Here is a 67,219-nt window from a genome sequence, read left to right as displayed (position 1 = left end):
AAGCTGGAAGCAGTCATCTTGAAGTAACCACAGTCCGACCTGTTCATGTGCTGTTTACAGATCCTTAAACTCATCAATTAAGAAATCACATGTTTCAGTCCGACGATATAGTTTCCACCATCCTCACTGAAGGTGATCTACTGTAACCTCTCGATGCTACTGGTAGCTAGCATTAGCATTTAAGTGGTTAGAATGTGCAGTGATTGGGACCAGCTTGTTCCATCATTCGTCCTTAATATAGCACACCAGCATGTGTTACTCCCATACTGAGGACTACGCTGACATTTTTCTGCAGCAAGCGGATTTTCCTGAGACTTGATTCTTCCTCCTTTGATCAACGGCTCCTTATTTTTCAGTCACACGTGGATTTTCTGCTAACTTCTTCCAAGGCGCTGACAACTGTGGATGAATGTCTCCCACGGTGCCGCCTGGAAGAGCAATCTCACCGATTCAAAGTCTGGTACGGTGCACGGGACCTCCTGCAGAGCTGCAGCTAACGTACCGCCTTTTTTCCTGGAAAAATATTATCACTGTAGCCGCTCTCAGAAGAGAACAGAATCACCCGAGTTATTACCCACAACACATCCCACTGATGCATCATTACTAAAAGAGCTGAGTCCGTCTGAATCATCAGCTGAAGCACATTTATGGCAAGCTTAGATTCTGAGGTATCTGAGCTTGGGATGGGATCAGTCAGGTCTTCTTGGATCAAAGGAAATTTGTCTTGACAGCCACCCTTTCACAGAGTTGATGGTCTGCTGAACACGTTAGGAGTCCGACCGTGAGACTTGATGTAAATGTTGTCCTGTGGAGAAGGGACACAGCCAAGACCTCATGGGCCCTGCAGCACCCGCTTCTACACGCCACCGTCGAAAGTTCTCCTTCAGTGGTTACACCACACTCACCCGAATTGTCAGTCATTTCCAGCCGCGCTATGCAGATCCATAACGAACGGTGACAACGTTGTGATTCATGCCACCTCGTAAAGATTTTATGGACACCGCTGGAGTGATGATGACTTTGGGCTTTGTGGGAACTCTTTTTGGCAGAAGGCCTTGAAACTTCACTGGAATTTATTTATTTATTTTTTGTTGGCTGAAGGCCAAAGCTCACTACAAAAACAGTTTGTTTTGTTGTTGTCAATGTATGTGCCCTCTTAAAAAGCTCACACACTATTCTGAGTTTTCTTATATTTATTAAATGTCACTTTTTTTTCAAATCCAGAATTTTTTCATCAACTTTGCCGTGTCAAGGCCCCCCTTTCTCTCACATGCAGACATATTTGCATACAGGAGCAAAATATAAAAAGAAAAAAAAAGTTCCGTGTGTTTTGAGCATCAGAAATCCCACTTTTCTCACTAATTGTGCCTCTCCATGTGGGTTTGTCATCACAGAGTCTGAGCAGAATGTTTTTCTGTTTTGTTTATGATACACCATATCAGAAGACTAGTGTTGTATGCAAGCTGTAATGTTCATAGCCATGCACAGCGCCCACATTTCACACACGGCAGAGGTGTTTCCTAACAACGCAGAGGTGTTTCAACCCGTTACCTCCGATGCCAGGAACTCACGGCGACGACGAGGCTGATGCCTAAAAACGCGTTCGCCATCTGTCACCTGAGGATGCTCAGTGTGTCCGTCAGCGTCCCTTCCACATCGACTCCATGACCCAGAGAGTGTGCGAGCGCGAGAGGGAAAGTCGTGCGTAACTTTTTTTTAAAGCTGTATTTTGTGTGTCTTTGGAACAATGCAGCCTACAGTAGAGCGACTAGTCCAGCTCATTCAGACCGTGTGATGTAACGTGTTCTTCTCACAGCCTCCTGTCTTGAGATCTGCATTGCTTTGGGGAAAATAGAAAACAATGCTAAGTTGAGTAACAGTGTATCAATTCATCAAACGTGCTGAAAGATTCATTCAAAACTTTATGACTCATTTTTTTGGGTCGTTGTTTCTATTTCTTCTATCAATCTATCATATCTCTCTATTCATCAACTGCTGGACGTAATTATTACTTTATTTGTGATGGGTTATGTAAACAGTGTTATGCATTTATAGCTGACTGTTTGATTTGAGACATCTCAATACACTCGCGGTTTGATTTATGTGCTCACATGAATGTTTATGTTCAGCAGGTGAACAGTGTCACGCTGCTCATCACCTTTCATACAACTTCTTCTTTTCTCTCTCTTTTCTTTGTCAAAGATTTGAAACTGTATATAGTGTATTGTGTTGAAATAAATATGCAGTGACCGCATATATCGGATGCACTGTGTATCTGTGGTTTATGCATCTTAGTTTCCGTTCATCTTCATTTTTGGGAGCCAGACTTGGGTTTTGATCATTCTGGCAAACTGTCGTTTAAATTCACTCCCAAGATTTTGAAGATTTGATTTATTGAGAGTGTACAGCGACTCTACAACGGCTCTGTGAGGCTGTACTTAATAACACACAAGGCTTAATAACACGGCAAGAAGGAAAAACAAGAAGAAGAATATTTATCTATATATATATAAACAAGAAAAGGCATTTATTTATCTGATATATATATCACAGAAAATATGCTTCTTGTTTTTCCTTTCTGCCGTGTTATTAATCCTTGTAATATATATATGTAATAATGTGTGCGACGCCAATAGATATATCATATAGTGCAGCACTAACCGCATAAGGGTTAAGAGTTTTATATCCCACATGGGTCACCCATGCGTTGGTGTTATGGTGATACTTGATAAAAGTGTCAAATAGCAAGTGATATAAATGAGGTATTTCAAGTGTTTTATTACAGTAATAAAGGTCACTTCCATGATAAGTCTACAGTATCACTCACTGGTTTGAGAGCCGGGGGCAACAACAAGGGCTCCATTCAAATAGAAACTCGTGTAAGATGAGCTTGTTCCTTATTTTTAGACACTGAAAAGCAATTCATTAAGATTTATATCCTACCCTCCAGTAATACACCAAATACATAGAATGCAAATGTTTTTCTGCTTCAACTTCTATTTTTTTCACTCCACCTTCTGTGTGTGAATAATAAAGTTGAAATGTTTAATGTACCAGTATAACAGCATAACATGTCTTTTATGTAAAGCATCTAACACTCATAGTAACAATAATCCTTTTTTGCATCAAACTACTTTAAACATAAATAATGATGATATAAGTCTTGTGTTATGACGTGTAATTCATTTTATTAGATTAAGTGCATTGCTACTTAAACTGATGTATGAATCTACATATGAATCAAGAGTCCACCAGCATTATAAATAACTGATCTATATATATCTATATATATATATATAGATCATATATATATATATATATTTGTGAAGATAGCAGCATTTCCTCTGACCAAACTGACCCTAACAATTACACCCCAACAGCAGATGGCACTGTATGCTCCTTTCTTCTGAGGGGTTATCTTGTCTCGGCATGTCTTGACATTTGATGTGCGCATGTGCACACACACACACACTCACACACACACACGAGCGGCTGTAGGTAGTTTCCATGACATGAGGCAGTCGCACAGGCGTGCATGTGTGCCCCTTCACAGTGAGGGCAGGGTCTAGTCAGGCCTGGCACTCTGCAGCCTGCTACACCCTGTCTGACAACGCCACGAGGCTGCAGGGGCTGCGAGGTTCCCATTCCATTTCCATTACAGCGCGCCACACAATCAGCGTTTTGTCACAGCAAACCTTTGCCTGGTTCATATGCATTATATCGAGCCTTTTTCCCCTCCACAGTAGAGTATGAGTGCTTTAGTTCATATTGGATCTATTCTACCAGCACGAGTTTCGTATGGTCATCTAGCTGAGCAAACCCCACGTCCCAGCCGGATGTAATCTGTCCCGGGCAGGCTGCAGGCTTTCCCAGCAGGCCTCTCTTCTCCTCTACACACAAACACACACACACACACACACACATCCCTGGCACAACCAGAGCCCTCTTAACCCGTCTAATACGCCCCACCCCGCTCGCTTCTGGACAACTGCTCCGACACAAATGGATTAAAGATGACTCTCTTCCCTCACTTTCTTCTTTTTTTTCACCCTCTCTCTTGACTTCTCTTTTTCTTTCCATGCCGGATGAAAGGCCTCCCAGACACCCACTCCATGCACATACCATTCAGGCCAGGACACACAGGAAGTCTATGTGCTGCGCGGAGAGGAGCAGGAGGAGGAGGAGGAGGAGGGGGAGGGGGGGGGAGGGCACTCAGTGCAGAGGGGGTAAAAAGAGGTGGGGGGGCAAGAGAGAGGGGCTAAACGCAAGTCATGTGAAGCTCATGAGAACGAACCTACAAAAGTTGGAGCCTTGTTTTCCTCTCACCAACTCTTCACTCTCATTCTTTTGTTTCCTTCTCTCTGTCTTCGTGCTGTTGATCCTTGATCTCTTTCTTTCCACGTCACCGTGGCATCTTCACTTTAATCTTTAATACCCAGAATTTCGACTTGGTGCAGTTGACAAGAACAAAAACCTTCTCTGTGCCGATTACTCTGAAACAGAAGCTTAGTTCGCGGGCTAACACGAATGGATTGAGGCGTTAAATCTTTTTGCACACCACTGACTGTGAGTGTAATTGCATACTGAAGTTGTTGTCCTCTTTCTCCCACAATCTCTGGATGCAGTAAAGTTGAGCCACTGCCACCAGGAAGTTAAATTCCTTCCAGTTGTTTGGATGATCTGTCTCTTTCAAGAGGCGCCATGCCATTTAGTTATGAGATTAGCTGCAGCCCAAATTTGCTGGAACTGTGAATAATTGCATCACGTTGAATGGAGCATTTGTGACTTTTACTAGGTGTATTGCTGCAGTGTGTGTGCATATGTGTGTGTGTGTGCGCGTGAGTGTGTGTGTGTGTGCACGTTAGTGTGTGTGTGAGTGTGTGCGTGTGTGTGTGTGTGTGCGTGGGTGGCTGCGGCCTCAGCTCACAGGGAACGGCGTCACGTCGCATGCTTTGAATTACTGTAGTTTCGCGGCTGGGAGGCAGTCTACTGCCAACTGTCTCTCAGTGGATCAGACAGCTAACATCAGCACTGTGGCTTCTGCCACAAGTCCTTTAATTCCCACTCACTGTCTTTTTCCAACACACTTTCTACCACCGTCTCACTTCCTATCCATTACACACACACACACATATGCGAACACAGCTCACTGTTTCCATTTTTAATGCTCTCCACTCACTCAAACTTATCTTTTTTGATATATATATTCACGTCATTTCCCCACTAAATCACACACAGTGTATATACAAGGAGAGAACAGACAGCGACACCCACACACATTCCTGCATGCTGCTCACACAAACACGCAGATTTGTCAGTGTTTACACAGTTCACCAGGCAGCTGATCTTCATGGCACTGCTGAGTGAAGCCTGTCTTTTGTCGAAAAACGCTTTTGAAAAAACAGAGTCAGGTGACTAATCAGGCCACATTGCAACAGCTAGATTGGTGCCTTAAACTGCGTGGCCCCTCCTGTGACTCCTGGCCAGGTGGTGCCAAGGAAAGTACTGATGACATCACCGCGAAGCTTTCAACAAAGACAAGCATTCCTCACGCAATCGTAATCCACTTTGTTAATATTCAGCCCGACTTCAACCAGACGAAACCAGCCGAGAGGCTTTCCTCCTCCTCCCTGCCTCGGCCTCACTTTTAACCCTTTTTTTTGGAGCTCACAAACAAACACCTTCCTCGGTGCGGATCCTCCGACTGTGCGTGTTAGGAAGTGTGAGCTGATCTGACAATAAGACACTTGACAATGTATTTCCAGTGTATTTTGCCAGGAACTCCCACACTGTTTGTCCTCTGCTTTTGTCAAATGGCTTTAGGAACATGACATGAGCTGCATGTTTTCCTGTTGGTACTAAGAGGTCATTGTTTTAAAGATACACAAAAGGTGCTCTCACAGGTGGACGTTCTCTGTCCTTTATTTTTCATTCCGTTTTGAAAAATCAACCCATTTGTTGGTGCAGAAGTCTGCCTTATTCAGTCTTTGTTTTCACATAAAATGTAAAGACTGGACTTGCTTTAACAAATCTAATTCTTGAAGGCAGAATACAAGTGTGTGACTTGTAACATTTTTCTGTGCATACAATAAATTAGCATTTTCGATGTTAGCCTGTTATTAACAGGCTGACATCAGCATTTAGCTCGACGCGCACACGCACAGAGCCGCTAACGTGGCTGTACACGCTCAAGATGTAAATATAGCACCGACATATTATCACCCTTAAAGTTGATATGACAAACTTGTTCGCAAACATTTGTCTGTTTCACACATCCAGCAGATATGGAGAAACATTAGCGTTCATCTGGAGTTGTAGTGTGGCCATCTGGGAAATGTAAGTCTGAAGTGTACTCTTTTTTTCCACTCAGATTTTGGTCTCCACAGGGAAACATCTGGCTCTTAAGAGTCTAAATGTTGCACTATGTTCATCGGCTGGTCGTTTACGTTCTCTATCTGCACTTAGGTGCTGAGCAGGTAGTGTGCAGTGGGTTTTAAGACTATTTAGACACGGATATGTTGAGATGTCCAGACAACTATTGGATAGATTTGAATTCAGTGCTAATTAGCAAATGTGTGCTAACATGCTAAACTAAGATGGGGAACATGATAAACATTATACCCTTTAAACGTCAGCATGTTACTTATTTTTCCAACATATTAGTGCTAGGGCCGTGAAAACCACAACAATGAGACGAAAGAGGCTAAAATGCTCCGTAGAGATGAGGAGAATTGCAGAGTCGGGTGATAATTCCCCGTGGCTCGCTGATGTGCTCCATCTGTTGACAGATAAGTTCCATCCATTTTTCGGAGTCATTTATCACACCATGCCTCTTCACTCTACTTGTGATCACTCATATGCATGAGAAGGAAGAGCGTGGATGTCGTGCTCCACAGACATAAACAACATCTCCATCTCCTGTGTCAGACCACGGCCCCTCCTCTCAGCAGCACATGCACGCCGTGACCTTTCACTGTGGACTGTGAACAGGCTGCCGTGACCCCTCTGGCTGTTGATGTTGTTGTCATTTTCCAGAGCTCTCGCAGAAACTAATGTGCACAGGGGCACAACCGCATTAGCTCCTTTTTACAAATATGGCTGCCGTCGGGGGCGTAAATGCCGCGGGTAGAAAAGATGAAGCGTGAAGTTCAACGACCCACATGTCTTATCTCACACAGGGACGAGGTGATGAGAGGCCGCTGTCCTCGTCGTGATCCTGCTGTTGAAAGAATGTGGATTTATTCTTTCACACAATGTCCAATGTCCATTTCTGCCATTAATGCAGCCTTGATGTCACGGCTATGTATTTTTCTTTAAATTGCATAACAAAATCAAATCAAAATCAATCATGGGAAGTATGCGACAGTCAGTGTAGTGAAATAAGGGACTTTTTCTTGTGTGCTTCCGTTTATATAAATAGCCCTAAATTAGAAAAGCACTTGATGGCTTTTGACTTATACATTCATTTCTTCAGCTCCTTGTCATTGTGTTTTTTTTAGTTTTTTTCAACCTTCCTAAACAGCAAGTGAAACAATACCCAGCAGGCGTCACAAGATAAGTCACTGACGCTCAGGAAGGTTTCCCTTCCCTTTATTTTCTCTGCCTTTTCCTCCGCAGGTCACCTCTGTGAAAAAAAACTCTCCAACTCGCCACCATCTGCTGTACACACACATACACACATACACACGCACGCGCACGCACGCACGCACGCACACACACACACACACACACACAGCCATCACACTGCTCCCACACAGGATATGCAAATTACTCCCGAGCAACTAACTTCCTTCGTCGGCAAAGTCAAACATTCTCCCTCAAATCACACATGATGAATTTGAGAGTTTTTTTGCTGATATGTGTTATTGCACCAGTGTGCTATCTGAACCAATCAACCCAGTGGCCATAAATACTGAGTTGCTCAGGATAAGCCCGCAAATAACTCAATCATACGCTTCCTGTTTTTGAGCACGTAGTCGGTGACCTCAGGAGGAGGAGCACAGGATGTTGCTCCAAAGTGGAAGATACAGATTTCCTCGATAGTTTTAATTGGGACGCGTTCAACTCTGAGGAGGAGATGAGATGCATCTGCTGTGGAGCTGGATGCTGTGTTGTTTGTTCCAGAAATGATGTGTGTTAAGTCTGATTGATCACCCTCTTCCAATGCACACAACTGAATGTCTTCACTATTTGTGTTATTCCCTGCTTCTTATTTTAGCTCCAAAAAGCTCCTAACTTTTATTTTCCTCCCACTTTTCGGAGCTTAAACTCCGAGACTCCCACTGCAGTTTGCTCCGAGTAAACAACAACACGGTCGTGTGAGAAGTATTTCTCCTCGGATGTTTAGCTGCCGGGCAACAGAGGTCCTCTCTTATTTTTAGACGCCCAACGACAGCATCTCCGATGTGACCGGTTCACACACTCTTCATCAACATTCTCCTCGCCGAGGAACGTGTTCCACACTAACTGGCACACTGATCGTAATACTGTTACCTCACCTCACTATCATGACTTTGGTCACAAGCTATTTAACCAATCGGCAAAATGAGAAGTGAGACACATACCAGACTAAATGTGTCCTAAATGTGTCCAGATATTGCGTAATCCTTCTTTCATCACAACACTGTCTGACTAAGTGCAGACGGAGTATCTCTCTATCTGTACTGGTTCTTTGGCTCTGTTTGTTTACTTGTTTGTTTGCTTTGCTAATTATCCTGGAATGGTCGAGTGAAGGTTCGCCCAAACTATCTTCCGCTCTCTCCTCCCTGGACAGACATGCTTGTGACCCACTTTAGATAAGATTTTGTCAGCAGGAACCACATTTGGGAGGATGTTTGATGTTTGATATAGGCTTGTACAAACAGTGGAATCATGTCATGGTGCCATTAAATGGTAGTTTATGAACTCTTTATGAACTGCAACGTTCTTAAAGTGCAAAAACTAAATGGTTCCTTTTCTCACTGAGTTCAACTTAAAGCTCTTCCCATAAAGTGTCTGCACATTTGTGCAAAAAGTCATTCATTCATTCAGTGGTGCTTCGGCTTGTTGCACATTAGTTAGTTATTACTGGTAAGTGACGCACCACAGCGGCTGGTTGATGGCTGCGGTGGTTGGGGTGAGTTACTCATCATGTAGATCAAAGCACCGTTTGAATTGCGTCTGCTTCAAATGTGAACGAAGTCAGCGCTGCATGTTTTACTGCAAATAGCTGCAAACTGTAAAGTAGCAAAAATAGTTTTGAGGTACTTCTTTTATTTCAGCATTTCCATCTTCTGCTTCTTTATACTTCCTCTCCACATCCATTAATACTTTTTACTCTACATTCACTTTCTAACTTGAGTTACTTTGCAGATTCAGATCGATAATACAAAATACTATCAACAAATGAATGTTGTACTATTACAGGGTAAGTAAAGACAAGAGCTCATTGGTCCTCTCAAAACGAGTCCCTCTTCTATCAAAGTGATTCATGCATCAATTAATGCAACATATATTATTCTGAAATAGTGAATACTTACACATTAAGTATATTTGATGCTCATACTTTTTTCTTTTACTTAAGTGAAGTATTTATACACTGTGGTGTGCAGTGGTAGAGGAAGTACTCCGATTTCACTCAAGTAAAACACTGAAAAATACACCACAACAAGTAAAAGTCCAGCATTAAGAACCTAACTTACTAAGAAAAAGTATTATCAGCAAAATGTGCTGAAATATTCAAAGTAAAGTACTCACTGTGCAGTAAAATGTTCCCTGTCAGTGTTTTACTGTCTGATGTTTCTGATTTAACATTACTGCTGTAGCTGGTTGACATTATTTTAACTCCTTTATATCCTGTTATGAGTTTGATCGACATCAATGCATCACATTCTATAAGATCATCATATGTTTGTGGCGTCTGTCCTGTGAGAACCACAAACAGCCTGTTTTCAGCTCTGTGACGATGCAGCAGCTGATCCAAGAGTTTATTTATCTTAAAATGAGGAGAATTTCCATTTCAACACTGGACAGGAAGGGTATGAAACTAATGTCAACTTGAAAAGTAACTAAAACTGTCAGACAAATGTAGTGAGTACAATATGTACCTCTGAGATATAGTGGCGAAGAAGTATGAAGTTAAATACAATTAAAATACTCAAGTGAAGTACAAGTACCTCAAAAAGCTACTCGAGTACAGTACTGGAGTAATTGTAGGCTACTTAGTTACATTCCAGGTATTAGTACTTCTACCGCCTCTTTTTAACAACGTCATTATTATTCAGTTTGAAGCATTGTGATTGGCTCCTGGGTCAAGTCTGACGTCACGCGCAGCTCCAAGGCGAGAAAAAAGAAAGAAGTTTTCAGTGTTACTCGGACTGCGAGTCTCTCAGCTCTCAGGAAAAACGCGTTAAAAGTTGTGTCAGTGGCGACAAAACTCACGAGAGAGCCCGCGCGACGGATAGTGTCACAGCTGGACTTGCGCGCAGGCTTTTGTTTTGTTTGTGTGTTTTGTTGAAGAGAATTTAAAAGCTGGTTCGGGTTTGGTAGCGCGCACTCGCCGGGATTTCCTCTCTCCTCTCGAAGTTCCCAAGATGAACTTCGATCCGGTGGTCGGGAAACCTTCTGTAAGTAAACACGACAATAAAACCCCCCGAATACTCACTCGTGTGTATTTTACACACCTGTATTACATTGGCAGTCTGTCACAGTGTTGTTGTTGAAGAGTTAATGATGGTTTAACTTCGGATAGAGCTACTTATCTGGTACGCGCTTCAGCGGGACAGTAACATGATTTAACGTTAGCTATTAATACAAATAACTTGTTTTCAAAGTGTCGCGGGGACGCCAGAGGAGGTCTAATATATAAAAATAAAATACCAAATGTTTCATAAAGTTGAGGCTTAAACCAGACAAACATTGCCTCTTTTTTATTTTATATTTTGGAGGCTGTGCTGTTAACATGTGACCAGAAATCACGGCCAGGCCTGTGAACTCGGAGAAGATGAAACAAGCCCGTTCATGTCCCGCAAGAGCGCGCGCGCACACACACACACACACACACAAGAAGCAACAATGTGTTTTGTTTGTGTTGCTAATTTAAAGTGTTTATTTCCGGAGAAGAAGGCTCATCCGGAACTCATTGGCTCCTGTTTTTCTTTTTGGGTTTGAAGTACATGTGCTTGTATCATTCACTCAGTCCCCCCCCCCCCCCAAAATAAGGCCTCAACGTTACAGCCACCATCTGTGTTGGGCATCATGTGGTCATATTGTTCAGACAGGCAGCACACGATGGCTCCTGGTCCGTCACAGCGGATGTATCGGCCCTATAGGACCTATTAATACGCAGCACTGCAGCTATGGCCCCGGCTGTGTGTGGAGTGGCCTTTTTAAATCAAGTTGTGTGTTGAGATTTATTATTAACACGTCTGAAGCTGTGACTATCAGCTTGACCCCAGAAAAAGAAAAAGCCAAGAATTCACCTCGCCACTTCAGTCAATTAAAGCCACAGACGTCCTGTCCACGGTCTTCCAGCTGACTTTCTTCCACTCTCAGACCCTCACAGAGATGTCTTTTCATTCCCCCGCTGTTGGTTTTTCCATCTGTGCAGCACCAAAAAGCCTGACACTATAAATACCGTGTGCTCACTGTGAGGCCTTCACGTGCAGCCAATCCATTAGAGGTTCTTTGGATTAATGATATGTGAGTAAATTGCATGTGAGGCACTATGAAGGCTCCTGGTTTACATTGCAGCGTGAGCTAGGAAACGGAAAAAGGAATCTGAGTTCCTAAATGAACAGAGCAAATGACGGTGTAACGGTGTAACCCTAACATTCGGCTACCGTGGCTCCGCTCTAATCGAGTCCTTGAAGTGAACACAACGTCTGCCGATGTGCCCCGGAGCCTTCCTGTTTGTTTTCCGCGTTGTCTGATCTGTGTTTTAAGTCGTGCAGTGTTCCATCACTGGACTCACATTTACTTCTCCGGGTGGCAAAGTCAATGTTAATCTCTTCTGTAAACCGCAGTACATTCTGGAGGCCTCGCCAGAGAGCCTTGTTGCTAAGGGACTATGGGGACACTTCACCCCCCTTCCCCCCCCCGACACACACACACACACACACACACACTCCTCCAAATTGCCCGAGTGTACGTGCCTGGCCGTCCAGTAAACTTCCTGTCTAGAATACACAGATATGCTGATATTAGTGGCATTGATTTACTTCTGAGAACTGTCCTGCCACCAGATTCCTATCTGCGATGGCGTTACTGTGTGCGTCTGGGTGTTGGTTCACACAGGAAATGTCCCTCCGTGTCTCTGTGGACGGCACAGACGAGGAGGGGGGGGGGGGCAGGACGGACCTCTGGGACAAGCGGCGGGCCAAAACCGAGCAGTGGTCAACAAAAAGCGCTCCAGCCTAGAGTAAAACTGTAACCGCCGCTTAGTGCTGCTTTGAGTGGCGACCATGTGAACGGTCACAGTGGAGACTGGGGGGGGGGGGGGGTGCTGCCAGAGGCTGCATGGACCCTGAATGATGCAATGCGGTGCAACAAAACTCACTGTCAGACACCGGCTTTGGCCCGTCGCAGTGTGGGAGCCAGGTATTTATCCTTGAGAGCGGATGTTGATAAGAAGAAATTGCTCTGAAGGAACCCGCCGCTGTCTTTCACCATCGTTACAGTGAATCCTTCTTTAGTCATCGGTGGCCCGCTGACTCATGTAGGGAGTGCCACCTGTGCTCAGGTGCGGCCTGCATACCAACGGAGGCAAGTCAGCGCCCACACACGAACGGCCCGACTTCGGCGAGAAGTGGGGGAGAGTCTCACTGTGTCAAACAGATTAACTTGCTTCAGTCTGATTGGCAACTAATTCCATACCACACACACACACACACACACAGAGCGTCTAACTGCTTTGAGGTGAAATACACTCATAGCTTTCCCATGTGTACAGAAGTCATCTGACGAGTCACATCACATGAGTTTACTCTCCTTGAGGACATTGTACCAGGAATGGACACTACAGAGTTATTGTTGGTCTTTTTTTTACATGTTGTCTGTATGTATTCATAAGTGTGTACGTATTTGAAAGCATTCTAGTCACACTATACTCGCCCAAGTGCAGCTCGAGCTGAAACAATAAGTCAATCACTCGTCTTTAATGGTTTTCATCATCGATTTATCCTTTCAGTCACTTTTCAAACTAAGCTCTTGTGTCTGGGACCAGCTGCTCCGCTGTGATTCACGGAATTCAAGGAAATCGCCATTTAAATACAGTTTATGTCACAATAGCATTTTAATCATCGATAAGTCAACTGACAACAAAGTAATCATCCACTATTTTAATAATGGGTTCACGGGTTAGATCATTTGTCAAGCAAAAGGATTTTCTGCTTTTTGTGACATTTGCACTGAACCTCTTTGAGCTCGTGACTGTTGGTTGAACAAAACAAGCAATTTGATGCACATGTTTTGCTATTTTTAGACCAGCTGTAGACCAAGAACGTAATCAGCTGATAATGAAAATAATAACTTAGTCGAGCCCTACAACGGCTAAAAAAGATTGCATTGCAAAGAGTGTTTCTTTTTTCATTGTCAATCACTCAATGGGTCCATTCAGTGTCAGAGTAGTGATGAATGCCCTCTGCAGTTTACCAAAGCCCAAGTTTAAGTATTTAAATAGTTTTTGCTTTGTGCCAACCAAAAGTCCAAAACATTCAATCTACTCCAATAGAAGACACAAAAACCCAAAACATTCAATCTACTCTTATAGAAGATGAAAAAACCCAAAACATTCAATCTACTCTAATAGAAGACGGAAAAACCCAAAACATTAAATCTACTCTAATAGAAGACGAAAAAACCCCAAAACATTCAATCTACTCTAATAGAAGACAAAAAAACCCAAAACATTAAATCTACTCTAATAGAAGACGAAAAACCCCAAAACATTAAATCTACTCTAATAGAAGACAAAAAAACCCAAAACATTAAATCTACTCTAATAGAAGACAAAAAAACCCAAAACATTCAATCTACTCTAATAGAAGACGAAAAAACCCCAAAACATTCAATCTACTCTAATAGAAGACAAAAAAACCCAAAACATTAAATCTACTCTAATAGAAGACGAAAAAACCCAAAACATTCAATCTACTCTAATAGAAGACGAAAAAACCCAAAACATTCAATCTACTCTAATAGAAGACAAAAAAACCCCAAACATTCAATCTACTCTAATAGAAGACAAAAAACCCCAAAACATTAAATCTACTCTAATAGAAGACACAAAAACAGCAAATATTCACATTTGAGAAGAAGCAACCTGAATTTCGGGGCATTTTTACTTAAAAATAATTTATCAATATTCTAAATAGTTGGCGACGAATAGTCTGTGGATTGAGTTTGTTAACGTGACTTACCACTAAAGCGGTGTGGCTTGATGTTGCTACGTCCTCTGACTTCCTGCTCTCCTGGATGAATGGGCAGATTACGACAAAAGTTTAAAGACTCGGAACAAACTCAACCTTTGTCCGGAGTTTAGAATGGACTTCTGTTTACAAAGACACAAATCCAACATCAATTCCAGCTATTGATGGTCACTTAGGTCCTCGCTGAGCTGCCGCAGCCGCCGCATACTCTACATTTTTGCCGCGATGTGTTTATAAAGACTGCTATGAACTGCCGGCGCTTCATAGGCCTTCTCTTCCTTTCAGCACAAAGACGAGCTTTAATGGACTGACGCGGTTGTCTCGAGCATGGTGATGGATTCCTGCACATACTTGAGTCTTTCAGTCCTCCGCTCTTGCTCTTTTCATTCTCGCCCTGGTGTTGTGCTGCTGCTGTGAAGGGGCCTGATCAGAATTTTGAAAAGGGCGACTAAATAGCCCGCCGCACACAAATACCTAAATTCAATTTGTTGCGTTGACGTTCAAATTCGATTGCCGCGAATAACGCGGAGCGTGACGCACGGCCATCGTGCCGAGTGTGCTTTGTGACGTGTGCGAGTTGAGCAGCCAGCCCTTAGAAACCACACTGGAGACCCACTCGACTTCAAGAACACAAACCGATTGACACATGTGTGACGCTGCACCTGCTCACAACAGTGTGAACCCTCCAGACCTTCAGCAGCCCTCCCTCTCTGCCTCTCAGCCATCAAAACAATACGACTAGTGTCATGTGGTCAGCGTCAGCGCGTCACTCACTTCTACTTGTGGTGGCAGATTGACTGCCAGGAAATTCACTAAGACTGTCGTCATCGCACAGTGTTTTTTGTCTCCTCTCTGATTCCAAAGGTGAATGTCACCTGCTTACGACACGCCGTCGCGCTCCGTCTAATCGGCTCGCCTCCTGAGGAAACTCAAGAATCCGTCTCGCGGAGCTGCAGCTTCCCCAAGTTTATAAATATCCAGCCGTATAGCGGATGTGCCGCGGGTCCAATCGGGTGCCGGGCCCTGCTCTGAGGCGGGCTGCTGTGGAGCTGAACCCGCCATGAAGCCTCCGTATTGTCTCGAGCTTCCTGTGCTCCCTGAGAGGAGGGGGCCGCCGCTTTTCACACGCTCCCACACATAAACCGTACTGTGTGTGTGTGTGTGTGTGCATCTTTTGCGGTTTTCACACTGAGCACTTTCACTCACACTTTCTTGTCTTAACTCCTTCAGATTTGAGGCGGGAGTCGCTCTCTCTTCATTTTCTATCATTCAGCTTTATTATGACGAATGTGCCCGAGCTCGGCTGTACTTTGGATTTGTTTACGGCGCTGCAGCGAGTGTCGTACATGTGCTCATCGTCTGAGACAGGATGTCGGTGTAATTCATCACTTAAGGAGAGTCGAGCATCCAAATGCTACGTGACAGGATAAATCATTCTCTGGTTCCAGCTTCTCAAACGTGAGGGTTTGCTGCTCATTGTGCAACAAACCAACTTTCTGCATTTCTTTTAATTGACGGAAGAGAGCGGCTGATCGCCGAGGATCTCGCCGCTTCACTGTTTACACTCTGACGCCAGTTGTGCCTCTGAACAGCTGCGACGCCGACGGTGTCGCCTCCTCTGTTATGAGAGGCGGTGGAGGCTTCTCCTTCCTGTGGTTGTGGGAGGTCACGGTGTTTCATCAAGAAGTTCAGAGGAAGACGCACGTCGTAGGCAACCGAGCTGAAGCAAACGTGTCATACTTAGGAAGGCTTCACGGCGTGTTGCAAAATACACAGCTGTGGAAAAAACAATGTTTGTTCCATCCTCCTCCAGTCCGTCATGTGCTTGTGGCCTTAAATATCATCAGTTGTAATTAAATCTAATAGTCATGATGTCTGACAGTATAGATGGTCTAGATACAATATCGCAACGATCACAAATTGATTAAATTGTCTAATAAGGGAAGCGTGATGCAGCGCAGGTCTCCGTCGGTGTAACGAGGTGCATCGTGTTGTTCCTCATCAGTTGGCTATGCTTGAAATCATCCGTCCAATATGAAATGAAGAGCCTCCCTTCGTTCATATGTGTGTGTGTGGCGTTGTGTGTGCGTGCAGGAGTTCACTGCGGTTTTTCTCTTTCGTTTCTTTTTTTCATAATGGAGGTCACTGTGATTCCCTCGGGGATGTGGAGCGATCAGCCCCTCTAAAAGGCCCATTGATACCATAAGTCAGCTGAAAGGATGTTCAGTCGCTTCTCACTGTGCATGTGTTGCGTTTGTGCCAAGTTCAATTGTGGAAGAACCCAGAGTGTTTAGAGGAAGCGGAGGGGAGCTAACTGTAAACGGAGGGTCCCGTCATTATTTTATTGTAACTTTTTATTAGTTTAACTTGCGTGGTACTAACCCGTCGTGCACACGCACCGGAAGCTTGACAATGGGACTCTGTTTTAAGCCCGTAATCTGCAGCCGAGCCCACTCGTGGTGCAGAGGATAGAGAAGCACTGTGGAGTGGACTGGAGCGCTTCAGCCGGGCGCTTGGAGGTTTTACAGGGATTGTGGGTTTGGAGGGTTTTCAACACTGAGGTTATGGTCACTCTGGTCTTCCTCCCTCGCTCGGTCGTGGAGGTACAGCTGAGCCACATTGCGGCTGCCCAAAGTGTTTGTGGAAACAGCGCTTTTGCGCTCATGTAGTTTAACAGACGTCAGCGTGGCGGACACGTGTTCCCTTTTCCTCGTCTGTGAATTACCACACGGCGAGGTTTCCCTCAGGCTCGTTGGACTCTTATTTCAAAATAAAAGCTGAACAGAGATGGCTCTTGATTCTCACATTCACCTTGGGCTTTGTGTAATTGTGATGTTTCGCTATTACCTCCCGTTTAATACGCCGAACGATTCATCGATCACAGGACTCGCAGCCCTGCTTGAACTGGATGTTCTGAGTTGCGAACCTTCAGCTGCTGCAGCACAACAGGTTAGCTGTTGAGGGCAGCTGCACCGCGGCGGGTGTTTCAGAATCACAGGCCCAGGATTGAACAAAGACTGGAAGTGATGTCATCTCTGTGCCGTCTGTGCATCCTCGCTGTCAAAGAGACACCTGAGCTTTTGATTGGCCGTGGGATTTCTTAGCTTCTTACTCGGCTGGATAAACAAACTTCTGCACAGTCTGTGCAATGTGACTTGAGCCTTGTAGAAGTGTAGGATTACCTTTAGTGCAGCTCATTCTTTCCCCAGTTGTCTTTTCTTCTCATCTCTTCTTTCCACTCTGAGAGATTTTCGCTCTCTTGCCTTTTCACACGGCCTCCTACTTGCTCTTTCCCCAAGTCCTCGTCTCTGCATCCCCCCACCCTGCAGTCATGCACACGGCGTGTTCAAGTGCCCCCGCCACCGTCTAATTTTATCTCCCTCCCCCTGCCTTCTCCCCCCCCCCCCCCGCCCAGAGAATGTTTGGATAGATCTAAATGGTGTGATTGTGACTGCTCTGCCAGCCGTCTGCCCCTCCACGTCTGCCTCTCGGCGTCTTTGGAAAGTCTGACGTGAGCAGAGGGAGAGGAAGACGGGGAAAGTCAGAGAGAGAGAGAGAGGAAAGTTCTTTTGAACAACAAGGCATGGCGGCCCTCCAGAGAGCCAAGTCTTTAGCGTCAGGAGTCATTCACGGCTCCAGCCTGTCCCTCTTTCTCTACCTCCGTTTATCCGTCTTTATTCCCCTCATTCTCCCACACGGTCTTTTTTAGAAAACCTATTCCCTGCAGAACGTCCCATCCTCAACTCGCTGTCTACAATTTCTCACTTTGAATCAACCCCTCCCGCTCCACGCCCTAACCTGTTCCCTTTCTCTCCTGGTGGAGGTGGGGGGGGCGGTTGCACAGGAGAGACAAAAACCTCCAAATCTTAGGCCTCTCACTTACCCGGGAGGTGTCGTGTTGCGTTTGGGGGCGCTGGATGGCGGTGTCTCATGTCGCGGCATTCAAAGAGCCGAGGGTTTAAGAATGTGGGTCATTTGAAGTAGAGGCACTAAAGTGCGTTGTTTGCCGGTGAATGGGGCCTTCTCACATTGACATGGTGAAAAGCGTGTGAATAAACACCAGCGCCTGGGGGCCACACTAAAGCGTTTCGGCCGTATTCTTCTCGGTACCCCACCTATACAAGCCCTGTTATTATCCAGCAGATGAATGGAGCTGTGGAGGCACATTGGATATGGGCACTGCGGTGGCGTTAGCCGGGATATCTGTCTGCTACACCCACAGCAGAGACTCTTCCTTTTAAAAAGAGAACCCGATCAGTGGGAGTAATTCAGTCCGGTCGCCTGTTGCGCTGCATGTCGTTAGTGTGTAGCTTTGTGTCCGTGCACACACGGGGTTGTTTTTGCTTTTACTTCTGACCAGCTGGATGAGCTCCCATAATTGCTTTCCCACGGCAGATGCTCAGATCAGATGGTTCAAATTAAGTCGTAGTTTGCTCACACAAGGTTCCCTCTGAAGATAGACTCTCCTCTTTACTGTCCTTCGTGTAATGAGTCTGAGTGGGCGAGTCTGGATACTAATGCAAAGCTTTTGTCTTTTCTCCCCCCTCCTTCCCTCCCCCTCGACGATCCAGGTGTTTGTGGCCGCGCTCCTCGTCGGGCTGGTGTGTCACGCAGCCGAACCTCCAGCGTCTCAGTGGTCCGGCGACGAATACAAGAACCTCACCCTTCGGCGTCACAGAACATGTGTGGAGAACGAGCAGTACCTCCACCAGGGACTCTGCTGCCACAATTGCAAGGCTGGTAAGAAGAAGAAGAAGAAGAAGAAACATTCCTTTATTAGTCCCACAGTGGGGAAATTATTCTCTGCATTTGACCCATCCCTGTATGGGGAACCACATTAAGTGGAATATACAGCAGCAATTACAGCTCCAGTGCCAACCGAACACATGAGCAATGTGGGCCTGAATAAGTTCCCTCCGATCAACTCATAGTGGTGTCTCTAGTAGTCGAGGACTGAGCGCAGATTTAAAAGACGGCATTTTGTGTGAAACGACTCGAGTCAAATGTTGAACCCGTAACCTGAACTGTGTCCCTCATGAATTCAGCAGATATTCCCTGCATTGTCTGGAAAGAATGCATGATGGCTAGAAGCAGGAGGCAAACTGCTCCCAGTCACAGAGGGAAAGGGAAAAGCGCCGAATATGCAGTGGAGGTTATTTAAGTTTAAGTAATTGAAAGTACCAGCCATGTTATTATGTGAAGAAGTTTAGACCATTTCCTGTCTCCTTTAGCTCAGTACATATTTAGCATGTAGTTGCTAACTGATTGAGTTATTTAATTTGCTATTCTGAATTCTAAGAAGTATTTGTATTTGATTAGTAACTAGCGTTGGTTCACATTCACTTGATAAACTACGGTTTCATGAAACCAGACAGACTTTACAAACTGTCCAACCCCTGAACCGACCACAACACCGATCCTCTATTCACCGAATACCCCGACTTCAACCAACGATGACCTTGCCCTCTGTTGTATGTTTCCTATTCTCCACTGTCTTTAATCCGCGCATCAGATAAACCCTGAAAACACACGAGAATCAAGTGGTTTTATTCCAAGCACGCCTCAACTGAGTACACCGATCATTAGCACGGCGGTCGCCCAGAAGGGGCTTGGTGGTGGAATCGCGGCGCAGTTCAGTGAATCGCTTCCTGTCTTTCCTCTCGTCCCTGTGGAATGTGGACTGCGTGTGCATATTCATCACCTGAGTCGTTGTTTGCAGGAACCTTTGTGCAGAAGGGATGCGAAAGAGACCAAGAACACGGGACCTGTCTGCCCTGCGAGCACGGACAGACCTACACGGAGCACTCCAACGGGATGAACCGCTGCCTGCCCTGCACTCACTGCCGCTCAGGTAACCACAGCGCCCGCTTCACCGAACAAGTGGGAACAAGTTGGCTTCTTAGCTTATTCATTAAAATCACATTTACTCAGATTTGGGTAAATAATTTACACTGGTCAGTGAGAGTGGTCAGACCATGATGCTTTAACCTTATTAACATGCAACTTTTCTTTATTTTTGATCAATAAAGTGTCAGCTTGTAGCAAAAAAAGCCCAAAGATGCTGAACTTTCTAAAGAAAACTTGAAACAAACTACATTTGGAAGCATTTTTGTGTAAAAATAAATGACTTGACTATTGATTAAAATTGTGAACTTTTCTGTTGAATTGACTACAGAAGACTTGTCTATTGTAATGAGACCACTGCCCTGTAAATATGTGTATTAATAACTACAGGTCCTACCAGGAAACCTTTCCAAAAACATTGAAAATTAGTTTTTAAAGAAAGAAGAAAAATAAACGCTTCACCGCTTTTCCTTTTATCTCCCAAGTGGAGTTTTCTGAAGTCCAGTGTGTCAAAGATGTATTAGTTGGGAAAGCTGATACCTTTTTGTGTGTGCCCCGCCTCTCAGATCCTCTGCTGTAAATGTGATCTTGTGATGTTGCAGAGAGTCGCAGGGCGTGTCTTTGTTGTTTTGTGTCGTGGGCTGAATGTGAGCATGTTGCCCGTCTCTGGAGAGCTGCTTGTGTCTGTCCTACCTGGCTGGACTGGGTGTGTCTGTGTCTCATTGTGTCCCACACTGGGGCGTCTTTGTGTCCAATGAAAGGCTGGAGCTACAGAAAAGGGACTACTGTTACATGGGATGTGTTTTGTGCTCAGTCGTCGCGGTTTTAAGAAAGAGCTTTGTGTGCTGTTGCTCTAGTTTTAACTTATTTACCACCGTGTAATAATTAATAGGTCACTGGCAAAGGAAATGTGAATTCAACTATAACAACGTTTCCCTTGCTATGGACTGCTTCTATCTGTACCTCACATGTTTACTGTTAACTACAGAAGCTCAGGGAACCGCGGCAGCACTGAAAATCCATTTTCATTTTAAAACATGAATTTGAATGAATTGATCAAAGCTGAACAGACACTTTGACTTTGTGCTCCACCCGCAGAACAGACTTGTTCAAAGCACCTGCCAAATTATAGCGTGACGTAATCAAGGAATCAAAGTAGTACCTGTCACCATAACGCTGCATGTTTTACGTTCTAATGATCACTGGGCAGACTGACAAGACTGACAGCTGTGATGTGTCACACTTGCTCGGAATCTGTTTTCCATTCTCGGTGTAAAAAAAGCTGCTTCTCTCACACAGCGGGAAGGAAACGAGGAAGTTCTGCTTTGTCAACAGCGTATGAAATGGCTCCGCTGTTAACAAAGCTGAGCTCACAACAACGGAACATGATTTATAGCCTCACGGAATTCACTAAATGTGGCAAAACTGAAGCCGTCAGCTTGGTTTAACTATGAAACTTCCCAATAGTCCAACCATCCAAGACTTTTAAACATTATTTGTGACCTATTTTTACAGTTGTTTTCAAACCTGCGTGTGTGAGATTGTGTTCTACAATCAGGAAGAGATGAAAGTGCTCTCTGGGGCCGAGCAGTAAACCAGAATGTCCCAGAGTGTCTTCGCGCCGTCTTTAGAAAAGAACAAAACAACCTCCAAAGGAAATTGTTTTTCGTATTGGAAAGTTGCCATTGCGTGTTGATTGTTGTATGACATCATAACAAGCAAACCCATTGTCCCAATAGCTTGGCAGAGGAACCAGCTAAGGACTGTTTTGATGAACTCAGTAGCGGTCTCTGTGTTTGTGTGAACGGAGAGAGCAGACACAACCCAGCTCACACTGCAAGAGTACTGACATCAGGCAGGGACCCAGTAGTGTATGATATCCATTATCTACCAGCACACACAGAGCGTTGAAAATGAGCATGTAAGCTGACTTTACAACGTCTGGTGCTGGTCAGCACTCGGCCAGCAGAGTTCTGAATCTACCAGACAGCAGAGCATCGGTCTCTTTGGGTCACTTTGATACCTTTTGAGGTGACATAAGCCACTCGCGCTTTGAAGTTCTGAGTCAAAGACCTCACCAGGTGTTTGTGCGACCACTTTCTCCCTCTGAGCTTTTAGAACCTATGACTACATTTTATTTGTATCCTGGTTAAGCTGTAAAACGTTTTGTGACATCCAGACATTAATATCTAAAAAATACATTTAAAAAAAGGACTACGGTAAATTGATCCCGTGTCATGCGTAGATTTTGAAAAGGAATAAAACTTCATTGAGCTCACTTCTGAACCATACGCGGGTCTGCTTGGTGACAAACCCCTGCTCTGTTTATGTTCATGCGATCCAAGTTGTTGCTGTGAGCCATCAGGTCGTTCCATATATAGTCTTGCATAGCATAGCTTAAGTCACAGCTGTGCTATCCGCGGCCCGTTCTACCCAGCAACATTTAGGCTGTCATGATCATCCCAATGATGGTCACATGGAGGATGAAGGTAGACTGAGAGGAGGCAAACTCTGGAGTCTGGGATCAGTAAACTCCATTTATTACTCTCCTTCACGTGTACGGACACACGTACTGTATATTCTCAGCTTATAGACGGCACTGCTGAGCACCTTCTCGTTTCCTTATGGAGGTGACAACGTGTTTGTTAGGGCAGATGACTGATTGTGGACTTTGTAATTGTCACTTGTAGAAAAGTTGACTCAACGTGAGTCTCGTGTCGGTGAATCGGGTCATAAATTAGCTCTTGAAATGAATATCTAAAAACCTACTTCACTCTTTTTTTACTTCATAATTTGCTACAAAATGAGCTGAATTGTCTGAATACAATCTTAGAAACATTATTTTAGAAGAAAATTACTTTATATTAAGTGTGCTCACATTTTGCAACCAAATCAAGCTGCCGCTGTAGTTCTTCCTGGATTGGTATGCAGATCAGATCTCTGTGGAGGGTCATCCCGTGGAGGTGGACCGCTGGTTTTATTCATTTAGGTCTTATCTTAAAGGCCGGGGGTTACGGTCTCTTCATGTCTCAATTTAATAAATGAACCATGCCAGGTTCTCCGTCCTCATTATCCTGTTAAAATTAGGCAGATTCTATCAAACAGGGACTCGTAATTGGAGACGCAATCTTCCAACAAACAAAAAACTACCACATCATTTCTAAAGGCCAGCGAATTACCTGACGCGTCCTTGTTCTCTCTCGTTTCATGGGTGTCGGTGGTCACGAGTTTATTATGAGTCTGCTTGTACAGCTCTGTCTGCTTCACGAAGTGAAAGCTGCATCGCGTCCTTTAAAGACTCCCGTCCGTCCATGCATCATCGTCTGTCATCGTGGATTGTTTTATGTCTGTTTGTGTACGTGATGTGGGAACATGCTGTTACATGTGCATCTGTCTATCTCTGTATAGGTTTCATCTGTTTAATATGGCTGGATTTAGGTCCTTCATTTTCATGACCTATCACAAACAAGCTCACGTGTTCATCTCTCCATCTCTTCTTTGCGCTCCACAGATGAGATTAAAACTGCATCCTGCACCACAACCACAGACACCAGTTGCCAGTGCAGACTGGGCACCTTCTGTGTCCCAGATCAGGCCTGCGAAGTCTGCAAACGTTGTGCCAAGTAAGTGTCCTCTACGTCTTTCCTGAAGTAGTTTTCAGTTCTGCTTATCAATATTATCCAATTTTGAATGTAATTCTAGGATAACGGGCTGATTGTTAAGCATCCACGGCATTGTTGAGTTTCCATCTTGGACAGCTAGCTAATTTGATTTATCCTCGCTTAATTCAGATTCAGATTCAACGGTCCGAAATCGATAGAGTACTTCATTGTTTGGTGAACAAAGTATTTAGAGATAGTGCTACCTGTAGCACCGGGCCTCTTTTGGGGGTAAAATGTCCAGAACTTAATTTAGACTCTTGTCCCTGCAGTTGAAACAATGACTTCCTCAAAGGGTTTCTAGTGTCTTGGTAGAGTTCCTGTGGTCATAAGGGGGCTTTGGTCTTGAGGACCAGCTTGAAGCTTAAAGGGTTATGATATTATCTTCATTGTATATTTTATTATTAATGCAAATACATGTTTGTTCCACTAAACACAGGTGTAAATCCGGGGAGGAGGAGGTGAAGAAGTGCACCCCATTTTCTAACACAGAGTGTCGCAAACGGGATCTGTCCCCGACGGAAACCTCGTCGGCCCTCCCCACACCGACCCCCACCTCTCCAGCCGACATCGGTAACCCCGCCGCGTCACGCAAAGCCTGCAGCTTAACATCGTCGGCCGTTTCGTGCTCGATTGTTCATCTCCAGTGATTCATTTTTTTTCAGTTTCGCCTATCTGCATTTCCCTGGTCATCATCGCCATCGCCATCCTTGCTGCACTGGTTTTGTGGTGGTTCGTAATCAAGCAGCGTTCATGTGAAGTACCATGTGAGTTGACAGAGTGCACCTTTGCGTTGCTGTTTAGCTTGTTTAGCTTGTTAAGTGTGTATTCTTAATGCTGTCTGTCTGCTGTTGAACAGGTTCAAGGAGCCATTGTGATTCCAGTGAAATTGTGAAGATTCCTATCGTAAGTTGTTGTGTTTGATTTCTCACGTCGTGCACCTTTTTAACGGCTTTATAATATTCGTTATTTTTGTGTAGCCGTCACAGTTAAGATACAGAATCTCTGGTACAATATGTCACCTCTCTCCATCCTCCACTGTTTTTTTTTTTTGTGGTCAGGACGAGAGTGGAGCCACGGCCGAGGAGAGACAGAATAATCAGAACGCAGGTCTGGAGGGCGAGGAGTCCCGCCCGGAGTCCCGGCCCCTGCTGCAGGAGACCGGGATGACCAAGGCCTCCCCTCCGCTGGAAGACGAGGACCGGGGTCTAGGAGACAGCTTGCCCAACACCACCAGTTCTTCTCAGACTAGCCTGTCAGCCCCGCCCACCGCAGCCTCCCCCGATAACAACCCCCCCAACACCCCGCAGCAGAGCCCCGCTGCCATCCGACTGCCACCTGCAGACATGGTGCGGTTCTCACACAGTCGAAACATTTGTGTTTTAACCACCTGTGCCACCATCGCTTACGTTTGTGTTTTGTGTTGTAGGATGATCCTCTGCAGCATCGATTGGTGCCTCTACAAGGTAAGATTTCCGATTCCAGCAGTGGGAGGGGGAGGTTCCCCCTCGACCAAACACTTTTAATGCCACTTGATTTGAGCTAACAGGCAGACTAATAAACAGGGTCTCCTTAAGAGCTCACATTATCTGCTTGATGGATGAATGATCTCATGACTCAGGCAGAGTCTGAGCCTTTCGGGGGTTGGGACACGCCGCCTTTTTTGGTGTTTTTTTCTCATGCTCTATTAAAGAGGACATGGCTTAACAGATTTATTTGAGCGTGTATTCAAATGTGACAATCAAGATAAACGCCTCATTTTGCTCACACAGTGTCTGTGTTTCTGCAGCTTTTGTGCCTTTTTGTGTCTCAATCTACATTTTTTTCCTCTTTAAAGGGTCAGAAAAATCCCTAAAGAAGAGCTTCGATTTGTTCGACGAGTGCCTGGACGTGCGGATCCATAACAAGTTCTTCAGAATGATCGGGGTCAGTGACAACCACATTCGGATCGCGGAGAACGGCGCCCCCAGTGACAAAGTGTATGAACTGCTGAAGAACTGGATGCAGCGGCAGGGACTGAAAGCGGACATCAACGACCTGTTGGAGGCTTTGCTAAGTATGGACCAGCGGCGCTCGGCTGAGAGCATCGCCTCTGCGGCCCTGCAGAGCGGCTACTACAAGCACGCAGACGCACCCTGAAAGCTCAAGTAACGGGGACTGCGATCGAAGTAACCACAAAGTACTTGATGCGAGAAAACAATTCAAAGCACACAGACGCTGTCGGTGGACATCGTGTCTCACGAACAGGCTTACCTCTTTGTGGCTGACCAGCCATGTACTCAAAAAGCCAGTAGTTTAAAAAAAAGAAACACAAAAAGCAGAGCTCTGAAGATGTCGACTACTCGCCAAATGCAGAGGTGTAATACCGAAAAATGAAGAGAGAGTCGCGTGGTCAAATTTGAACAACGTCACCGAGACAACAATGAAATTGTGTTTGAAATTTTTTTATAAAAAGAGCAGAATAACGCGACGGTGTCCGCTTCCACAGGCAGAAACGACTGCGTGTTTTAACATGCGTCCAAATACTGAAACGTCTCTGCGTGCGTGTGTGTGTGTGTGTGTGTGTGTGTGTGTGTGTGTGTGTGTGTCACGCATCTGGCCCTCAGATCACAAAACACGACCTGGAGAAGAGGATATACACTGGTTTGTAGGAGTGGCATTAGCTACGTCACTAATACTGTGCCTCTTTGAAGCACTGACCTCTGGCACATGTAGGATTTTGAAACTAAAATCATGTTATATTTGTTGTTTTGTAGATTTAAGATGGCCGGTTAGCTTTACTAATCATAAGAGTGCCATTTTATCATCTAAATGTATTTAGGCATCCTGATGTCATTATGTTCACAGAGCGTAGCCATTCAAAAATAGATTTTTGAACAGTCGAGTGACGTTGGAGAAGCGCTTTCAGTCCGTGTCGTCCGGTCTTTTATATGCTCGGTGTTGCTCCGCGCACGACGTCGTAGAAGGAATTTCAGCAGCTGTTTCTGTTGGAGCAGCTGTTTCCATAACGTTTCCACGTAACTTGGACAACTTCAAAGGTCATTTTATTTATTGACGTATTTATTGTAATGAATAATAATTAACTTTGAATATTTATGCCGTTTTCGAAACGAAGGACCCTGAACAACATGCCGTTCAGCTTCGGGGCAAAATGACTGACACCCAACTTTTCAAAGGTGCGATTGACGCTCCGTGGTGCTCAGTCCATCCCCGTCCCTGCTCGCCGTGTTAAGTGTCGCGCTCTGGTCCACACTGTCAGTGTGTCAATGTTACATGTGCCATTTCCTCTCGAGAGACCACGTTCGGCGGAGTGTGGATGCTTTCACGATGCTAAACGCAGAGTCTGTCATTTCAAGTTGGAGTTCAGGTGACGTCCAATCTCAGAAAAAAAATGAGCCGTTGAGCAGTCCTCCTGTACATGTCAGCGGTGACGTGGCAGATATGGGTTGTTTCGTCTTTGGTTAGACTCAAAACAAGATGAAGGAAACTTATTTTTTTCTGGATTTTAAAAAGAAGCGCAAATGTATTTTTCCCCTCGTTCTGTCACATGTACATGCGAAGGTCCAGAGCGCACCGACGCCTCACGACGTGTACGTGTGTGTGTGTGTATATGCAGCTCTATTAACAAACCAACATGAATATAGTGAGGTGTGACGTGATTCAGGTTGGCTGTCGAGGTTGTGAGGTTTTAAACTAGATTAGGCCCATTCTTCTGCAGCATGTATAAAGGAAAGAGTTACAGAGTTCTATATTATTGCTGAAGAGTGATGCTACAGTGCTGGCACTGCCATCTATTGACAGATAATGAAAATACAGCCAGCATCAATATCTGGGGGTCTGAACCCCCCCCCTCACTGGACATTCTCCCCTTTTATCTCCTTTTTAAAGCGTTGATAAACTCTTTGTCTTGTTTCTTCTTCCTCTTGGCCTTTGAAGTAGCAGCATGCATGTTAGTCTGTCATGTTAGTCTTTTAGTTTCTGTGTTTTTACTTTTCCATATCTTATTGCCAAGTCCTAAGCTGTTCATGAACTTCCTCTCGTGTAGACCTTCTGTCCAGCGATTCCGCTCAGCCATTTCCCCTTTAGTTATTGTTTGCGTGTCATGAATTTCAGATATAAATTATGCAAATACATCAAAGCTGTTTTTATGTAAATTTCAAATAAATGTTTTGTACAGATGAGCGTCTTTTGAATTGTTTTGAAATAACAGTTTTCATGTTTGATTACATTGAAAAATGAATAAGCTGTTTGTTCTCCGGGGCTGTGCAGATCAAACATTAATATCAACATTGCTCTGCCACATAACTTCTCTTATTGTTTAATATGCACATCTGTTGCATCACAACATGGAGGAAGAGAAGCACTAATGTTCTAATTCCTCAAGACAATTCTGTCTGTTCAGAAGGGTCATTATCCGCACATGAATATTATATTAACTTATGCAGAAATGTGGACTTGAATACAGCCAAGAGGTGTCCAAGAACCAGAAATATTTGTAACTAATTATGAACTCGGCCAGAGGGAGGATGGTACCTTAACTGTACAGTAAAAGGATAAAAACATTTAGGAAAGCCGCCACGTTCTTCATCAAAGTAGACATTACAAACACAGCCAGCTGCCCTGGCAGGAAGTGTTCTTCTTGACATTCTAACATGGCAGACTCTGCTCTCCATGTTACATTTCATTTACTGGCCAGCAGGTAAGAATCAGACATCGGCATTGTCGGTGCTTAAATGTGTTTCTTTGTGATGCATTTTTGATTGTTTTTTTTGCAAGGTTCAGGTCCTCCAGTCACCGTCTGTATTCAATCATCTTCAGTGGCGGATCATTTGAAGTGACCGGCCTTATTCTCTGAAGTAAGACGTCAGATATACGTGAGGACATTTTCCTGAGTGTCTCCTCTGTTCCTCACTCTGAGAACACTATTCTCTGCGTTACCAGGGCTCCTTTTTTGCCGCCTTTGTCTCCTGTAATGGGGGTAAAAATAATTTCTCACTCTTCTCAGCACGCCATCAAAATAATAGAAATGGTCGTATCGGTCGTCATTGAGGAGATTGACGTCCTGGCCTCTGATGTGCTCCTTCTCCTGCTCTCCTGTATCCTTAAGTGCATCCGTGGAAGACGTCTTTGATCCCGTTGCTGCAGATCTCTCGGCACAGTGTTTCCACCCAGCCTCAGTGCGATGCACTAACCCTCTGCAGAGCGGCGTGCTGTCGTCCGTAGTCTGTGGAGGAGAACTTTCATCATCAGTACAGCCACCGCTGAGAAATGTGAAGAGTGTAACGTGACTCATTTCCTCTTACGGTACATTCCCTTTTTGAATTAGTCATTGAGGATTTGAACTAATGATGTAATATATCTAGGGGCCCATTATTTGCAATGCAACATGTTTTGCTCCCAAAGGTCAATAATTTATTGGGTAAAAAAGCATTTCCAATAATTATAATAATGCCTATTTCCCCTGTTGGATTACATTGTTTTCTCATCCATGCAGCATCATCAGTTTAACTCCCTTCAGATTCCCCCTCCTGTTGGATAGATTCATGTCTGTTTTTCATGTAACACTTTATCTCCCTCAAAGCAAAGGCTCGGCATTTTGGGAAATAGAATTATTCGCTCTCTGATTGAGATAGAAGAATTGATTGATGCCTATAGCAGCCAATTAGCTTAGCTTAGCTTAGCAACCAGCCCCTCTAAAAGCTCGCTCGTTAACACGTCTTGTTTCATACGTTCAAAAAGCGCTTTATTGGGGAAGTTACTGTCTGTTTCTACACTTTGTTTTTCATAGAGATTAAACAATTAAGATACAAAAATGGTAATTACTTAAATGTGCTGGCTGTTGCTCTTTGTGCTAAGCTAAGCGTATCGGTTGTTAGCCGTAGCCTTACACTTAACGTGCAGATATGAGAGAGGAATCAGTATCTTACACTCGGGCCCGTGTATTTCCCAAAATGCCAAACCATTCCTTTAATTTGACCAGGATTCTGATAGGAATCTGGTAGTGCTGTGTCTGTAGCTTGTTCGTGGATTGTTGGTAAAGGTTTTGCAAATGTAAATGACTTCACTTTTGGATCATCTTGGAATGCTTTCCTGTCCGCTTCGGGCCCGTTCGTCTCTTCGTGAGGTTTGACTGTCTCTGCCGGGACGTCCTGTCTCATCCTGAGGCCTGAGAAGGACTTTTCAACCGGAGCTTCTATATTTCCAGTTTTACATTTTATAAAAGCAGCATGAAAACCGCCGGTCTGGGTTTTTGCTGTCCTCGGCAGTGCTTTGTGTGTGCCGCCTTGATTGAAGACTTCCGTACTTGATGTTGTCTCTTTTATCTCCATGTTTGCTGTAGTTGTCTCTGCCGTGCGCTCTGTTTTTGCAGTTTCTCGCTCAGTCATGTTGAGTGAGGGAGGTGAAGTTGTGACTGATTCTTCTGATGTCACATTTTCCTCGTGTTCAGTGTGATTTATGCCCATATTTTCAGGAGGCGAATTGTTCATCTCTGTGTGTGCCGCTGTCTCTTCTGTTCCTTTGACCTGTTCCTCGGTGTAAACAGACGCTGTCGTTACTTTAGCTCTTCTCTCTGCTGCTTTTATATCTCTTCTCTCTGTTCTATCCAGCACATACATTTCTAATGAAAACAGACTTTCTTTCAAGCTCCCTGGTTCAATAAAAAAGCTCTGCTTTCTAACTTTAGTCTCGGGTGGGGGGTCATACAGCAACTTCATTGGAGTTCCGACTGTTTCCCACCCAGTGTTCAGACACGATGCTGGGTCTGTTTGTGTCTCCCTCTCGGTGTCTGGAAGGAATAACATGATTAAGACTTCTTCTCCCGCCTCAGTAAGCACTTGTTCGGTATCAACATCGTTATCATCTGTCTTATGTGTAAAGTCTGCCTGGAGGATGTGTGCTAATCTTTTGTAGTTTCCATTTGCATCAGTATTTGTTTGCGATCGTTGTGTTTCACTTTCTCCATCTTGGCGTCGCGACTCTGCTCTTTGTGCGATTATCTCCTCATTGAAATCCACTTTATCACCACCCTGAGTCGCCTTTATCTCGGACTGCGGCCGATGTATGGATCCCGTCTTCTCTCTGGATACCAAGACTCGCCTCTCAACATAAAACCCATCATCATCATACACACTAGACGCAGCTTTTAAAGGACGCTGCTTCGGAGTTCTTTTTAGCAACAACTTCAAGTTCAAATGTTCATTTTTATTTACAGGTCTGGCTGAATTTCTCTGTAACTCTAACTGTGATATATTTGAGGTTTTCATCTCAGAGCTGCCAGAGTTCAGAGCAGCAGCTTGGAAAACGTCCCGTTGACGGACCGCACCCCGTCTGTTGTACTTCATGTGAACTTTAATGTCCATCGCCCGGCGTGCGCTCTCTTTTTGTCTCCTTTGTGGTTGTGCAACCTGCTGTTTGGGTCGTTTCTCGATGTTCATTGCTGATCTCATTTCGCCCGCTTTGAAACAGCAGGAAATAATGACTGTTGTAGCAGCGCAGTATCTCTTTGTCAGCATTTTCTGCATTTGAAAAATGGCGTCGTTGGCCCAGCTCTTGGATTTCTCCAGTAGGAAAGCCTGAACATTGTGGCCAGAGGCAGCCGCGTGACGATGCAGTGTCCATGAATCAGGGCGACCTTTTATTATGTCCATGGCAATACGGCTGGTTTCACTAATAACATGCAGTGCTGGTGGAGTGTCTGACCTCAGCGGGAATACTGGAACTCCTTTTCTCTTTCCATGAAGGAGAGAAACAACCTGGAGTGAAAGGAGAGGAAGATAGAGTTGGTTGTAAAACAGTCAAATGCATGAGCCGTGAGATTAAAAAAAACTGCCATTTAAAGCACTACTTCATTCATGTGAACATTTTCAGCCACGGCTACGGACGATAATGTCATTCAGTCAATCCATCACTTACTTTGGTACAGACGGACAGAACTTAACTGCTTGATGAGCTTTTCATCTGGCGCCATCATCAGGTCAAAGTTTTAGCTCCTCCAAAACTCTGGTTTATGACCAAATATCTGCAAAACTAATCACATTCCCATCAGCCTCAGCTGCACTTTACGTTTCAAGCTAATTAGCAAATGTGAATATGCTATGACACTGAACTGACAGGGTGACAACGGTGAACATTAAACCTGCAGCATTGTTGTGAGCGTATCAGCGTGCGGCCGTTAGCATTCAGCTCAAAGCGCTGCCTCAAAGAGCTGCTAACGTGGCGTGACATTTTTAAACTTTTAATGGTTCTTTTTTTAGTGCTTTGGCGCTTCTCTACCCGTGTGCAACTTTCTGCTTTAACGGCATGCGGTTCCCTTTGGCACACTACTTAACTGCACACACTGTCGACCATGCGGCACTCATTGATATCTGTGTTTAATGGCAGGGAAATCTCAGAGGGAGTTATTCACATTTCTGCAACTGTTGCAGTTGCTCTTTCAGTAACTTTAATCCTTTATGTCTGTCGAACCATGAGATTCATAATCTGCCATTTCATTCTTAGTGTTGTTCTTTCTAAGGGCTCCAAGTCCTCCAACGTCTTTTCTGCCCTAAAGCTCGAGAAAGGGAGTTTCACAGTATCTCCTCGCTCTCCCATAAATATTCTGAACAGGTGCGAGAACATGCTGCAGGTCAGATATTCTTATTATCAACAGCGTTTAATTAGCACTAAAATGAACCTGGCTGTTATTGTTCGTGCAACGATCAGCTTGTTGCTGTTAGGTAGTGTAAATTCTATCACGCTTGATTGTGACAATCCAACCTGTTATGCTGATAATTCATGCACACGGCCGGGAGCAGCACAACAGAGGAAATAGTAAAAATAAATATTGTGCTCACTGAAGATGTGGAATGCAGTCGCTGTGAACATAATTCAGTACATCAGCAGAGTATGTAATAAGGAAAAGGCCATTTTGTTGATAAAGTAGCATTACAGGCCACCAATACTGAAATTAGCATACCAGAGCTGGAATATGATTCCTACGGATTATTCCTGTAAATTCCTGAAGAGACAAACTGCATCCATTATCGTCATGGATGTGCGTCCAGTAAAAGAGGGAGGTCCTCAGTCTGTGCTGCACAGCAACGCGCACACACTTTCTCCAGACGCATTGATGTTTGGTTTGGGTCTGAAGTATCTCCAGTCCCAGAGGAGTCATCTGCAGCAGCTTTCTGCACAAACACCAACGGTAGTAGTCCATGGCCCAGTCCCCGTCTCCAGGGGGACTCAGGTCAGAGACGAGCAGGGACACGAGCAGCAGCCACGGCCTCATTGTGCTGAGAATGAAGCCGACAGTAATGCTGCTATCTTTACTGCAGCTTGCTCGTCTCACTTTGAATATACAAAGCATGCAGCAAATGACGGCTCTGCTCTATCTCACAGGTGACAGTTTATGACAAAGAGGCAACTTTCTATCACTTTCACAAGGAAAGTATCATTTTCTTTCTCGTGAGTTCTGTAGCTTCTCCACCTCAGATTTAACCCGTCGTAATACTTGTCCTGTCATACCACTGCCGTACCACTGCCGTACCACTGCCGTACCACTGTCATACCACTGCCATACCACTGCCATACCACTGCCATACCACTGTCATGCCACTGCCATACCACTGTCATACCACTGCCATACCACTGTCATACCACTGCCATGCCACTGCCATACCACTGTCATACCACTGTCATACCACTGTCATGCCACTGCCATACCACTGCCATACCACTGTCATACCACTGCCATACCACTGCCATACCACTGCCATACCACTGTCATACCACTGCCATACCACTGCCATACCACTGCCATACCACTGCCATACCACTGCCATACCACTGTCATACCACTGCCATACCACTGCCATACCACTGTCATGCCACTGCCATACCACTGTCATGCCACTGCCATACCACTGCCATACCACTGTCATACCACTGTCATACCACTGTCATACCACTGCCATACCACTGCCGTACCACTGCCGTACCACTGCCATACCACTGCCATACCACTGCCATACCACTGTCATGCCACTGCCATACCACTGTCATACCACTGCCATACCACTGTCATACCACTGCCATACCACTGCCATACCACTGCCATACCACTGTCATACCACTGCCATACCACTGTCATGCCACTGCCATACCACTGTCATGCCACTGCCATACCACTGCCATACCACTGCCATACCACTGTCATACCACTGTCATGCCACTGCCATACCACTGTCATACCACTGTCATGCCACTGCCATACCACTGCCATACAGTCAAAGATACATTTATTTATATTCTTCTTGCTGTCTACAAATCCCATGAAAAGACTAAAAACCAACAATGACTTGATTATAATGGCATTAATATAACTATGAATGTATCTTCACTGACAAAAAATGTGGGTTGCCAGTAAAAGGGACGCTGGTTATAAAAGACACCTCATTGGCCCTGCTCTTTTGAAGCAGGTGCATACATACAGTATATTGCCCTGCCCTATTGGCTTTTGCATGTTATCAGATTGTGTCCATAAGACACCCTCTGCTGAGCTCAGGAGGACAGCCACAGTGCATTATTGTCTCCTTGTAGCAGGTAAGAATATATTCTTTTTTTGAATCCAAACGAGACATTGTTATGTTATGTTCTGTTTATTTTATTTGATATGGACATCACAGCAGCATTAGAATTGTAACATACATTTATGCACAAAGCCCAGAAGTGTTTGTAGCAAAATGCTAATTTACTGTCCACAGGAGGCTTTTTTAAAGAAGTTAAAATAGAAAATAAAAGAAAAAATATATCCACAAATACATACCGATACATACATAAAGTGCAAGTGTGTTTACAGGAGTGTTAGGTGTGAGAACAATGTTGGAAATTAAAAGAATAAAATGATAACTGAAGCTGTTTTGTTATGATTTGTATTCGAGTCTCCATGTAGAGAAGAAATAATGTCATTCTCTCAGAAAGCATACACTTTGAACGGCTTACATGAAACTCAAAGAACAGCTGGATTTATTAACAATTGTAGCCAATGTCTTTTTTTATTTCCATTGATGGACGGTATAAATCTATCAAATGCCAGAGTGGATGTTGTGATGTGCATTATGTTAAATATAATGGATAATGGCGCATTGTACTCCAAAGGCAGTCATGGCTGTAAAATAATAAAATTCTAATTGTCTATTTTGCGGCATGCTCATTGAACGTGCAGGTCAAATGAAGGGTGGAAAACTAATGCTCAGCACCTGCTAAAAAGCTAGTGTGCAATAAAGGCTGGAGTATAAATAAGAATTATTAGACATGTGAAAAGTTCAACGCTAAAAGATTATGAATGGTAAAGCATTAAAATGTGGGGGGGGGAAGTGTAAATTGGCCTTGGGGTGTTGTATTTTTAGTACATAAAATTGTCATATGTCCATTTTTTTTTATTACAGCCTCAAGCAAAACCAGCAGTCACGACAGTCGTAGCAAAATGGGAAACATCATCAACACTACGTGCCAGATGAGCAACTACAGCAAAAGGAACGTTCGAGTGTTCGTCATGGAGAAGGCCCTGGAGCTTGACGCCTTCATCGCCTCCCAGTCTGGAGGCGAGGATAAGATCTCGCCCGTGCTCCCTGGAGGCAAGAAGTTCAGCTTCAGGAAGGACGTCGAATGCGTCCGCGTGTTGGCCTCTCGGACTCAGCAAGTGCCCTGGGACGCTGGTCGCTTTCTGTCCGTCTTCGTGGAGGACGAAGACGACGAAAACATTTGCTCCAAACAAATCCTGCACAACATGGCGCTGAGTGCCCCGGTTACCGTGCTGCTCTACGATGTGTAGACGAACCGCCGTTGTCCACGTGTTCGCCGCTCTCTGCTTAAGTTGCATTGTGTTGTCTGTCACAAGCAGGTCTAAATAAAGTTGTTGATCTAACTCCACATTGAATGTTTCATGGATTTCTGTTGACATCACATACTCCTCGTCCTTTTGTCATCACAAGGCAAGATGGAAGTCACACAGTCATGTTTGGCGTCACCGTCCTTGCGTGACTGGCCCTCTGTGATCATCTGCTTTGGTCCAGATCTCAGGACCGGTGGTGAACAGTGGAGGCTTTATTCCTGCTGGAGGTCTGTGCTATATTAGACGACATGCTAAGAGGTCCCTCTCACCCACATGCTTGTTTTGAAAAAGGGAAATAATTCATAGTCCCTTGCAAAACAAGGCATGTGATCCAGCATGTTGCATCTGGCTGAGAGGAAGTCATACAACACATGTTTGTGATGGCTCACGCTTATTACATGTCATCTTTGAATCATTGTTTCGTCATGAAAAAGCAAATGTCACTTTAAAATAAATCACAATATGGTGGAGTTTAATATGATTGAATGCCTGAGTTTGACATCACTTTACCTCTTTCTTAACTCCAGATCCAGAGTCTGTGGCGAATCAACAAAAAGATGATTTTGTAATTGTGTTCTTTGTCACAAGCCTCCAGACCTCGTCCCCTTTAACCACCAGACTCATTCACCATCACAAACAATTCCTGCCGCATGTCACTAAGATGACCTGTTGTGTCTGAACGGACATGAGATGTGATGGTGCGGTGATGGTTTGGGAGGGACCATCGTACAAAGCGAGTGAAGAAACGGGGTCGCTTTGTTTCTTAAAAGCTCGTTTCGGAGGAAGAACATGTAACTGTAAACGGTACACTTATGCAAGTGCTGTACTCAAGAACAAGTTACAGGTACTTACTTTACTTTCATTTCACTCGTCTTCATACTTCTACGTCACTTCGATCCAGAGGTAAATATCACTCTTATTACTGCATATCTTTTGGCTACAAATTACGAATTCAGATTTATACTTTTCAATTATAATGCATTTGATCTCGCCTAAAATCTCTTTCTCATTAAGTCATTTTAGTCTATAATTGAGGCAATTACAATATTCTGGAAAATATTCATTTTATTCTATATTTTAGATTTTAGGGGCTTTAAAGGAGCACTCCACCAATTCTCCGCTTGAAGATCAGTTTACTTGTCACAAGGAGGACAACTCAGTGTGAAAACAGTGTAGTGTAACGTCTCCTGTGCCTCTGACGGGACCCCTATGATGTCATCAGAGCAACCTTGGATCTTATGCATCTTGTCTGGGCTGGGAACGGCTCAGGGTCCCCCCAGGAGGAGCTCTGGAATCGCCTGTAGCCTGCTGCTCCCAGCGACCCAGCCCCAGAGAAAGAGGGGGAAAATGAAATGAAATCATTTTCTCATGGTCAAGACATTGAACTCTATAAAGTCTTCACTTGAGTGCATCGACTGAGTGACTCAAACATGCCAAAATAACATCTCACTCTTTATTTAAACTAAAATGAGAATATCATGTCATTGTTTTCCAATTTTAAATGAAAAGCAGATGATGGCAAACTATTAATAAATGCACTGTTTGCATCATTTATTCCTCAACTGTGTGCGTGCAGCGGTGGTTCTGTACCATGTGCCGTTCACCTGGAAGCAGAAGAAGCACACCTGGAAGCTGCTGCACGCCGGCCTGATGCTCCTGGCTCTGCTCCTGTCTGTCCTGGGCCTGTGTGCTGTGTTTGACAACCACAGATTCTTCAAAATCCCTGACATGTACTCTATACACAGCTGGGTGGGCATCTGTACCGTGATAATGTTTGCATTCCAGGTGAGGGTATTATAAGGGAATGAACTGCTGAATATACTGGAGGAAACTGTGAGAAAACACACAGCCGTCCCTTGTCTGTCCTTTCCCCGTGATGCTCGGATTGGCTCCTCGGTCTGGCCGGCTTCCTGCTTCCTTGTTCTCCGCTGCGGTTCCGCAGCAACCTGAAACCTGTCCACGTCTGGATGGGTAAAGCAATCTTGATCCTCACTGTGGCCTCCTGCATCCGTGGTATCGACGAGCAGCTGTTCTTTACCCTGTGAGTGCTCAGATATCCAGCAGATGGTGACACAATGTCTTTGCAACAGGAAAACAGACAGAATCACAGAGCAATCTTACATTAACATGAACAAAAGCATGAAATGTTGCACTATAAATCAGTATTCAAACATGAAACATGTAAGAAACTTCACTCGTTGAAGCTAATTTCTCCATAGAGATGGACTCAGTGGTAAACCTTACAGCTCACTGCCTGTGGAGGCAAAGTTTTCCAACTCCCTCGGCCTCCTCATTGTGGCCTTCGTCTTGGTCGTCTTCTGCATCCTGTCCAAAGACAACTGGCAGCGGCCGGAGACAGACAACGAAAGTGTTCCTGTGAGTATGGATGACATAACGGGGATCATATTGTTGTCGATCGATACCGCAGAAATCTTTTTGCTTTGAGTTGACAAAGATGTGAATTACACGTTGACATAAATCGCTGCAGTCAAGGCTAACATGTCACTGGGATCATTGTTTTGTTCTGCCTGTCATATTAACTGTACTTCCAGTTTCCATGATTGGTTCGTTCTGTATCAGTGCTTTAACACTCTGGGTGAGATATTAATCTTACATGTCACTTTAAAGCTCGTGCTCAAGGAAAACAACACATGAAGACAGCGCAGGAAGACATCCATGTGCCAACCAGATAATAAACGGCATTGTATTCCTCGCATTGTCTTTCTTGTTCAATAATTGATTGATGACTTTCCATGTTGTTTTAATGTTTTATTTTGTTTAAGTACCAGCATTCCTGGAGTCCTTGTAGTTTGCAGTAATCAAGGTAGAAAAAAAATGAACATTTAACATTTGGTGCATCTTTATTTTCTCTCATACAGAGCTGAGTTAAGCTCAGTAAGTTAAGTAAGATATAAATGCATGTTCATATCTTTGTGACAGCTTCACATAAAGGTATTGTATTGTATTTCTCATGTTCACACACTCTACCTTTACTTATGATTTGTTTTAAAGGTTGAAACAATATAAAAGTCTGGAGACTGTGAAATGAATAAACTGAGGAGTAATAACTACAGGAGGGGATTTAAAGGACAATTCATTTGGTCTGGTCAACACCGTCTTCTTCTTCAGCATCTTCACTTTTGATTTTGTTCAGGAGATTCTTCAGCAGCTCGTTCAACAAAACAAAGATAACAAGCACAGATTCAAATATTACGAACCATGAAAAAGTATGAAGCTTCAAAAAGCAACAAAAGAAAGTAATACGCTCAGACTTTGCTGAAATGTTACACTATATGACTACCTCCTGCTGAGCTCTCTGGATCCTGATTTGATTGTTTTTGGATAAGGCCATGTTAAGAATGTCAATTTCAATCCGATGGAATCATTTGGTAATACAGTTATTGTGGAATTTTATTAACAATGTATAGATGTTTAGGAGACACAGCAGCTTGTTTTAGAAGTTTTCTTTTCGTCACTTGTGTAATTAAAGTCATGAACTTAAGCTGCAGTGTTGTTATAGCCGAATGTATTACAGGCCCAGACCACTAGAGGGCAACGCAGCACAGCCGTGACTCTTCAGGATATGTCTGGAAGGAGAAGTTTGCCTTCAGGGCTTTCTACCAGACATCTCGTTAGGGTTAGGCAAAATATTAAAAGAAAATATTAAGGTTTGGATTCAAATTAACTATTTCTGTCAAATCTAAAAACTTCTCAGATTTGCTTATTAAAGTACCATGTAGATTCAGATGGGGTGTGACAAGCAAAAACACTATGCAGGGGAAACTTATAAACAATAACGAGGAGCGTTAGATAATATGTATAGGAAATAACAGTATTCCCCCCACACTGGAACAACCAGAAGACATATTCTCAACAATTATAAATTACAAAAATAGTAAAGTTGATGCTTTTTACATTCCTGCCGACAGTCAAGGCCACTTTCTATGATGTAATAAATAATAATATAAATGGTGTAAACGTGCCTGGTGTGGGACTTTCTCTAAAAAACAGAGAGATGTGGAGAAAGAAAAGAAACAAAGACATTAAATATTCTCTGCTGTTGTAATACCCAGAGCTTTCATATGTCGTTTCAATTCATTTATCAGATTCAGAATGAGAATCAGTTTTATTGGCCATACAAGGAATTTGACTCCGGTTTTCACTTTGCTCTCAACACAAGTTTACAAATAAACAAGAACATATAAAAATTACAAACATTTAACGACTATGTACAATTTAAATATATATCCAAAAGTATATATATATACTTTTGGATATGAATATAAACCTGTACAACAACAATGACAATGGAATTGAGGTGATAGTGCAGTATGACTATTAATTGTTTATCAGAGTGACGGACACTAATTTGCAAAAATCGCAGTTCTCTGTCTCTGTTTGAACCGATTTATTACTAATATCTTATTATTCAAATTACCCGCTAAGTACTTCCTGGCGTTTTGAATCACGTGACGATCAAGCGTCTTTTTTCTTTTTACTTCCGTTGACGCGACTCTCTCTATATACGGCTCTGTGCCCGCAGCTTCTTTTTTTCAGCTTGTTGCGAAAACGGATGTGACTGCTGTAGCAGGCCCATGTCTGAGAACCCAGACAGACGGTCACATTTCAGCAGAGTCCGCTTCACACTCGAACACGGTCGGCCAAGTCGAGACGGGTAAAAACGCAATTTTCTATACCTAAAAAACGAGTCTACGTGTCGAAGACAGGGTCGCGTTAACGCGCTCGTGTCTGTCTCGAGAGGTTAGCCATTGGAGAGTCGTTGGAAGACAAATCCTCTTGTGTTAACGTCAGCTGTAATGTTATGTCTTTATCCGCAGCAGCAGCAGAGCAAGATGGAGTGCGAGTGGAAGCCAGACGAGCAAGGACTTCAACAGATCTTACAGCTGCTGAAAGAGTCTCAGTCGCCAGATACGTCCACGCAGAGATCCGTCCAGCAAGTATCCTTTCGACGTGGATCGTGATATGTGTGTTCGTTGTTACTGTCAGGTGGACTCAACCGGCTAGCGGTAGCTAACACGCTAGCCTGTGTGGGTTACCGTTATAAGCAGGTAACGACACGCAGGTGCAAAGCGTTGTCGTGTCGTGCTGAATGACTCATATCTGGGTATTTATAGCATTAGAGATTGATGTATTACTATAACGTCTATAAACGTGTCATGAAGGCTTGCTCCAGCAGTTCATCGCCTCCATGTACACCCTCACTTTGCATTAGACCAGCAGAAAACAAACAAACAGCTGTACATGTCAACCACAACCTAACAATGGACTCAGTTTTCTTCAGCTAAAAGCTAAATATGCTATTCATTTTAGGCTTTGGTCAAAAATCCCGTGTATTGTAATAATCCTGTAATGGTGATTTTTATTAATGATGATGTTGTGATACATACAATCATAACACCAGTCTCCAAATGACATGTCAAGGGTGTTGCATATGTGCAAAGACCTATATATGTTTTATAATGTCTGGTTTTCATAAATACACCAGGGTCTAATGGAGGGAAAAAATGAAATGATAGATTAGTTGATATCTGATTCAGATAAATCCTCTGACAAAGCTAATTTACTTTTGTATTGGAGAACAATGAACATCACCTGCTCCCTGCTGCTTGTCTTATGTATTTTGTCTGGTTGCACGCTGATCCTAAATGTTTTGCTTATGTGCCGCTTCATATGTGCACTCCATCATTAACTCATAGACGACCTGCTGTTATAGCCCTAAATAAGCCATCTGTCTGGGTACTTAGTGTTCAGTCCCGTCATGTGACACATTTATGACCCCCCTCCCCCTACAACAATCTTCAGGTGAAAACAATCAGTTATTACCATGTAATAGATTGCAGTGCTAACATGCTCCTAACCTTTAAACATGCCGTACGTACAGTTAGTCTTCCTCAACCACTGTTCCCAGAGACTCGAGCAGCTGAACCAGTATCCAGACTTCAACAACTATTTGATATTTGTTTTGACAAAGTTCAAATCAGAAGGTAAGCTCTCTGTCTGTCGGTGTGTCGTTCACTGTCTGCACTGCGATCCTAGATCACCCGATGGTTCTGGTCTGGACGGAGTGAACGTCAGACATGTCACTTTTATGTAAATGCTGACAGACGGGTCTGTTTGGCCATGACTCAGGTGACCCAATGGCAGCTTTGCCACAGAGATGATGTGGCACTCTGAATATGGGTCACTCTAATTTTAAACCTAGTTCCTGGCACCGCTCAACTCTTGGCTTGACTGCCTGCACAGTCGATGACCGAAATGTTAAGTGGTGTTAAGACATTTTAGGATACTGTTGCTCTTAGTTCAAATGCAACGAGGCACACATGTTTAGAGAAGAGTAGAATAATAAGTCCAGTTATCAGCTAGTTAACAATTTACACAATCTTTTAATTGTCTTGTTTTACAATCTGTCTTTCCTCCACCTCGCCCCCAAGACGAACCAACGCGCTCCCTGAGTGGGCTGATACTGAAGAACAATGTGAAAGCCCACTATCAGAACTTCCCCAATGGCGTGTCTGATTTCATCAAGAGCGAGTGCCTCCAAAACATCGGAGACTCGTCTCCCCTCATCCGGGCCACTGTAGGTAGGTGGAATGTGATTGCTTTTTAAAAAAGATTACGCTTTAGTTGATCACTCATCGTATCTCGCATGTTCATATCCACAAAGGAAACATATCCACACTTAGTGGTACTGCGTGTGTGACTGTTAAAAGCAGTTTATCCAGAGTGTAGCTTGCAGTATTTGTCCCTTCTCTGTAGATTTGATTAGTTGTTGACACAACACACTGTCACATTGAACCTACATGTCCATTATTCGCACTAGACGTAGACAAAGGAATGTGAGTATACTGAGTAAATAAATGACTTATTAGCATATTAGTCATGAATACTAAATAACTTGAGATGAAGCTTCCCTTTGACATATATATATTACATATATATAATATATATATTCGATGTAATTGCATTTTTTTGTAGGACAGGAATAGCATTGAACACAGCACCTCGTTCATTAAGCTATGCTAAACAGCCTTATTAGCACAGAGCATGTTTAAACCAGCTTTTCAAGTCTCTTTGAAGTCTCTTTTATTCCTGGATTTGTTTTAATCGCTATGTTTATTTAGACCCCCGTTAGCTACTTCATTTCAACAGTAGCTGCTCTTCCCTCGTATTTCAGACGATACTTCAACAACAGAAAATCAATACACATCCGTAACATTCATACTTAATACATAACACAACCACGAAGGCACACCACAACCATTGGTATTATTGTTATTATGATAACTGTCTGACAAGACAACGATAGTTTAGTAAGCAGTGCTTGTGCGTTCTTAGTAGTTCTGTAACACCAGTGTGACTAAGAGTACCTCCGTCCTTTTACCAGGTATCCTCATCACCACCATCGCCTCAAAGGGAGAGCTACAGAACTGGCCGGGGCTTCTACCTAAACTCTGCCTGCTGTTGGATTCTGAGGACTACAACACGTGTGAGGTGAGGACAAACACGGGAGATCTGGGTCGGCTCTGGTGACTGTGGGAATTGATTGTCTGCTCATCTGTCAGGGCTTACTTCATGTGTATCTTTTAATCACTACACTGATGATGATGATGATGGCAGCAAAAGATGTCCCCTATACAGACGATCTATGTCGCAGAAAAGACCATGAAAATGAGCGGAACCACCTGCATGAATAGGATATATTAGATGTGTCCTGACAACTCCGTTAGCATTAAATATGGACACATTCATTCATCAGTGTCAGGATTTGTCCACATACTAAAATGAAGCATGTTTGACATGCTGTGAGTTCCCCCCCCCCCCCCCCCCCGGCAGCCTAAACTGGCAAAACTAGTATCTACATGTCGGTATATTTTAGAGCTCAAACCTGTCAATATTTGGAGATACTGGTGATATAGTTGTTGCATCTTTTGGTTCCTTAAATATCACTTCCTTTGTGTGTGAGGTGGGATTAAGTGTATGCACATTTGTCTTCATGTGGCACGGCACACTTGTGGGCTATAAATAGGCCTGTCTGGGCACACAGCGCTGCCTGTTTGTTTATTTGTTTATCTGTTTATTGTGGCGAGGGAATAGAGCTGGTGTAGCAGTTGCGTACTCTCCGTTGCGTTGTGTTTAATTCAGGACACGATATCTTTTGATGGCTCCAACCAGACGTTTATTCATCGGACAGAATATAGCTGGTAAAAGACAGAACAGCTTCAGTGACTCTCATGGACAACGTTGTGGTCACAAGCTCCGGAACACTGTTAAATTAAAGGGACAAATACTTAAGCTAACTGTTGTTAGCATGTTACTCATGCTAAATGCTAAATCAGTTAAAACCATTTGCTCTAGAAATTATAAATTAAAACAATTATACCAACAAAAAAGGACTTCTAGACATCTCTATATCTCTCTCTCTATATATATATATATATATATATATATATATATATATATATATATATATATATATATGTGTACATCAGACATCGAATGAGATGTTTCACAACGGAGCTTGTCACAGGTCACATGAAAACAGCTTGCTTCAGACTAGTTCATGAAAGCTGGGCGCACCGCTAGAGTCTGCAAGCAGCCAGCAGAGGGCGCTGTTACACACAACCCACTTGTCTCCATGGGGAACTAATGATACGTTGTAAATGATATTTAAACACCCAGAATAGCTCTCATATCAGCAAAGACAATGCAGTGTGGCCCTTATTTTATACTGCAAGTTGTTTATTATCACTTATTATCACGTCTTGATTGCATCGAGCAGAAGTGCTTGATGTTCTGAGCTGTTGGTCGTATCAGCTACTGTAACTGCGTCACAATACAGTAGCTCGTAGTGGACGTTGGATCATCTGATCAGGTGCCGCGCCCATACGTCGGCTCACATAAACTCGCTGGTCATTAATATGCTGTCGGCTGCATGTGCCGGTGATATCAGCCACCGTAGGGAAGGTGGATACGTTACACTGGAGAACACGCACAAATTAGGCGACAAGTTAAATTGGCGTGTAAATGCGGCAGGATTACTCGTCCCTTACAGCAGGAATATATATATTTCACCGTACTCTCTGGAATTAAAGGAAGAGATGCGATGTCTCTCCTTGTGGCACCACAGCCGGCCTCTCTCTCTATAAAGCTCATTCTGAAGCTGAGATTTAGGTCAGCCATTTACCGCAGAGGATCTTGAAGTGTATGTGTGTACAGGGCTTAACAGCGAACAGCGACCAAATGAAGCGGCTCCTCATAAGGCTCACTATGATTTTGAAAAGCAGCTTGGAGGCTGGAAAGCTTCTTAATGTCTGATGCTGAAGATGGTTAAGTTGGTGCTGGAGGGGGAAAAAAGTCTCTTCTAATCTTGTGATTAAAGATGCAAAATCTATATTTAAAAGCTTCAAGTTGTTTTGGGCTATTCTGTCATCATGGTAGGTAAACAAAGGTATTCTTTTGCTCTGCCACTGATCTTTTGTTGTAAGTTATAAGTGTTCACAGTACGTTTACAGCTTTGGCATAAATGTGCTGAATGTTTCAAGTGATGTTCATGGAAATAATGATGCTTGATTTAAAGTTGCCGGTTTTAGATTTAATGCAGCAATAAAGCGCAGCTAATGCCACAGCAGACGGGTGTTTTGTGAAGCTGAGCTTGTCTTGTCGTGGCATTTGTGTCAGGTGGAACATGGAGCCGAGTGGCTCACAGGCTGCTCCTTGATCTACTGCGGTGTGTTGGACGGTCTTGGACCTCTGTTCTGCGCTGCTTTGGACAAAAGCCACATTTATAAATGCACATATTTTATTCAGAAAGAGTTGAAATGTATTTCAGAGTCTGCCGGTGTGGGGAAACCAGGCTGGACACATCACGTCTACTCCGATTGTAATTCAAGTGGTACGCCAGGGTCAGCAGCTTTCTGGCAAGGCATTAAAAATGAAAAGCACAGCCCCCTCCCTCTGTGTCCTAAACCCCGACCACCAGATGAGCACGGGCCTGTGCACGCGCTTCATCTCATACATCATCCTTCATACAGTAACCTGTACCAGTCTTTCATCTCATACATCATCCTTCATACAGTCCTCCTCATTCTTTCGCTTTCTTTGCAAACCTGTTGTAAAAACCGTGAGCTCTCGGTAACATTTTCTCTCCATCTCTGAAACGCCTCGCCGATATTGCAGCCACTAGACTCGAGCCTTGAATCCCAGTGTATCGTCTCAAAGGCCTTTGCAGACCCATATGTTTGCATAGAAAAAAAGGATTACAGAACTTCCCTTTTCTCTGAGATGACCTGTGATTGGCCAAAGTCTCCAGTCACAGGCTAGATTCTCTAAAGCCTGAAAACAAGAGCCAAGAGGAGGTGCAGAAGTCTAGTTTTCTCTTCGACTGAGGTACAACAGGCTGAAAGGTTATTGTGGAATTTCTGTCCCATAGGTCCTGTCTTGTTTGTGGTTACAGAGCAGCAGTTGTAGGAAAAGCCCCCTGTGGCACCCCACTGTGCCCCTCTCTGCTCCACCCTCTACATGCTCTACCAAAAGGACAGCAGCAGGTGTGTTGGATGCCGAGTGTAGCGCTGGTGGGTGGTTTTATATAGGTTTGCCTGAGAGCAGTTTTACTGTCGTGATTAATGGCAGTAATGGAGGGCAGTTGCGACGGTGTTGTGAGGATGAAGTTGACGAACAAGCTTTGTCACCTCAGTGCTCGTTTGTACCATGACGTTCTTCAAAGTTCCAGAGCTGGAGCTGTTTGGTTGTGTAAACACATACTCCTCTGTTCCCTGACTAGCTGTCATCTGCATGACTTACATTCTCGCATTTAATGACCGGCCATAACAGGACTCCAAGGGAGGACTGACGCTGCAGCTTCAGTGAAATGCCATTTATTTGCCCTTCTCTGTTGACACACAGGCACAGAAACACCCACATGACATGCTGATGTCGTTGGGAGGGGCCTTGTGTCCGGTTCCACACATTTCCACATGCGATGAGTTACATCGGAGCTGCATTTCAGTGTATTCGTGTTTCCAGAGCTCAAATCTGATGCTGCAGGACTCATTCAACTCGCATAGCATTCTGCTCTTCTGAATACACTGAAACATTTCGACATGATTCTGTGTTTATGATGCTTGGTGCTGAAATAGTCAAGTTGACGGACGACGTTTCAGATATTATGTTTTGTTTCATTAACAGTCCAACATATTCAGTATGCAGTGATATAAAATGGAGAAAAGCAGTGGAATGAGCTATTTTTGCTCTGAAAAGCAAAATAGAATCTTGTGTTTTTATGTCACCCCCCCAAAAGTAGTCCTGTTCCTTTTGCACACTACCCTGCAAGATGACATTTGATAAATCTGTTTTCTAACGAGGGAAACGTCTGCGGTGACATTCACACATTGTCTCCTCGTCGTAGACTCCTCGTCTTATTTCCTCCACATTGTATTTGAGGCCGCTCGGTGTCTGTCGTCGGAGAAGAACGGCGACATGGGAACGGTTTCCATGGAAACTCATTCCAGACACCGTCGGTGTGTCGGCGCCGTTTCTGTTTCTCGTATCAGATCCTCAGGCTGCAATTAGGTAAAGGGACAGAGGAGGCTGCAGCATATTGTGAACATGCATACTAACCATCAGTCAAGCAGCTAGAATTAAGAGAGAGAGAGAGAGTGTGTGTGTGTGTGTGTGTGTGTGTGTGTGTGTGTGTGTGTGTGTGTGTGTGTGTGTGTGTGTGTGTGTGTGTGTGTGTGTGTGTGTGTGTGTGTGTGTGTGTGTGTGTGTGTGTGTGTGTGTGTGGAGATAATTGTGACTGCTTGCCAACTGTTTGGAGGTTATTAGAGCAGAAGGGGATGAATCCTTTTGAAGATCGTGGATGAGGGAGGAGGCTGAACACATTTTTGAGCCCTCGCTCTGTGCAAATCCTTTAAATGTTCGATACTTATGTAAACATATTATGATCTCACATTGCTACAATGTAGAGCCAATAAAATATAGATATATATTATCATTTTGTTGAGATTGACGAGCAAAAGATGTGAAACAGAAAGCTAAATCCATTGCTCGTCCACACGCGCTTGTCTGTAGCTGCAGTGTAAGCTGCCTCCATGTTGGGGGTCTTAACAGTGGATGTTTCATGACATTCTCTGTTGTTTTTCCCCTCTTTGTGTTTTATCCCTCAGGGAGCGTTTGGAGCGCTGCAGAAGATCTGCGAGGACTCTGCTGAGATCCTGGACAGTGACATACTGGATCGTCCTCTGAACATCATGATCCCAAAGTTCCTGCAGTTCTTTAAGCACAGCAGTCCTAAGATTAGGTATCACGCTTTATTCCTAAACCTTCTGTTTGAATTGACGATAAAGCAGAATATCCATCATGCCAGCATCAAACATGTTTGTCTCCAGCTAGATGAATGAGTAAATGTGTTACTGCTGCATTGTTGGTTTGGAGGAACTAAAGCAATTCAAAATGTTCATCATTTCTGTTAACTATCTTTACATATTCATGATACATGTCCATCAGTTTATTGTATAGATATTTCTAGAGATACCAGTATCGGAAATGCCTCGGAACCAGCTTACAATGCTGGATCGGGTATCGTTGAGTACGCAAGTCCACGCACAGATCCGATATCACGTTGTCATATCATTCATCAGCTCACGTACGCTACACAGGAACAACAACAGCACGTATCCTTTCTTCCTCATCTCTGTTGAGAGTTGCACACCGACAGCAGGTGCTAGCGTAGAGTGTCAAATGTCAGCAATTTGGCAATATGAACATCTCTGGGTTTCCGATGTCTTTGCACACGTACAATGTATTTACAGACTAAAGGTCTATGTAATTGTACAGTTGAAGTCTCCGCCTGTGGTAATGCAACAGAAGAAAACACTCCCTCACATGCGGCTGCATTCATAGCGTGCGACGCGTGAGCAAAGCGTGTCGGAGTGGTTCTGAAGCACTGCTTATTGTGTTGCAGGTCTCATGCCATCGCCTGCGTGAATCAGTTCATCATCAGCAGGACTCAGGCTCTCATGCTGCACATCGACCCTTTCATTGAGGCAAGTCCGACTGTAATGCATCTCTGTTGTCCCTTTTGTGCCCACGCGTAAAGATATGCACGCAAACATGATTTAGTTTAACTTCTCACTTTATCTCGTCTTTTTCCCGGCCTTTCAAATTGCTTTTATGATTCTTAATGTATTGATTGTATTGCTGAATGTGCTATTCCTATTTAGGGCTTGGAAGCAGCGATACAGAACATTAACTTATAATAAAGTGCTCAGGCTACGCAGTGGTTATTGTTATTGTTTGTAGTAGTAGTTGTTGTTTCACACTGTGCATAGTGTGCATAGTATGCATAGATATTTGACCCTGGTGTCATTCTATCCTTTGTAGAACCTGTTTGCACTGGCGACAGATGAGGAACCAGAAGTGAGGAAGAACGTGTGCAGAGCTCTAGTCATGCTGCTGGAGGTTCGCCTGGACCGCCTCCTGCCACACATGCACAACATCGTGGAGGTGAGTGAGTGTTCGAGAGACAGAGAGAGCAGCAGGAGTAGGATAAACACTGAGGAGAAACTAAAGACGTCAGTGAGCCGCTCTATTGCCCTGGCTGTCATGACCCTGATGATAAACACAGTCAGTGTAGTTGAAGTAGAGTCCGTCCTATAAACCAGGGGTCTTCAACGTTTTTCAGGCCAAGGACCCCCAAACTGACAGAGAGATGGAGCAGGGACCCCCGACGATATATATTGTATAAAATTGTGTTTTATATTAAATGGGCCTAGTGCCATGTATAAACATACCTCTTTATTGTGCATTCAGTACTAAGCTATTCAAATAATACACAGGTTCATATATTCATGTTTTCATTTTAAACAGGTACAGTGAGTAGGGTGGCCGTGCTGCTGCCATTTATAAACAATCCTTGTCAACTGATACCAATGCCAATATCAACATTGTCTGTCAATTGCATGATAATCATGCACACAAGCTATTCAATCTGATGTTTTCATTTTAAACGTGGAAACGAAAAATGAGTGATGGCCTATTAGTACCACTGCCGTGCATAGATACCTGTTATCTTTCATACAATACTGAACTATTCAAATAATGGACAGATTCATGTTTAGAGAATTTTTTATTTAAATTTTTTCTTCGAATCAACCAAAGATTTCGCGGACCCCTTGCAGTACCTCCGCGGACCCCCTGGGGGTCGCGGACCCCCTGTTGAAGACCTCTGCTATAAACACTAGGGTTCCAAAAATACTTGCTTGCGCACAAGACTCAAACGGCTTTACTCCTGTTTCAGTTGTTTAAGGAGATGAATTAGCCTTTTTAAAACGAGGACGTCTTCAGGAGGCTTTGGGGCATAAGTGTCACAGACAGGGTAGGAAACATAGAAAGTATTGAGTGACGAATGCTCTCAGAGTGCTCCGACTCATCGGCCACCGGTCGTAACAGGACGATATAGTTCTATAGTGGGATGTGTTGATAATAACAAAAATAGAAGCCCGCCCCTCTTCTTCTTTAATGACGCGCTCCTGATGGCTCCCTGTGGACAGACGCGCTTGTTTTAGGCTGCGGGTGTATTTGCAATCGCCGTTTTTAGAATGAAATATCGTGTTTTGTAAATATAAAGTACATGCGATTAAATTTCCTGTTATTTCATTTCAGTACATGCTGCTGAGGACTCAGGACCAGGATGAAAATGTTGCCTTGGAAGCCTGTGAGTTCTGGCTTACTCTGGCGGAGCAGCCCGTGTGTAAGGAAGTGCTGTGTGGACACCTCTCCCAGTAAGAAAACTCTCTCTCTCTCACACACACAAGCACACGCACACGCACACACACACACACACACACACACTCCAGTGGCCAAGCTGTTGATTCATAGCAACCTTGCCAGTAAGTTAGTGAAGACCTTGTGCTGGGATGATATCTCTCTTCTGATTAAGAACCCTGCCTGTTGACCTCAGCCGTAACATCTTTCAACGCGCTGTCACATGAAACTGCTCCAGCAGCAGGACTCGCTTGTGAGTGATTGCTGGTGGGCTCCGGCCTATCCTTGCCCTTTGTTCTCATCTTTGCTCCTTCGGCCCTCTGCTCCAGGCTCATTCCAGTGCTTGTCAACGGGATGAAGTACTCTGAGATTGACATAATCCTGCTTAAGGTCAGTTTATATAGCCTAATGTTTGTACCTGTAGGTAGGAGGATGAATTGCCCTGTGACATAACTTTGATGGCAACGTGATTCTGCGTTCCATTCTTCTTTGTTTAAAACTCTGTAGCAGCAACTAACGTGTCTTTATTTCATCCCGTACGTTCGTCACCAAGGGGGACACCGAGGAGGACGAGGCCATTCCGGACAACGAGCAGGACATCCGGCCGCGCTTCCATCGCTCCCGCACGGTTGCCCAGCAGCACGAGGGCGACGGCATCGAGGACGACGAAGACGAGGACGATGAGCTGGACGACGATGATGATACGATCTCTGATTGGAACCTGCGTGAGTTCAGTGCCCGTGTGAATGGAGCCGTGTCCCTCCAACGTTTGATGATGTGAATCGTCCCGTTGTCTTTACTTGGAGCTCGGAAACACACCGTGTATTGATCACTTGTCTCTTCTTTGTGTCTGCTGTACCTGTGACGTCTGTACGATGTTTGTCCGCACACTTCTATGTCCGTATGTATGTCACCCCCTACTTTTCCACAAACATTAGGGAAGTGTTCAGCTGCAGCGTTGGACGTGTTGGCCAACGTGTTCAGGGACGATCTGTTGCTGCACATTCTGCCCCTTCTCAAGGAGCTGCTCTTCCATCCAGAGTGGGTCGTGAAAGAGTCTGGCATCCTCGTGCTGGGGGCTATAGCTGAAGGTGAGAAGGGAAAGAGGAGGAGAGCCAACATAAGGTGTCACAATCAGAAGAGATGACACTGTTCTCATCCCTGTCCCCAGGCTGCATGCAGGGCATGATCCCGTACCTGCCGGAGCTCATTCCCCATCTCGTGGTGTGTCTGGCTGACCAGAAGGCCCTGGTGCGCTCCATCACCTGTTGGACACTGAGCCGTTACGCTCACTGGGTCGTCAGCCAGCCTCCGGATACTTACCTGAAGCCTTTAATGACAGAGCTGCTCAAACGTATTCTGGACAGCAACAAGCGTGTGCAGGAGGCTGCGTGCAGGTGAGTCCTGATAGAACCCTGCACCTCCTTTGGACCGGTCATACCCACACATTCTCCCTCAGATGCTGTGATGCATCCCGATTTCTTAAAGATCCCCTCCACTCAAAAATTCGTTTTTCTTGTATGTTAAAAAACCCAAGTCACCTGACATGTTGGATGACTTAAATGGTTGAATAATACCTGCAAAAAGGTTTACGGTTTGTGATTCAAGTCTGGCCACGAGTCATGATTTTAAATCTGTGCTGGGCTTTGCTGAGAGAGTTGGATAACAATGAATGGGAAGCCGGGGTCAAAACAAATGAATGGGAGCCCAAAATACTAGCTTAATACTGTGTATTAGTACCTTTCAAATGTGTTTTAAATCAGTCCTCTGCTGAAGCGGAAGATGTCTGTACAAAGTCGTTTAGAGGGAATAGTGACAAAGTGCTTCCTGTATGATGATTTCTTCCCCCCCTTGTTTTTAGTGCCTTTGCCACTTTGGAGGAGGAGGCTTGTACAGAGCTGGTTCCCTACCTGGCCTTCATCCTGGACACGCTGGTGTTCGCTTTCAGCAAGTACCAGCACAAAAACCTGCTCATTCTTTACGACGCCATCGGAACCCTCGCAGACTCAGTGGGGCATCATCTCAATAAACCGGTACGCAGAACAGAGATATGGGCTGAGTTTCATGTGAATATAAAGTCGGCACACTTCCTCATTTCACCGTTCTAGTGGTAGGTGTGCTTTCTGATGGTACAGTATAGACATCATGGAGATGAGAAGATAAACAAACATCAATAAATCCTGCTGTGTTTGTGTAAAGACTATTTTAATCTGTGTTATTTCTCAGGAATACATCCAGATGTTGATGCCTCCACTGATCCAGAAATGGAACCAGCTGAAAGATGAAGACAAGGATCTCTTCCCTTTATTAGAAGTGAGTGGCGGATGTGAAGTTACTGCCTGTACAAGTTGTCCAGTTGATAGCGAGTCACTTCCCAGATGATAACGGTGTATAAATAGGCCACTGACTGAGTCTTCCTCCTGCCTGCCCTCCTCAGTGTCTGTCGTCTGTGGCCACTGCCCTGCAGAGCGGCTTCCTGCCCTACTGTGAGCCTGTGTACCAACGCTGTGTCAACCTGGTGCAGAAGACGCTCGCTCAGGCCATGGTGAGTGTGTACACACACACGCACTCTCTCCAGGGTCACTGTTTTGGTTTTAAAGCCATGTCATGGTTGATAATGGGCCCTGTTGTAATGATCTATAGCGCTTGGTCTAAAGGTGCATTTAGGGCAGGGATCGCCAATTGGCGGTCCGGAACCGGACCCAGACGCCGTTGTATCCGGACCCAGGACCTAAAATCGTTTTTATTTTGACAGAGCGCTTCTATTTTAACCGGCGCTGCGCAGCCTTTTCAGCCTTTACGGCACTCGTTCAGCGATGCAGGAAACGCACCGCCCAATGCGTTGTAAATCACATCACGTGATGCAGCTCAGCGAATCAAATATGGGTATTCAGAGATGTACACACACACCGGGGGAGAGACGAGGAAAGAGAAGGAAGAGCAGGAGAATATTACGTGAGTCAGAGAAGTTATTTCACATGACGTTCTCCAAAAAGAGAGAAGTGGTCAAAGAGACCAGAGTCTTTAACCAGGAATGAACAGACTCTTATAGGTTCATTCTTCACACGGACAGTTTAAAACCAGTGCGTCTCACATGTTTGGAGACCGTGACGATAATTAAAAGCGGTAAACGAAGCGCCACTACGAGACAAAGCACAACTCTTTTGAACAAACGTACCCACTCACATCTAAATGAAGACACAGAAAATAAACACAAGAGCCCAACATGATCAGAATCCTAACACGTTAATTCACTTCACAACAAGGATGTTACCAGAGAGAATAGAGCTGAAACAAGTGGATTAATAACCACAGATAAAGATCATGCTCACTCATTTATCTTTATAGAAGATGAGAAAAATATAATATTGTGGCTTTTTTTACATCACTTCACACCTGAATGAACAGAATTTAAAGCTGCAGGACAATTCAGTGAAATTATTTTTTTCTAAAACAATAATTGTTAAAATATAATTGATGTGTACTTTCTTTATTTGATTTGACAGTTGTTGACTACACAGAGACGTTGTAGGCTTCTTGAATATATTTATATATATATGGCACTAAATAGTGCAAGTTAGATATTATTGAAATGTTCCGGACCTTTGCCCGAGGAGATTTCCTCAATCTGGACCTTTTGAAGACCCCTGCTGTAGACCATGCGATTGTCATACAAGCATAAAGTTATGCAGTATTTATTGCTGTAACTTAGTTTTCTTTTTGCGTTTTACATGTAGCCTACATCAATCTGACAGTGGTGCTTCACCAAAGTGACAAAAACATTATAAATGTTGCTCTGTTTTGCATATAACCCACACTGTTTTTTAGTTGAATACCCCTGATTTAGGGAGCGACCAGCTCCACTTTTCCTGGTTAAAGGGTGCTTAAACTAGGCACAAAGTAAGGCATCGTATTAGGTCTCTTAATCATTGGTGTGGTTTGGGCACAACAAGAATTAAACCAATCAGAGTGTCATCTGCAATTCCCCTAAAAGTCAGGCACATTGCTATTTAAATCACGAATTCTGCATATTGTAGAAGCATTTTTCTGTTGTGAAAATGTTTTGAAAGGCTAAACTACCAACAATTGTGGATTGAAGCTAATCTTTATCTGTGACTGAGCTGAAACACTGGGTTCAAACACAATGAATCGTGTTCATTTAGAATTTTAATCTCTGATGAATGAAGCTTCAAAGCTTCCAACTATGCTGAATTAATGTTGCCCTTTCATATTGTGTCTGTGTGAGCAAATGCACCGATGAGCTGTTTAACTGAGCAGTAAATCGACTGTGTGTGTATCCGGTAGTAAGCGCGTACACACGTTATGACCCCGCCCATGTCGGCCTATCCTGCTCTCTGAATGATAAGCAGGAAAACTCTGCACTTTTGACCTGGTCTCTGTTTGTCACAATCGCTTTCTGCTGCCTCAAAATAGCAATGCAGCAACAATGTGCCTGACCACACCTCTCTTTGAGACCAACACGCCCACAGGGCACAGATGTGCACATTTGCTACTCACACACACACACACACAGTGTGAGCGTGAAGATGACAACTGCCTCAGTCTTGCTCTGGCTGTAAGATGGGGCCCAATATGTCTTTGTTGTGTTTACAGCTTGTTGCACTGCCCCCAAGTGGCCAAGTAGAATAAATGATGTGCAGGTTTAATGTGCAGGCGTGACGTTAAACTTCCTTTAATCAATAACAGTGGATGAACATGTAGTTTTAGGATCGAGAGCTGACTTCATAAGTAGAATTCAGGTTTTATAAGTCTTTATAATTTGATGATATCCTCTTTTCTACCATCCTTCACTCTTCTAGCTTTATCAGTCACAGCCAGACCAGTATGAAGCCCCGGACAAAGACTTCATGATCGTGGCTTTGGATCTTCTGAGCGGCCTGGCGGAGGGTTTGGGAGGCACCATTGAGGAGCTGGTGGCCCGCAGCAACATCCTCACCCTCATGTACCAGTGCATGCAGGTGAAGAAAGTGAATAACGTGCCGCTTATCTGATAAACCGATGGAGTAACTCGCATTGTTGACTTTTGTTTTGTTGTCCTCTCCAACCTGCTCAGGACAAAATGCCAGAAGTGCGTCAGAGTTCCTTTGCTCTGCTGGGGGATCTAACCAAGGCTTGTTTCCAGCACGTCAAACCCTGCATCGGTATGTTCTGTGCAGTTCACCTCAAACACTGTTTGGAAACTACTTGTTGGCCAGTTGCTAAGTTGACTCGCTTTCCTTCTTCCAGCTGATTTCATGCCCATACTGGGTACTAATTTAAACCCAGAATTAATATCAGTGTGCAACAATGCAACATGGGCAATTGGAGAGATAGCGATACAAATGGGTGAGTGCCTCGATTTCAACAAACTCCCACAATATGTCACCGTTTCCAGTCGCCAGAGTAAACATGTTTGTCTGCACCGTTTCCCACTGTTCCTCCGCCCCGTAGGGTCTGAGATGCAGCCGTCCATTGCCGTGGTGCTGCACCAGCTGGTGGAGATCATTAACAGGCCAAATACCCCAAAGACGCTACTGGAGAACACAGGTACCACTCGGTGGCAGTGCTGAGCCAGCCAGCCAGGTCACCACACACAGGGAGGTGCTCCGAAAACACTCAGGCCCATTCAGCCAGGGAGTCAGCACACGCGCTAGGGCGCCTGTCCCGCCCCTTTAATCTCTATCTTAACAACCCTTCCCAAGCCGTGGGCCGTACAGGTTTGGCTGGTTTCACCAAAGTATGCCAAATATTCCAGCTGATGATTTTCAAGCTGGCAGTGTGGCCCGTAAATGGAGAGATAAAAGCAAACTAGCGAGCCCTGCTGGGACATTCTTGACGCTTGAATCGAGCGAGCCATGTAAGTGCCCAGTCTTGGGATTAACTAATGTGGACTGACTGTACACATACAATACGGACGCATAACGAACCGCAAAGCACAGGCAGTGTGAGGGACAGATAGGTGAGCTCACAGCCCCACGTAGTTAACAAACAATAACTGGAGAGAACACCTCGTGTGACGAAATGTAGGCCACCTAGCCCAGAGCATTTGAACAAACAATAAGGTTACACTGTGCTCTTGTTTTTACAAATTGGATTTGAAATTATTAATTTGTTGATCTCATCAAAAAGATGCTGTCAAGGGTGAAGTGTAACCGGCCTTCATTAAATATGATCTAGGGACTCTGTAGATGTGTTCCTGTTTGTTTGCTGTCAGTTTATTTGTTGCTTTAATTTACTGTTCTTTAAATGTGGATGCATATCTGCCAATAGATGTTAAATGTTGTTAAGAATGGCCAATGTTTGATGCAGGATACATGATGATTTATAACTGTGTCATAACATTCGAGAAATTATTATTTGCGTCTGGCCAGTGACGTGTTGCATGTTTTCAATGTGTTGGTTGAAAACACGACAGAATAACTCGACAAGATCCCGACGTGTAAATTAAATGTCTGTCGTAGAGATTTCCCAGAGAACCACTTTGTCACTGGAACTAAATTTAGACGCACAGCCGCGTAACGCCACGGTCGGTCACCGGGTGGGTGTGGCTGGAGAGTGCACGGTGGCACCGGTCCCTTTGTCTCCGATCAGCTTATCCTGCACTGAACTTTATTCTAATGAGCATACCATCTGCTTTCTGCATGTGTCACTGGACTGTTCATAAATGCCTGTTTGTTAATGAGAATGTTGCATAGTTTTGTGTCTCTTAAACTTAGGTCCTCCCTCCGCTCTGCCTCATAAGAAACCTGCTGTGCTGGATACTAGTCTCCCTCCATGTAGTTGGCTTGGAGTAATCTCTCGTTGTTTCTTTTCAAAAGAACAAAAAAACCCATTTCTGTTTGTGATGGGAAAATAACTTTTTGTGAGTTTAAGGGAGAAATCTCTTAAGTGAACTTGTTTAGGCCAGTCACACACACACACACACACACACACACACACACACACATGCTGCACGTTAGCTCGTCTTTACATTGAGACATGTTAAATCAAGCTAACTTTAAATCCTCATAGATCCATATGATTTGTGAAAGCAGATGCCATTGTTTGCCTTTCTTTCTATGAATGTCCTGTCAAAGTTGTCAATGTGTTCTCCCTTAAACGTGTTGTATGTTTTTTTGAATAGAGTGTCATATTTTACATTCCTCCCCGTGAGCGCAGGGGGCAGTAATAATCAACACTAGTGAAATCTTCTGTTTATTATCACACACAGATTCTGTTGATTTATGTCTCTGAGTTGTTTGTTTTTTCTTTATTTTTTTCTCCTCCCCTCCTCATTGCTCATGTCTTGGTTGGCGTTTGGTGGTGTGTAACCGTGATTGCGTTACCTTAGCAATAACAATTGGTCGTCTTGGTTACGTTTGTCCTCAAGAGGTGGCACCCATGCTACAGCAGTTTATAAGACCCTGGTGTGTATTATTCAATCTTTTATTTAATTCATCTCCTCTCTGCTTTCTCTCCTCTCTCCTCTCTCCTTCTCAAAATAAGTCTTTTCAGTTCATTTTCTTTTTTCTTATCAGTTTGTAATCATTGCCAACCATGTGACTAACCCTGTCCTCTTTTAGGTCCTACTTGTGATTTTCTTTTTTTTGCCTCAGTAGCACCTTCATGTATTTATACATTGATTTGTTTAATTTCTAGTTTCTTTGTCGTTGTTAACTGTCGCTAACCCTAACAGATGCATGGGATCAGATTTGTCACATGCCTGCTGGTTCAACAACAGAGAAAGGATGCTAAAGAGCATTCCTCAATCCCTTTCTCTACAGTAGTTGCCCAGCTGCATGTGCCTGTCCCCAAAAACAACTAAAATAAGAACCCCAGCCTCCTCTAGTCAATCTAACAATAAAGTAATGTTATTTTCAAGGTGCTATCCATGAGGTTTCATAGACAACAGTGGAGTTATTAGAGCTCAAAGTAGTGTGTTAAAAGTAAAAGTGTTTTATTTGAATCTGTTTGGTGTGCATGCTTGACTTGTTGTGGTTACCTCTTAGGTCATGATAGACACTCACATGGATGTAGACATACAGACTAATATGCATTATGATAATAAGAAAACACCTAAACATTTGTATTAAGGATGGAAATAGGCTATATTTGTGTGTATTTGCAGTGGTCATGCATAGCGGCAGTTGTTTGTTCTGTGATGCGTCTGATGGTAAACGTGGTCGTCCCTGTTGTCAGGTGCACCTCTCTACGAAACATAAGAGACAATGAGGAGAAAGACTCTGCGTTCAGAGGAATCTGCACCATGATCAGTGTAAACCCGGGAGGTGTAGTGCAGGTGAGGTCCGGCCAACACGACGTCAGCGTGGTCAATATGTTGCCCGGTTGAAATGTTGCCTCACCTCTCTTCTCTGGAACAGGATTTTATATTCTTCTGCGACGCAGTGGCCTCCTGGGTGAATCCAAAGGACGATCTCAGAGACATGTTCTACAAGGTAAAAGCGGAACATGCTCAGTGTTCAGACACATTTAAATCACAAGTGGAACTACTAATCGAATGGAGTGACATTTCAGCACAATCAAAGATGAACTCAGTCCCCCTGCCTGCCCCCCAGTGGCCACATGTGGGGGATTACAGTGTCTACAGTTAGCCCGCTGAGATCAACCCCGTCATGCACAAGATCTATTTTGAAAGGCAGCGTTTCATCACTACTTGGTGTGAACTTCTCCTGGTGTTTGATTTCAGATCCTTCACGGGTTCAAGAACCAGGTGGGCGAGGAAAACTGGATGCGTTTCTCGGATCAGTTCCCCATGCCGCTGAAGGAGCGGCTGGCGACCTTTTACGGGGTGTAACTGTTTCCACGGCAGTGTGCCTCGTCACTGGGGTCAGTTTCCTCTCTGATATCTGAGATAAACACATTGAGAAAGGTATTTGATATGAAAGAGATGTTGCTGTTTGTCCTAATGAGGCCTCTCTTTCTCTGCGCAGGTCATTCACTATGGGAGACAATATAGGGAACCTCTTTTACCCAGGGAACATGTTACCCTTCACTGGGGGGAAGGGTCTGCCTGCTGAGGGGAGGGAAGGGGGGTGCGTACCCCTCCCCGACCTGAAGGGCGGGGTGGGAGGGAGGTGGTAGCTGCAGTGCCCGGTGCCCCCATGCACAGGCAAGGGGGTGGGGGGGGGGGGAGGGACTGCCAGAAAAACCTTATCATGGGAGGAAAATTCACGTTATCACATCTTAATCAGAAGTAATGAAATCGATCACTTTTTTCTGCCCATTAATTCCCCAAACTTCTGTTATTATTATCCGTCAGCTGAACTACTGAGAAGAAATGTAAGCAACACTCTGTGAAGCGTTTTGCTCTTTTAATTGTTGGTTCGAGGAGTTTGCACGTTGTAAGGTGCAGAAAATGCTCTTCGGCGCCAGATACGCTTTCATTATCATGTCCGACTGATAAACGCTGTGTTAGTTCTCAACACCACTGAAGTCTTCCAGGAGAGGAGAACACTGTTCATTTGAAATGCAGTTCAGTTGATGGTATTTTCTCTCAATACAAGGACAGCTCATAGCTAAGGAATAGCAGCTGATGCACAGAAAGCATCGCATTGGATCCCACTCGTAATTATAGAATGCTGCATATCACCAAGTATAAAGTATCGCTATCAGTTCTTTCCGTGTTTCTTTTCTTTATCAGGGCAAAAGCTGTTGATTATGTCACTGGAGAGCATGAGGTTTTCCTTTCAGAGCAGCTTTTCTGGGAATAGGTAGCATGCTTGTGTCATTGTGAAGAGCTGTGGAACATTAGTGGTGTGTGTTGCGTTCGACAGCAGTCATTGCCCTGTGATGAGGTTCTCCTTTGGCCTTGTGATTTATCTATTTGCAGTACTTTTGTTTCGGTTTCCTCTACCTGAGCTGTACGGCGATCAGCCGTAACGTAGCATGACTGGGTTTACACACACATTTAGGAGATGTGTCAAACGTCGGCCACGGACATTCACAAGCAAGCAGAGCAAAGCTTTGGATGCTTACAGTCCTTTATAGTGTCTGAGCCTCGTGGAGGAGACGCCACAGCGACACCAATACCGTCTTAGTGATTTCTTTTGTGACTCTCTGGCTGTCAGGACCACGCAGTCCATCGAATGAATGTTGAACCTGTTTATTTCTCAATGTACTGACGTGTTCTTCCTGGTTGTTTGGCTTCGTGTGCGGAAAGCATGATCTCGAGGATGACGGTGTAATTGTTTCGGGTGGTTGTGCTTTGTGTGGTACTTTCATCTCTTGCATGTTGGTGGCCCCTCACAGCCCAACGTATAGTGGGAGGGGGACTACGGGAGGGAGGGGAGCTTTAATTCAAGTTTATTTTTTAAAGGTACGTAGTAGCCATGTATGTATTGCAACACTGGGACTTTTATAACTTCACACGGATCTTGCTGGAGTGTTCTCCCTAAACGTTGACCCCCCCCCCCATAGCTGGATGTATAGTTTTTAAATACTGTGAAACTACAACAATGTTTTTGTCTCTGGTTGTTTTGCGCTGTTATATTTTATAAAGTGTGTCAGTGTTTGAGCTACAAATAGCCTGAATGTATTCCATGATGGGTTGGAGAGTTTAATTCAGTTCTTTTTTTTTGTTTTTTTAATGCCCTGCCAGTCATTTTTCCTCTGCTGGCCAGAGTAATAACTGCAGTATTTTAACCCTTTGCGATGCACGTAACATGCACTTAAAAGTTGAAATGGCGAGTGCTTGAAATTAATGATGTAGCCAAACCCTTCAGAATATGACCTCAGTCGTAACGGATCATTAAGTATTGCTGCTAAAATGTTTTTACCGAAAGCAATAAGCATCTCGACTATATTAGTATCTCTATTAGAATGCGAAAGTACTTCAGTGTCTCAGATACACTTTCACAGTACAACGACATATAAATGATCTTAGATCTATCATTAAGGAGGTAAACAGTGATTTATAATGCATCATGGAATACAGAGGCAAATACTTGTATGTGCCACATCATTTGTGTTTTGAAGTGATTTTGTCTGTCACATTCCAGCTGTTTGGCATGCAAAAGAAATGGAGTAATCATGGCTTGTGTGTGTGTGTGTGTGTGTGTGTGTGTGTGTGTGTGTGTGTGTGTGTGTGTGTGTGTGTGTGTGTGTGTGTGTATGTGTGTATGCAAACAGTCCTGTTATTCTTTCATTGAAAGAGAGTAGGTCTATAAAAGACATGCGAAACAATCCCCACCATCACTGTGCTGTATTTCCGACTCGACCGCTGCTATACATTGTAGTTGTGTTTCACTACTTGAATACGTGTTTTCTCTGTGTTTACCTCAGGTCGTCTGTGTTTCAGTGTTATTCGTTATGATTTCCCCTACGTGTGTACGCCTTCAGGCATCTCCTCTCAACAACTAAAGATTCGTAAAACTCTCGCCCTTCATATTTAAAGTGGGTAGCCATGGGTGTTAATTAACATCAATGTTTATGTGTGTGCGCAACACTGCTAGCTGTCAAATGTGAATACAGTTGCAAGGCAAGGGGGAAGAATAAAATGGTAACTTGCACATACTCCATGTACTTTTCGTCAAAAGTGATTGTCATACTACGGTAAATATTTAGTGTGATGTGTACACAATGCCTTGAGAGCAAGTACTTTGAGGTTGTGTTGGTGTTTTGCAGTAGATATGCAGTATACCGTATCTAAAGAAACAGGTGACGACTCAAAGATAATGTCGTGAACATAATTTACAAGTTTGACTTTCTACGAAGCTTGACTGAAGAAAAAAATTGTATTTTATAAAGCACCCACCAATATTAAGGAATGTCACGTCAAGAACTCCCGTCTGCTCATTTAGCCTTCAAACTTGATTTGACTATCTGCCTTCATCTTTTTTGCTCATAAAAGCAGAAACATCATTTTGATAGACATGGTTTGAATTCTTTTTTCTTTTTTTTTTAATAAGCTGCTGAATTGAAAAAAAGTAATACTTTTGGGGCCACCAAATATTTTGGATCATGCAAAGAATCTATATTGTATTGTAGTAATTTTGTAATATTTGTAAGATGATATAGTGGATGTGACTGGTTACCATTGCTTGATTCTGTACAATGTTCCAATAAATTGTTTACATTATTTCTTGTCTTGTATATGTTCTCGGCATTTTTCCTGCTGCAGCTGCACAATATGTACATACAAGGAAACACGGAGGAGGTAGAAAGGCGGATGTCGAGGAAGCACATCTGCCATATCGTGTATCAGTTCGGGCATTCGCTCAGGGCTTAACGGATTCCAGCTTTAGATTTTAGTGCTGCATTTGACTTTGCGTGCAGGTTGGGTTTCACAACGTGGGTGTAGTTTGTGATTATAATCAAATGTTCCATGATGGGTCTTAAAAAGCTTGGTATCAAGTGCTTCTTGTATCCTGAGACTACTCCTCCCCTGCATAAGAGATTTCTTAAGATGCATGGCAGTTATCAGACATCACAGGATGGGCCCATGGAAGGTTGTGCAGAGGCAATGCACTCATATAATGGAGGCTGTGTAAATATGAAAATACAGCATATCACATTGAAGTTACTCTAGTTTCTAGATGTCTGTCAACTCGTTATATTATACAATATAATAATTAATGTAACGCACAACACCTGCATGAGAGATGAATAGATAACGTTAGGTACTTCACACTACAACATATTTATTTCAGCCTTGGTTGTTGTCCGCCACGGGTAGCGCTGTTTCGCTCGCCGAAAAACTGCAATTCTACGGGAAGAAACCAGAGGGGAGAGACGCAGAGAGCGGAGGTGGAGTCTCTACATGGGGAGGGAGAAGAAAGGGGAGAGGAGCGAAAACGGGGAAAGGCAGATGCAACAGAAACTGGGGGGAGGACGGTGGATGAATTTCGCTGTAAAAGTTGCATTAAAACCAATTTTAAGAGTTGCGGCGAAGAGGAATAAAACAAGATGATAACGCCCTACTTCCTAGAGAATTTCTGGGTAGGTGGTGCTTTTTATTCACGGGTGTTCACACCGGTTGCTATTCCTTGTTATTATTCTCCTGCTGTGTTTCCCTTCCCTGCCATGTTCATGTCAGCCAAGTAGTGTTGACGTTACAGAGGTAGCCGTCATGGCTCACATAGGCTTTGAACCGGCGGTGTCCGGTGCCGCCCGGACTCCGGTCAGCAGCCTCCCCGGCCATCGTTACTCTTCCTCGGCGTTTATTATTTTGCCACCCCGGGGGTTTGGGCCTCTGAACCCATCTAACGTGAAACCTCACAGAGCCCCCCTCCTCCCCCCTTTGCTCCCCGCTGATTGGCTCTCCCGGGCTTCCTTGGAATGTTTATGGTCAGTTTCACCAATGCCATTGGACGCCTCGGCTGTCACTCATAGCCGTTGGCGTCATTTTTTCTTCCGTAACAAAGTTTCAGTGAGAGGCCAGATGTTTCGTAAATTAAAGAACAGCTTTTAAAATCACCCTCTCGCTGTGTTGGATATTTAGCTCATATATTTGTACACAGCCAGCGATGTACTCCGTGTATTACTACTACTCCGTGTACTGTGTTGTGTATTTACGTCCCGAAAGGTCATTTCTCTTCCGTTTTGACGTGGCCACGGTAGTCTATGTCACAGCAGGTTGAATAATAAAACCCCGGCTCCTCCACTGTACTGATATTTAACTCCAACCTGTCTGTCTTTTTCGTCATATTATTCCTTTTGGCGAAACATTAAACCCATACAGCCTGTTATTAAAAGTCAAAAACACTACTTTCTTTAGCGCTATTGCTATTTAGGGTCATGTTTTTGCCACTGTTGCAAGTATGAGCCATGTTTCGGATGTTTATACAGTCTCATATTGTGTCATCTGAACTGTTACAGATACTTTTGGTCTCTTTGGTCGGTTAACTACAGCCATAGGTAAATGTCATGACTATATGTGGGAGATCTTTTTTAATACAGGTGTTATTGCTTTTCTCTGTTAATAATCTCTGAGCATGTGTCTTTACAGCTCTTGGAAATATAGTGCTGAGATTATATTTCCTGTACATATAGTATTGTTTTAGTGCTGCTGTGCCGAATGAGAATTTGACATGTGTGTATTTTTTTTAGGCTGTTGCAATAGTATAAAGTGCTGTAAAATAGCCACCATTCCTATTGCATTCCTGTCTTCCCTCAGGTGGGAAACACGGCTCTTAAGTATTATTTTGTTGCCTCGGATGACCTCAGCTCCAGGGTGGCAAAGAGTCTCCTGCTTATACAACCGGGCTGATAAAACCAAACTTTGTTCCTGAAAATTGTCTGTCAAAGCAAATTTCTTCTGAAAGGAGACTTAATCATTAACTAAATGGGAAAAGAGAGGCGAGCCGAGACGCTCTTGACTTTTCAATCTGCCCTTTGTGCCCTGCAGTGGGACACAAGAGAATCCAGTGATGGGCAAAGATCAGCTGTGTTTTTAACATGCAGGACACACGCACACACACACACACTAACGCACACTTGGCATTAGAGGATGCAACCATTTCGCTTTGACTTGACTACAAATCATCACCAAGCAGACACACACACACACACACACACACACATTCGGCTTCACTTTTGCCCAGAATGCCGCAGTATACACCTGTCTCCACTCTGTTCTCTCTCTCTCTCTCTCACTCTCTCTCTCTCTCTCTCTCTCTCTCTCTCTCTCTCTCTCTCTCTCTCTCTCTCTGCGGAGACATTTCTGTTGGTTTCTTGTGATCTTGGCATGAATCTCTGAGGTCGACGACATCCAACCCTCCTCTGAATAACAGAGCTCTTTAGGTATTGGCAGACACACACTCGGCACCGCCATGTCGTCTTGTCTCTCCGTCAGATTTAATCTGCAGCACTTGATGTACTGGCTGAAACGTTTCCGCTCACAAGATTTATGAGCAAGTTTCAAATGTCCATTTCCCCTTTTTTATTTTCTGTCTGTGTGTAATGTGTACGAGTAAGCAAGCTCACTGTGGCCTGTTGATGAGCGTGTGACTGTCCCCACATGTGCTGAAGTGTCTCCGGCAGTGGATTAGTTCCTAAGAGTTTAGTTCGGTTTCTGTAACAAAGCTTTTAACAAAACACAGAGTGACTAAAAATGGTCACCGCATATTCAGATTCGGCAGCCAGAAGCTCATGACTGTGAAGAGCTTCTGTTTAATGTGGAGTCTGTTCGCCTTCAGCATGTCATGGGAAAATAAGATGGCAGTGTGATGAGCAAACAGTGTCGATGCAGCCAACAGCCCCGGGATGGCCTTCTTCTCCCTGGTGTTTGTATGGTGTGTGTGTGTGTGTGGGGGGGGGGGGGGGTGGGGGGTCTCACAGCTCCACTGTGTGCAGATTTCACAGTCTCACTCCCACGGATTATTGTCTGACATGCAAAGTGTCGCAATAACACAGCAAAGCGTGAAGTCGGAGGAAGAGATGGACAATGGTGACGCATTTTCCTCACACAAGCTGCCGTGTATGTCGCTCTCCATCTTTGCCTTTCTTAGAGGAAGGTCTTGCTGAGTTTTTGCAATGGGGTGAAAAGGTTTTGGTCAACGTTGACTTTTTGGTTTTGCTTGAAACAGAAAACTTGTGTTTTGATTCCACTGCTTTGTCTTAAACTCCTCCATGTTCTCCAGGTTTAGAGGCGGTTTAGTGGCTCGCGTGTAACCTGTTCTGGGTTTATCCGGTAGCCGCACACCTGATGTCACATGCCAGACTGTAAGTCGCGGTCAAGCTCCTCTATGTTTACGTTCATACCACCAACAAAGCCCGGCTTGTGCACACACCAGCTCCCGGAGCTCTCCGCTCACATGACCCGAGGGGCAGACGCTGTGATGTCATGCTGCTGTCTGCCCTCCTCTGTGCTCCGGGCCGTCTGGAGAGAGGGAGGCTTGTTCGGCGTCTCTCGAGTCCCTCAGCGAGACGTGTGCGGTCACTCTTCTTTCCACTGCTCTTACCTGAAGGTGCAGGAGTCATGTCAGCCGCACTCTTGATCCTGGTTCTTGTTTCCCGTTGAACCGAGTTGCTGGTGGAAATTTATCGACCAAGACTTCCCAAAGCACACTTAGGCTGTGATACATTTTGCACCATTATGTGATGAATGCACAGACCATCAACCCTACAGCAGTCACTGACACGTCTAATACTTTATTTTGCCAGCTATGAAGAGAAAACAGGTTTGTTTGTAAAGTAGTTGCACTGAGCAGCTTGCATACCGATATGTTTGATTCAACAGGGACGTATGTGTGATATTTAAGTTGATTTGATGAACTGAATGCATCGTTTTTTACATGCATACATAAGAAATATAGGTTACTTGACGCCAGTGCTGTTTACTGTGAGAAAACTAAGCCATTTTCAAACAATGCTTCCTAATATGCTCCAGGTCCAGCTGTGAGAACTTGCAGCTTTTCTTTGTCTTCTACGATGGTGGACTGAATATTTTTAAGGTTTCAGGCTGTTTGCAGACGGAAGAAGTCATTTGAAGACGTCACCATTGGACTTTAAGGAATTGTGAACGACATTTATGATGTTTTCCATGCTTACTTGACTAATTGATAATGATAATACTCGTATGTGTATGTATGTATATATATATATGTATATATATACCGGTCTCAGCACACTGACGTTAGTGGACGTTTGAGAGACTCGCGCTTCGTTCACCTTTTTATTGTGAGAAGAAGAAGAAGAAGGTATAATATTGAAAGATG

General features: G+C 44.0%; 4 protein-coding genes across 6 annotated transcripts in view; all 4 read left to right on the top strand.

Moving 5' to 3' along the window:
* Nucleotides 1-10,371: 10,371 nt before the first annotated feature.
* On the top strand, nucleotides 10,372-28,073 carry LOC306792171 (tumor necrosis factor receptor superfamily member 10B-like). The gene is made up of 10 exons (XM_079289205.1): nucleotides 10,372-10,604; nucleotides 18,977-19,145; nucleotides 20,125-20,256; nucleotides 23,761-23,872; nucleotides 24,348-24,481; nucleotides 24,574-24,675; nucleotides 24,768-24,814; nucleotides 24,970-25,257; nucleotides 25,338-25,374; nucleotides 25,746-28,073. The coding sequence occupies exons 1-10, from the start codon at nucleotides 10,572-10,574 to the stop codon at nucleotides 26,045-26,047; spliced, it is 1,356 nt and encodes a 451-aa protein (XP_079145331.1). The 5' UTR covers nucleotides 10,372-10,571; the 3' UTR covers nucleotides 26,048-28,073.
* Nucleotides 28,074-35,885: 7,812 nt separating this feature from the next.
* On the top strand, nucleotides 35,886-38,665 carry LOC306792282 (lysosomal membrane ascorbate-dependent ferrireductase CYB561A3-like; the record flags this gene model as incomplete). Its single annotated transcript, XM_079289355.1, has 5 exons — nucleotides 35,886-35,976; nucleotides 37,357-37,565; nucleotides 37,667-37,821; nucleotides 38,000-38,156; nucleotides 38,660-38,665. The coding sequence occupies 5 exons, from the start codon at nucleotides 35,886-35,888 to the stop codon at nucleotides 38,663-38,665; spliced, it is 618 nt and encodes a 205-aa protein (XP_079145481.1).
* Nucleotides 38,666-40,359: 1,694 nt separating this feature from the next.
* tnpo1 (transportin 1) lies at nucleotides 40,360-59,585 on the top strand. Of its 3 annotated transcripts, XM_079289671.1 has the most exons (25): nucleotides 40,360-40,455; nucleotides 40,619-40,738; nucleotides 41,710-41,785; nucleotides 42,233-42,382; nucleotides 43,186-43,292; nucleotides 47,966-48,099; nucleotides 48,763-48,844; nucleotides 49,182-49,304; nucleotides 50,463-50,581; nucleotides 50,894-50,954; nucleotides 51,118-51,289; nucleotides 51,503-51,655; nucleotides 51,736-51,961; nucleotides 52,426-52,597; nucleotides 52,791-52,877; nucleotides 53,002-53,109; nucleotides 55,385-55,543; nucleotides 55,639-55,726; nucleotides 55,812-55,910; nucleotides 56,016-56,111; nucleotides 57,895-57,970; nucleotides 58,743-58,842; nucleotides 58,925-58,999; nucleotides 59,251-59,390; nucleotides 59,495-59,585. In XM_079289671.1, exons 2-24 carry the CDS (start codon nucleotides 40,634-40,636, stop codon nucleotides 59,356-59,358), a joined length of 2,676 nt encoding a protein of 891 aa, XP_079145797.1. In that variant the 5' UTR covers nucleotides 40,360-40,455; nucleotides 40,619-40,633; the 3' UTR covers nucleotides 59,359-59,390; nucleotides 59,495-59,585. The 3 variants fall into 3 exon arrangements, with proteins under 3 accessions (XP_079145797.1, XP_079145795.1, XP_079145796.1); XM_079289669.1 differs by having other exon boundaries at nucleotides 55,812-56,111; XM_079289670.1 differs by lacking the exon at nucleotides 59,495-59,585 and having other exon boundaries at nucleotides 58,925-59,370.
* Nucleotides 59,586-63,364: 3,779 nt separating this feature from the next.
* Nucleotides 63,365-67,219, top strand: part of fcho2 (FCH and mu domain containing endocytic adaptor 2) — a 34,191-nt gene continuing 30,336 nt past the window's right edge. Inside the window, exon 1 of the mRNA XM_079289354.1 lies at nucleotides 63,365-63,500. Coding sequence (XP_079145480.1) covers nucleotides 63,468-63,500 — 33 coding nt within the window. The 5' untranslated portion in view covers nucleotides 63,365-63,467. The remainder of the gene's footprint in view (nucleotides 63,501-67,219) is intronic.

Source organism: Melanostigma gelatinosum (genome assembly GCF_949748355.1).
Source record: "Melanostigma gelatinosum genome assembly, chromosome: 18".
In the NCBI taxonomy this organism is placed as follows: Eukaryota; Metazoa; Chordata; class Actinopteri; order Perciformes; family Zoarcidae; genus Melanostigma; species Melanostigma gelatinosum.
The sequence above is the reverse complement of the archived record's forward strand: the minus strand, read 5'-3'. Positions and strand labels throughout refer to the sequence as shown.

What these genes read in the sequence shown, in the direction of transcription:
- tnpo1 (XM_079289669.1), top strand. Translation starts at nt 40,634, where the DNA reads ATGGAGTGCGAGTGGAAGCCAGACGAGCAAGGACTTCAACAGATCTTA. An exon ending in CACAGCAGTCCTAAGATTAG is followed by an intron (nt 48,100 to 48,762) that starts GTATCACGCTTT and finishes ATTGTGTTGCAG; the next exon opens with GTCTCATGCCATCGCCTGCG. An exon ending in GGCATCATCTCAATAAACCG is followed by an intron (nt 52,598 to 52,790) that starts GTACGCAGAACA and finishes GTTATTTCTCAG; the next exon opens with GAATACATCCAGATGTTGAT.
- LOC306792171 (XM_079289205.1), top strand. Translation starts at nt 10,572, where the DNA reads ATGAACTTCGATCCGGTGGTCGGGAAACCTTCT. An exon ending in CGGTGGTCGGGAAACCTTCT is followed by an intron (nt 10,605 to 18,976) that starts GTAAGTAAACAC and finishes TCGACGATCCAG; the next exon opens with GTGTTTGTGGCCGCGCTCCT. An exon ending in AAATTGTGAAGATTCCTATC is followed by an intron (nt 24,815 to 24,969) that starts GTAAGTTGTTGT and finishes TTTTGTGGTCAG; the next exon opens with GACGAGAGTGGAGCCACGGC.